The sequence below is a fragment of the Botryllus schlosseri genome, chromosome 6 (assembly GCF_051294905.1).
Source record: "Botryllus schlosseri isolate E-star chromosome 6, Bs_hap1, whole genome shotgun sequence".
Classification (NCBI taxonomy): domain Eukaryota; kingdom Metazoa; phylum Chordata; class Ascidiacea; order Stolidobranchia; family Styelidae; genus Botryllus; species Botryllus schlosseri.
In genome coordinates, this window is record NC_137241.1 from 4,134,721 (window position 1) to 4,206,809 (window position 72,089).

The 72,089-nt window shown below is 40.5% G+C and overlaps 2 protein-coding genes and 1 pseudogene across 3 annotated transcripts in view; 2 read left to right on the forward strand and 1 right to left on the reverse strand.

The window, feature by feature from the left end:
* The first annotated feature begins 338 nt into the window (after window positions 1-338).
* Window positions 339-18,750, forward strand: LOC145440341 (tyrosine-protein kinase Lck-like). Of its 2 annotated transcripts, XR_013915528.1 has the most exons (11): window positions 339-834; window positions 4,307-4,407; window positions 7,077-7,223; window positions 7,291-7,464; window positions 10,591-10,730; window positions 12,335-12,457; window positions 12,526-12,688; window positions 14,268-14,417; window positions 16,792-16,937; window positions 17,443-17,899; window positions 17,979-18,750. XR_013915528.1 is itself a non-coding variant. In XM_080317915.1 (10 exons), exons 1-10 carry the CDS (start codon window positions 794-796, stop codon window positions 17,623-17,625), a joined length of 1,368 nt encoding a protein of 455 aa, XP_080174041.1. In that variant the 5' UTR covers window positions 339-793; the 3' UTR covers window positions 17,626-18,750. The 2 variants fall into 2 exon arrangements, 1 of the variants encoding a protein (XP_080174041.1); XM_080317915.1 differs by having other exon boundaries at window positions 17,443-18,750.
* Window positions 18,751-20,797: 2,047 nt separating this feature from the next.
* Window positions 20,798-22,616, reverse strand: LOC145442009 (calcium/calmodulin-dependent protein kinase type II subunit alpha-like; annotated as a pseudogene).
* A 9,872-nt stretch (window positions 22,617-32,488) lies between these two features.
* LOC145440919 (HEAT repeat-containing protein 5B-like) overlaps window positions 32,489-72,089 on the forward strand; it is a 41,391-nt gene continuing 1,790 nt past the window's right edge. Inside the window, exons 1-40 of the mRNA XM_080318692.1 lie at window positions 32,489-32,735; window positions 33,264-33,475; window positions 33,695-33,743; window positions 33,811-34,020; window positions 34,269-34,437; window positions 35,703-35,956; window positions 37,654-37,804; window positions 39,569-39,724; window positions 40,447-40,582; window positions 41,020-41,134; window positions 41,507-41,618; window positions 42,537-42,689; window positions 43,198-43,297; window positions 43,358-43,467; window positions 43,758-43,891; window positions 44,266-44,370; window positions 45,044-45,257; window positions 46,435-46,624; window positions 49,516-49,675; window positions 49,989-50,178; window positions 50,998-51,077; window positions 51,140-51,229; window positions 52,951-53,122; window positions 53,888-54,046; window positions 54,112-54,224; window positions 55,205-55,352; window positions 55,751-55,854; window positions 57,730-57,807; window positions 58,544-58,708; window positions 58,767-58,853; window positions 59,342-59,519; window positions 59,977-60,162; window positions 60,385-60,512; window positions 61,208-61,340; window positions 64,332-64,470; window positions 65,032-65,150; window positions 65,665-65,795; window positions 66,262-66,373; window positions 67,443-67,591; window positions 68,856-69,066. Of these exons, the coding sequence (XP_080174818.1) occupies window positions 32,610-32,735; window positions 33,264-33,475; window positions 33,695-33,743; window positions 33,811-34,020; window positions 34,269-34,437; window positions 35,703-35,956; window positions 37,654-37,804; window positions 39,569-39,724; window positions 40,447-40,582; window positions 41,020-41,134; window positions 41,507-41,618; window positions 42,537-42,689; window positions 43,198-43,297; window positions 43,358-43,467; window positions 43,758-43,891; window positions 44,266-44,370; window positions 45,044-45,257; window positions 46,435-46,624; window positions 49,516-49,675; window positions 49,989-50,178; window positions 50,998-51,077; window positions 51,140-51,229; window positions 52,951-53,122; window positions 53,888-54,046; window positions 54,112-54,224; window positions 55,205-55,352; window positions 55,751-55,854; window positions 57,730-57,807; window positions 58,544-58,708; window positions 58,767-58,853; window positions 59,342-59,519; window positions 59,977-60,162; window positions 60,385-60,512; window positions 61,208-61,340; window positions 64,332-64,470; window positions 65,032-65,150; window positions 65,665-65,795; window positions 66,262-66,373; window positions 67,443-67,591; window positions 68,856-69,066 (5,728 nt within the window). The 5' untranslated portion in view covers window positions 32,489-32,609. The remainder of the gene's footprint in view (window positions 32,736-33,263; window positions 33,476-33,694; window positions 33,744-33,810; window positions 34,021-34,268; window positions 34,438-35,702; window positions 35,957-37,653; window positions 37,805-39,568; window positions 39,725-40,446; window positions 40,583-41,019; window positions 41,135-41,506; window positions 41,619-42,536; window positions 42,690-43,197; window positions 43,298-43,357; window positions 43,468-43,757; window positions 43,892-44,265; window positions 44,371-45,043; window positions 45,258-46,434; window positions 46,625-49,515; window positions 49,676-49,988; window positions 50,179-50,997; window positions 51,078-51,139; window positions 51,230-52,950; window positions 53,123-53,887; window positions 54,047-54,111; window positions 54,225-55,204; window positions 55,353-55,750; window positions 55,855-57,729; window positions 57,808-58,543; window positions 58,709-58,766; window positions 58,854-59,341; window positions 59,520-59,976; window positions 60,163-60,384; window positions 60,513-61,207; window positions 61,341-64,331; window positions 64,471-65,031; window positions 65,151-65,664; window positions 65,796-66,261; window positions 66,374-67,442; window positions 67,592-68,855; window positions 69,067-72,089) is intronic.

Consider the following 72,089-nt stretch of genomic DNA (forward strand, 5'->3'; position numbering starts at 1 on the left):
GCGTTTCCAGGTATCGTGAACAGCTCAGAGCTCAAAATAAAATGATGTTGATGATATTGATTTTTGTTGTATTTGTATTCCTTTAATAAAATATTACTTCTTTTGTGGCCACTGTGCCCATTGTCTATGTTAGTTAGCACGGCGTTGGACTAACGTTGAGTTTTAAAACGTTGTTGCGTAGTTTATATCGATATTGAATACTTGCGGCCCGCGGCCGGTACGAAATTTGAAAAGTGGCCCGCGACCCATTTTGAGTTGGCGACCCCTGGTGTACAGTGTACAGTGTCCACGTCTCTTATTTACATCGCCGCGGTTCAGGTGGGGGTCTGATTTCGAAGGCTCCCCCAACCTATCTTTTCGTTGTATTGCAGTCTTCTGGTGTTTTCAAATGATGAAATTATTAATAAACTGATACTGATACTGACTCGCAACTTGACCGATTCCCAATTCAATGGCCCATTATGTATGCTTCGTTGCGACAATCTGGTAAATGATAACAAGTCGCAACTTATTTGCTCTTTCTTGGACGTTAAAGTGAATTATCTCGTAATGGGTAAATAATTAACATGCCAAGTGCTGCAGACTCAGTGCAAGTCGTCGGTATATTTCGTATAGCGGGTGATTTCATGTGCAGAGAAGTGTAGTTGCGCTTTGCGTGTGTCAAGTACGTGTAAGTATAGCTATATTGGTCGTTTTTTATACATGTTTCGTTCGCAGATATCATATACTATTTATACGCACGACAAACATATATCCCAATTAAAAGTGTATTTCATTCTATGGATATATCTGTATGAGTGTGCAGATGGATGAATCGATGCTGCATCTACATCCGTAAGTATCACATTCTTGTGTTGCTGCATAGTGCACGCACTGGTAATAGCAATCAGTACATCTCCTTTCGTGTTCTGTATAAAGCAGCGGTGCTATTCAATCGCTACTACAATATAATGTAAGTTTTGAATTGTCTTTGAAATCATTGCAAACTGGGCGGCTTCATATTACCGTTACTTGATGCCGAGTGCTGGAGAACAGTATCCTGTTGTCGGAAATTAAAAAATTCAGCAGATTTGTCGGGGATTTTTATAGCTTCACCGCTGCATGCAATTCATTGCTTTCGACCGAAACTCGTATCTAGCACGCTCATGGCGATAAGTCTGTTATCGACTTGATTTCGTAATGATAACTATAGAGTGTTGGGATGACTTAAGTCACGTTTTCTTTATGACTCGACTTGAGTCGAGTCACTGCCCTAAAATTATTTGACTCGACTCGGACACGATGTGTGAAAAATATGGAATAGCCTAACTCACGACACGGAGACTAATATTCGAGTCAATTTTCTGGTCAGCAAATATTTTGCTACGCTAAGCCACGGGATCAATTGCTGTTATAATGGTCGTGACTGCCGGCATTATCATATAATTACGATCATTCGTAAATAATAATTATGTACTCAGTCAGATTTCTAAGAACTGGAGTTGACCCTTTCTTGGAAATTCGGCGAAATTTGATACCAAAATAGCGCTACACGTTCAAACTGTATTTTCCTCCTCAGAAATAAGAAGTCGACTTTGTTGAATGTAACGTTGAAATATTATAAATACGCCCATACCTATTCTGAATGGCGCATTCTCATCAATTTATATATATAACTGTTGACTCATATCGGTTTAATAGTTAGGGAATGGCATCGTGCGCAGTTTTACTAGTTCGGTGCGGCTAAGCCGATATGCATTTTATGCAATTAATCATATTCATAAGATCGCAACAATCGTATGCACATTAGAATCAACAGACACGAACTGAAAATATGCTGGATCCCAACACTGGTTGATTATATGGTACGAGGCTGACTATATTTCGCATACAATGAAGCCAATGATGAAATCGACAGAATCATTTATCATCTTTAGTTGTACTATTGCATCATTATAATGAAAAGTTTGTTAGTTAACTAGGAACCCAGTACAAAATATACACCCACATGACAACCATCAACCAATACAATCAATACAGTGGTATCAAGACGTGTTTCGTTCATCGCGAGTGCGTTCCAATTTCGACAGTCATTTGCGCCCCTCTCCGACGCCGTTGCTGATTTTTGCACTGCAAATAGATTAAGGTTATAAAATGGCTGGTTACGTCCTTTGGCCAGTACCAAATTAAATTAATGAAGCCCAATCGTCCTGATATATTTACGGCTTTTGCCGTTAACTTTACCGCTAATTGAAGGAGCGATGCGTTGGGGTTTCGAAACATCCATTCGATAAGGGACTTGGTTATTTGCTCAAGCCGTTGGTATTTCGAACACATTGTTTGCTGAACCATATACCAGCATTTGCAATCTGGTAGTGCCGTGCGCTTGCTATGCTATAAAAGTGTGTAGGCCTAGTGCATCAGGTGTCTACCATATTACGAACTGCACTGTGCAGATGTACTGTTAAAACAATACTTTATCGCCACCGTGTTTGATAATACATATATAGGCTTGGCAATTCTTCAGAAGTGATATATCACCCTTTTGCGGTACGTCGTTTAATATGGACAATGGACATGGACATGCACATAGGACATGCGCGGACTCGAGTATTTGAGTAAACCCGATAGAAACGTTATGCACAGTGCCAATGAATTGTAGCGTTCACATCTGTGCATCCGCCACGATCAGAATGAAAATAATACTGGTAAACACACGAAAAATATGGTGATATGTTTTACAATTGAATAGAATATTCATATTGAAATGAACCCGAATATTTTGGGTTGACACTCGTCAGGAGGTGTAATCGTCAGCAACTAGTAGACAATTGGAAAGAACATTGTATATCAACAATCGTATCTCAAAATATGACGTCACCGGCATGAAATTTCGAATGATCGCGGCGAAGAGACAGCTTAAATTTAATGTACTATTTTTCGATACAGATTGACCTAATCTCCACGCAACATGTCTATTTACGAACATGAGCAATATAAGCATGCAAATAGTATCTTGGATGGTACATATTTTCGATGCTGCAATAAACTCAATCGATGTCTAGGAGCTTCCATGACGGGAAGAAAGTGTCGAAACGATGTTGGTGATATAGTTCTTCATCGCAAGAGGCGTACACTCTAGCTGTCGCGGCACTCGAAAATACAGACTCGGATTAGTGCATTCAGTACTCGAATCGTTGTGCACAGTCTTTGTTAATACCCGAAAAAGGCTATAGCACCGGTGTAAATACCCCATAATTTATATATATGGGTAACCGTGTCAACCTTTTCCATTAAGGGCAGTACTCTTCAACTTTTTTTGGTATGATACACCCATATACTCTTTTAACGGTGACACAAAAGTGTGCAGAGGTAATGTTCAACATTGACCCAGAGTAGCCTGAGCGAGAAGGTCTTAAGTTGTATCGTATAGCAATCTTATAGCCGACAAAATATGAATTCAGCGAACGAGCTATTAACGTTGCTGATACAGTTTATGTTGTTTTAATGGTGTATGTTGTACCTTTTTTCTTGGTATACCGGGCTGTGCGAAATCAAGTGCCTGAGTGAATCGATACTGTGTCAAGTATCTCTCATTATGACGGCATGACAACATGAATAATGTGGAAAATCTAAATATGAATCTTTTATGTGACCATAAAGAATACGGTAGAATACAATTCTGCATCACATTAAGGAGCATTTGGTATTTTTAGACCGCTCTATTTCAAGAGCTTCTTGGGGGTTCAGCACTTCAATATGCAATTGAATAGCGTATTCATATTGAAATGTACCCGTATATTTTCGGCTGACACTCGTCAGGGGTAATCGTCAGCAACCATAGTAGAGGATTGGACAAAACGTTGTATATCTATTTCAACGCACTTAGTGATCTGGGTTGATCACGGCTACACAGAGATGCCACTTTTAGCTTTGTACCTCATGTTTCGGAAGTTGCGATAAGACCGATTGCGATCTACAGCCTTCCACATCCATAGTGAGAAATCGTATTGAAACTGTAATTCTCGTAGATAAATTAATCCTTTTTGTGAAGGACCGTATAATTTCAGTACTAGAAAAAAATCTTCTCGCACAACCCGACTCATTACAATTAGTACTGTAGTCAGATTTGAGTACACGAAACACTGTGACCAGCCCTCACATTAATACCGATATTGGTGGACCATTGATTGACGTCAGTCGTCATATTACGAGCAAGTTCTCAGTAACACGGATCAACTGCATGTATTGTGTTCGCTGTTCACGAGTTATGATTTCGTGGCTGGATTTTGCATACGTTAGTTCATTGGTGTATTTCCTCATTCAGATGGTATTTCGGAAATCTGACCAGACAGCAAGCCGAAAGACATTTGAAAGAGTATGGCGAAAACGAGGGATCGTTTCTTGTTAGGAATAGTTCATGTCGAGGTAAGATGAAACTGTTTAAAAATATATTGTAGTCAATATACACATTTGGAGTTCAGAGCAGCGTTGTAACCAAATGCCAAGGTTCCGAGTCACAAGTCAATATTGCTTTTTTTTAGTTTTTAGTTGAGTCAATCCGAGTCATTTTCAATCCACCAAGGAGTCAAGTCAGAGTCAAAGTCATAGTAGTCGGTGTTCATTGTTCATTATCGAGTTCAAGTCAAGTTCAACTCAGCACTTTGAAACTTCTAGGACAGCGGTTCTCAACCGGGGGTCCGCGGACCCCTGGGGGTCCGCGAAGCAATTTCAGGGGGTCCGCGAGATCTCTAAATTTTTTAAATGGTTGATAACCTAATTTTTATTTTATTTTTTAATTTGAGAAAGCATGAGGCAGTTTCGCACCACAACTGCTAAAACCTCATGACTCATATCATCATAATAATCGTCTGACATGGACTATCGTAGTGTGGAAACTCATTTTCATTGCCAATTTTCCAATAACCTGCTAATACAAACAAATTGCTGTTTAGAGATGTTTTGTTGGGGTTTGTGGAAAAAATAAAAATAAAGAGATCGTAACATCAATCAGGGTGACTTCGTAATGTCTGCAAAAACTTTTCGATTTGAAGTTAGCAGTCTCATCAAATTAGTGAACAGTCGTTTGAAATAAAAATGTCTGAAGTATTTCTATAATTTTTCCCACTGCAGGAACAGCTTCTCGGAGGTACAGAACTTTAATATACAATGGAATAGTGTATTCATATTGAAATGAACCCGAATATTTTCGGCTGACACTCTTCATAAATCGGACAATGATATACCTGCTCTTAAACCTCGGCTATCAGATTTTGAGCATTCTTATTGCGGATGCCCTATCGACAAGGCTGATTTTTTGATGAACAAGGCTGATTTTTTGATGAACAAGGAGTGTTTCGTTGCTATCAAAGCTTTACGCTCCAACCCAGAAATTCATATGACCAGTCATATTGGTATACAGCCTTGTCTTGTTAATGTTCAATTGTTCATGGTCGAAAATGTTTGCTCGTAAATATATATGTAAACCCGAACAGAACAAATCGTTTCATGACAGTCTTTCTCTGGTTGGAAAACTTGGATCCATTCTTTGGAGCATAAAATTTGTCTATACTTTTAGATTAGGATTTCACTTTGACGGTAGAAACTCTCTGCGGGCCGATCAAAATGCCGTTGCAGGCCGAATCCGGCCAGCGGTCCGTATGTTGCCCGTCCCTGCGCTAGATGCTGGACGTCATATGTTTATAAAATATGTGTTTCTTCATTTTGGTGTCATAAATGTTGCGATCACACCAAAAGTATCGTCGGAAGCGTGATGCGTTATTATTGCATTAGCCTCCATCTATCTTTGCGGAAATGGTTTTGGCACTCCTCGTTCATATCAAAACGAAGAAGCGGATTTTCAAGACACGGCCACGTACTCCAAGAAATACAGCAGCAAAATTATCTTTGAAATAATAAAAGGCCACCAATTTCTACATAAATAGTATGATGTTATCTTCAAGAAAAATCAATACTTTGCTGTTTATCGCAAGCCTACAGCTCATATTTGCACAAGACATATGAAGGTTGCACCATAATAGAGCTAAAATTGTACTAAAACTTGAGGGGGTCCGCGAGGGTCCGTGACGGTCAAAAGGGGTCCGCGAAGCCAAAAAGGTTGAGAACCACTGTAGGTGATATCGAAGGCCTCGCATTAAAATAAACTCATTTCTTCATTTCCATTTAAAGAAAATGACTCGAGTGAACGAAAAATTGCGACTCAAGTCGACCCTAGTTCAGAGACAAAACAATATCGCCAGGAAGCAGCTATTCTATATAATAGAACCTATAGAACTAACTCTAACATGATAGCTACCTGTCTATTGTAAACATAGAAATCTACTTCGTGACACGGAATAGGGTAAGGGTTGTTCCATGGCGCAAATAAAATTCCTTTACCTACCATTACTACTCATTTCCAGATACTAATATCTGCCTCCCGTGTGGTTCGTCCGCAGTTTAAGGCAGGGTTACAAGTTGTAACCAAGTCGCAAGGTTCCGAGTCACAAGTCAATCTCACATTAATAGTTTGGACTCGAGTCGGGGCCTACGATACTTAGGTATCGTAGGCCCTGCTCGAGTCATCGTCACTTCACCAGCGAGTCAAGTCCGAGTCCAAGTCTGGAAGTGTTAGTTAGTTAGTTAGAAGGGTCAAGTCAGAGTCACAGCGTCGAGACTGGAGTACGAGTCCAAGTTCTCATGTTCACTGTTCTGTTTCGAGCTCAAGTCTTTGTTCAATGCACTTGTTTAAAACTATGCATGGTTGAATTCGAGTTCCTCGCATTCATAATATACTAATTTTCCTTGCTCCTAACAGTTTCTCACCCTTCAAGTGTCGATACTGATTGACGAAATACCAATATTGCGGTAACTTTACTATTCTTCAAAATTACAATGAAATAGTCTTGGCCGTATGAGTTTCGAATCATGTGACTTGGTTGAGTCATGCGAAATGAGTGCAAGTCGAGTCAATTCACAAACTGACTCAAGTCGAGTCGAATCCGACTTTAAAAATGACTTGAGTGCAGTCGAGTCACCAGAAAATCTCTACTCGAGTCATTATAACCCTGATCACCGCTGTTAAAATATATCCACAGGCGCTTGGACCGTATCGATATTGTCATGGGACGGTTCCAACTGTGTCGTCGGTCATTATTTGATATCAAGAACGGCGCGAAACGAAGTATGTTTCGACGAAAGCCTCACTTTTCCAGGTCTCGCCGACTTGATCGAATATTACCGAAGTAAATTCTATCATTACCATTACTTCATAAGATCGTTTATCAGATTAATATCTTCGCCACGACTCAGGTAATCCGGGACTGCTGACCATTGAAATCGGGGACCCGTGTCCTAAGGAGTGCCAGCAACCCAATGATGATTACGGATATGCTATTTACACACCCCAGGTGCAACTGCCCGAGAACGAGAAATTTATCAAAATAAGACGGATCTACTGCGGGTCGTTTGGGGAGAGTTGGATAGGTATGTTGCATCCGAGTACAATTTTTTTTATATCTATGTGCTTTAGTGCGTACCGATTATTTATTTGCCTCCCAACTATTTTGAATTTCTCGGCACAAATACCAGGCTTGGACGACTAGATCATTTTAGTAATCTAGTTGTATAAGATAGGGTTACCATATTTTTGGAATCATAAAAGTTAGTTTACCGAAACCGAAAACACCTGATTTTTAAATATTTACTGGAAATCTTGTGTTGACTAAAAAATCTTTTCACGACACTTCTGTGGTGTTGACTAAAAGGTCCCAACTCTCTGATTCGACTCCTAAATGACCCACTCAAACGTCCGCATTACCGATTTCACGTCATTTAAGCCGATTTACAGTTGAACCTGTCCGTTGGCCTCGCTGTAAAAGGACGAATGGCCAAAAAAGAGGACATTTAGCCGTCCTCAGAGGACAGTTTCAATTTCCTGAAAAAGGACGACAAATCTTCCTAAAGGAGGACGTATGGTAAATCTAGTATAAGTAGACTAATTAGAGACAAATGCCATCGATCTAATTATAACCCATTTTTTGCAATGTTTCTTTGCTCTGATTTTAATTAGAATCTAATTTGTGAAATGTTTATGTTTCTGCTCTAATTGTAATTCCAATATAATTTATGATTTTACCGAAATGCTACAGGAGAACTGTGTAGTTTGAAACGAGCCAAGCTTGATGTACAGACATTTGCCATCCTCGTGCTTATCAGAATGAACTCTGTTTTGATACGAACTGAACTTGATTCAATGCCCAGGTTTTTACGAATTCAGTAATTCTAATTCTAATCTAAATTGGAAAAAAATTTGGGTTGTCCAATTCTTCATCATATCGTGCCCCTTGTCGTTGTAAAAGTAATAGTAAGCAAGAAAAATGAAGTCCCACGAAAGTCACGGCTTCCTAGCATATTGCCGTTGTTTGTCGCCATGATGCGGTTACCCTGATATCTATCACAAACTGACTCCTACATATGAAAGCCATTGTTCGCACCACGGATGTCTGTGAAGGCGTGACGTTTTCGCCGCTTGGCATGGGTTTTGGTAAGGTACCGGCTATGGTCTCCTTATCATGCGTATATGACAGATTCGTGAGCGTAAATACAACGTGTGTTACTTCGTCGTAATGATATATATTAAGACGTTCCAGATATCCGATGCCAGCGGTAAAATACCACAAATGGACAGAAATGTAAAAAAATACTAGATTTTCAGAATGCTCAACTAGAACTAGAATTAGAATTACTCGCCCTTCGCACCTAAAACTATAACCAGAACTAATGACCGTCAAAATATGTTTAACTAACTAAAACACTAAAAACTATATTCAATTCCGAAGCAACTCATTAAGTTTTCGCTAATTCGTTAATTAGAAGCTCCGATAATACGAAATACCGAATTGCGAATGAGCTAGGAAATATTGAAGATAGAATCGGCATCTCAAAAGAACGGGACTGCCGCAAAACCCAACCCCCTGACTACGCCACTGTTAGCAGTGATGACTCTGAGCTAGCAATGGCCGCAAGAACATCACACAACATAACAGGTGTTTATTAGTTTTTTGTCAAATAATTTTTATTAAATGCTCAACTAGAACAAAAACTATACTAAAACAGTAGGCCTACTTCGAGGACCGTCAACTAGCAGCAATAATCGCTGATGGAATCCTAATCGAATTTTCGTTACTAAAGTGTATTGCTCATACAAACAGCTGAACATAGACAGTTGAAGTTGTATATGGGACTCACAGGACGTGGTATCAAATTTTGTTGTAAGTTGCGAAATTTGATACTAATTATGGCACTGATTCATGCAGTCGTAGGTAACGCTAGCAGAAAAAAACTTGAAGTCATCAGCGAAATTGACTTAAATGATACAAATCACTTCTCCGTTTATTCGTATTTCCGCCGTACCGGCCTGCCTTGTGACAGCCAGCAAGGGGCTTATCTATAGACATAGTAATAATTATACGTGGATTCTTGCAGTAGGCATCATCAGTATTCTCGCAACATAACATACACTTTGCAATAGTGTCGACTCCACATGTATAAGCCGTGTGTCGCGTTCCCGATAATTGACACATCTCACACGGGTCAATGAGCCAACGGATTCGTATTGGAGGCAATGTTGCAGATTTGGACAACTAACTAAATCTTGTTGTCCAGAATAACTATAGGGCAGTGATTCCCAACCATTTTCGATTCATCGCCCCTTATCAAGCTCGACGCAAATTTTCGCCATCTATATTTTTGTAACCGAAATAGAGGACGTAGAAACGGGAAATTTTACACAACTATAAACTCCGATCGCTGGTGAATTGACTAAAATCAAATCAATCAATAATCATATCTTCGTCACACCAGTAAAAATCTAGTATGGACCAGGATGACGACGAGGGGCCCGCAAGGCCATAGTACACAGTCGCCACCTGTAGGAGTACACACATTTTTTCGACATGACTCCCAAAAGACCCGTCTCCATATTTTAAATCGGTGGGAGTTCACCTTCTTTTTAGTCGACTTTTGAGGCAAATCCAGAACAACCCGTTTTTCACGTTCATTTCGTGCTGATTAGTTGAATATAAACGTTCTGACATTTTCACCCCCGTCTTACGCTTTCGCCACCAATCGCCCCCTTCGTTACTTTTGCCCCCCTGTTTCTCAAAATCGCCCACATTGGAAAACAGTGAATTAGAGCTAAACGTCGGAAATCTAATTCTAATCTAAATTGTGAAATGTTTTATGCCTTAATTCTAATTCTAATCTAATTTCTGGTTTTCCTGAACATTTGCGCGAAACGAGCCAAGCTTGCTGTACGGACATTTTCCATTCTCGTGCGTATGAGATTGAACTCTGGTTTGATACTAAATGCACTCGATTCAATTCCCAAGTTTTCGCGAATTCAGTGATTCTAATCTATTTAGGAAAAAAACTGTACCTATGATTCTAATTTTAGTCCAATTTCGAAAAGACTGTGTAGCTATAATTGTAATTCTAGTCTAATTTGGAAAAAAATCTATGCAGCTATTACTCTAATTCTGATCTGATTTTGAAAGGTTGAAAATTTTTCTGATGGACCAACTCTGCAACGTTTCTGCTTCTCTGTTCCAGGTAATCTTGTCTCGGCGCCTACCATGGAAATGGTGGCAAAATTCGCGAATGACGAGGAGCAGGCTCGCCTCGCTTTATATCACGAGGTTAACATGATGAAGAGATTATCCCACGAAAATATAGTTCGCTTACACGGCACCGTGAGTATCCTATTTGGCTTGCGTTTCTGCATACTGGTACAAACTACCGGATTTTCAAAAAGCGCGACTAAATTTTTAAAACTCGCAACTATAACTGTAACGATTTTCAAAATACGCTACAGAACTAGAACTATACCCAATTTTCAAAATCCGAAACTAGAACTACCACAACTACAACTACAACAACTACTACTCAATTTTCAAAATCAGCAACTAGAACTAGAGCTACTCAAAAAACCGTTAGTTAGTTGACCATCAACTAGATTAGCGTAGGACAGACCCGGGCATTTTACTGCCCGCGGGCCAAATACAGACTATGCGCGGGGATAGCGGATAAAATTATAAAGAAAAATAAAATCTGACCCAAAAGACCCTACTTCATGTTGATTCACGTAATAATTTGGATTCACTTTGGAGCTTTTTCCATTTTGAAAACTTTTGTTTCACTTTTTGCAAGAAACATGGTTATAATAATGCGTATAGGGGTTCCCAAGTCAATAAAGGCTATTAATCAACGTGCGAAACTGGATTTCGTTCTCGTAGTCAACACAATAATTTTTATTTTATCGGAAATACCAGACTTTGAATCGGCATTTCAAAAGAACGGGGTTTCGAGTTTGAAATGGCAGAAATTCCGAACCCAAAATGCCACCCGCTGGCTACGCCACTGTTAGCAGTGATGGCTTTGAGAAAGCAATGTCTGCACATTGCACAAACATCATTCAACAGAACACCGGCAGCAAAATTCGCCCAAAACGACGACAACTATAACTAGAACTACTCAATTTTCAAAGTCCGCAACTAGAACTAGAACTACAACTACTCAATTTTCAAAATCAGCAACTAGAACTAGAACTAGAACTACACTAAATATGTCATGGAAACATTTGAAATGTGTGCAAAGCTCAACTATGTAGCCTACCTTTCACGCTATCGCAAATAATATAATGCCAGTTATGAACCATATTAGAGAGAATTTGGTATTTTTACGAGAAAACTATTGCATTGAACTTTGTGACAATGTTGTGGGTTGATGCCGACTTTACAATTCACATATGTCATTTGATTACCGTAGGCCTTTACGTATAACTTTGTATTACATGTTCGTATTCTGCATTACGACTAATTGGGATTTCAAGGCTTCCAACAGTGGCAAATAAGTATCCGGAACTCTAATTGTCGCTGATAAATTAAGTCTTAGTGGCAAGGAGCCCATAATTCATTAATAATTATTATAGCATATATTCACTTTTTATTTCAACCAGAACTTACTTTCTGTTGTGCGACTTGACGATTTAGTATCGTAGGGTAGTGGTATAAATCCGCAGCTATACAACACCAATGGGTTGTGGGTTCGAGTCCGACCGAGGTTGACTCCAGAATTCCTGCCTTAAAGTGTTGGTTTATCTAGGCCCCCCTTGCCATCTCATCCGTGTATAAGCGGTGTCTTATAAAAGCCTAGAAGTGGGTCGTGCTACATACAAGTCGGCAGCTACGGAATAAGAATAAAGAAAATTGGCCGGGTATAAATGACCGTAGCAGTCGACAAGCACCATGAATACCTCAAGCAAACAAGCAGCAAAATAAACTTGATCGTGATGCAGATTGAACATCCATCGTTAACGATTATCACACACAAGGCCGGAGACATGAGCTTACTCACGTTCCTGCTAAGCGATGACGGTGCGGGTCTTACTTCACTGCAAGAGCTTGGTATCGCTCAACAGGTGAGCTGCAGCTTCCGTACAAGTGTGCGCTGCGCGGTGACATGTAATTGCAAGCGTTTGACGCCTAGATCGCCTCAGCGCTGGATCACTGCCGCAGTAAGATGTGCGTGCATCGAAATGTCAAGGCGAAGAGCGTTATTATCAATAGCGTCAATATGAGTTGTAAGCTGGCATCGCTGAAGAATTGCCGGGTACTTGACGACTTCGGATATTATCACGCGATACGGGAAGGTACGATTTGGTATTGCTTTCGGCCCTTATAGAGGCCTGCCATATGTCCTCTTAGGATAATTGGTACTCTTTTCTCAAGAAAAGTGAATGATCCTCCGGGGAGTCTCGAAAATGCCAAAATGCCCTCTTTTTCGCATTTCGAGTTAGTTGATTGCACTTTCAATTATACTCCTAGGCGAGACATTGTATTGATTTTCAAACTAGTGTAGACGTGCAACATGCCTTGTATTCATAATATAAAGGCTACTCATTATTCTCGCTCCAAACATGCTTATTCAAACAGATGAAAGATAGTTTCTGCGCCCAATTTTGAATTATCGGTCCCGATGATATACGAGACTTGAATAAATCATATACAATGTCGAGTCATATGACTTGGTAAAGTCATGCGAAATGACTCGAGAAGGCACACGTACATCACTGACTCAAGTAACTTGCTTTGACTTGCTAAACAGCAAACGGTAGTTTCCAACGTAGAATCTCGATGATGCGATCCTAGAAATTTCCGTTTTACGTGTTGCAATGTTTGGCAACCAACGAAATTCGAGAATGTGTGGTCAACTGGTCACAGGTAGGTCACCGCAGTTGGGCTATTGCAGCAACTATCGGAAATAACCACTATATAGACCATATGGTCGGAAACCTATGGCTAGCGAGCCGCATATGGCTCTTTTGAGTTTAAGACAAATTTTTAATCTTGTATAGACCTACTAATTTATCAATATTGCAGCAACTTGTTAGTAAATTTTCACGACGGCCAGACTAATTATTCTCTTGGCAGCATAATCACGTCGCTGAGATGTCAAGACCGTAGGGGTATCCGGGGTTAGGGGCTCGTACCCCCTTTTCAAAATCCCAAGACTTAAGTTGGTGTCACGTCGGCGACGAACACCACTCGCGAATTCGACTACTCGACATCGCTTGCCTCGATAGCTTGATCGCTCTAAGAGAATAGCAGACATGACGCCGCTTGTAGGACAATGCTGTTTTCACTTACACATTGCCTTCCTGAACTACGCCAAGAAATAAACTGCCTTGCAAGTGACATTCACAATTACAAATTCAAATTAAAAACAACGCCATAGCTATCCATGTTCTTGATTGGCAAGTAGCTTTCTAGCACACCCGTAAAAATGTAGGTGTGTAGCGCAACGTTATGCTATGCACAATATAACCTAAGATTACGATCAATATTTAGATTCTGGAAATCAGCGCGATAATTGCATGCGATTATTACTAGTGATTATAAATTCTAAGCTATTTACGATTAGTAGCGCTATCACAGGTGCTGCTTGAATGCTTGGCTTGTCTGTGCCTCGCCTGTGCCTCACCTCTCCTTTCGCGCGTTATTTTCGAACAATAAATATAAAATTCCGTGATATTTGGAGCAAAAATGTTTAAAATCTAGTCATTCATGAACATCGATGGAAAATAATAATGATCATCGGAGGTTTCGCAATTTTTTTCACTCATCCCTGACGACAAACAAACGGCAGACTTATATAGCTTCCTCGTCTATCGACTTTTAAATATTACATAACTAGCTTCACCGATTTAAATTCATTCGCAACGTTTACAGAGGAAAGAAATTCCAACCAAATCACCGCCAGAGTAAGGTGGATGTCGCCAGAGGCCGCAAGAGACGGGCGATTCTCGACGGCGTCGGACGTTTGGGCATTTGGGATCTTAATGACGGAGATATTTACGAAAGGAGCCATGCCGTATGCAAGTAAGATGATAAAGGGCTGGACAGAATCGAGTCCCCGATTGATTCAATTCTGAATCACGTATAGGCTCCGAGTCGAGTCGAATCTTCGAGTGTCACTCATGATGACGTTGCAATAGTATGAATGCTGTGGCAAGTTAAAACGTGTGCCTTTTATACGCCACAAAAATATATTTCCAGTTTTACATTAAAAATTATAGAATATGGTGTGTTTCAGGCCATACTTATTTCACGGAACTTTGTGATAATGCTGTGGGCTGATCACGGCTACTCGGCTATATGTCATTTCCACTTACGTGCGTATAGCCCTGTAATACATGTTTCGTATGCTGCGATTCGACCAAACGAGGTTTGCAGCCTTCTACAGCGGAAAATAGTATCGAAAATATAAATCTCGTAGATAATTTAATTCTCATAATTACGAAAAGTTATCGTAGGCTCACGTAAGCTTTCATACGTCCCGTAACTACGGAATATGGTTTTGCATGTGTCTTTTATTCAAGTCAAGCGAGCATTGTGACATATTTGAGATTCTATCACTCAATAAAAATAAAAACCCAACACTTTACACACGAGAGAGGGGATTTGGTCATTGACGTTGGTTTAGTATTTTGTTGAACACTGAGTATGCATTCCCAATAAGCAAGAGAGGAGAAACATGAAAATACCTTTAAATGCCTTCGCGGCGCCTCTGTAGAAATGTATCACAGCGCCCCGTTTGATAAACGTTGGGCAAAGCGGAAATTTCAATTGTTGACGTGATCGTTATACTAGGACGGACACCGAGTAGAATACGCGATTCTGCCGCATTTCAACCAGTTCTGAATTTCGCGAAAGAGTATACGTAACCATTATATACCTGGGGACAGCGGTCAGAAAAGTATTAGTGACATCAACTGCGCCAGCGCATTGGTCTTTCCCGCTATGTGCGCGCGTCTTACATTAGCAAACCGGGCTTTCAACACTCCAAGTATATACCAAGTAGTCACGCTTGACGCGACGCTTCATTACTTTCAAATCAAAACCGAAACCCTGGCTATTCATCTTTACTAACGCTGGGACATTATGCACTGGAAAGTACGTAGCAACAATGCAAATTTTGTCACAACTTGTTCACATTGGATGACTCCGATTCCGCGCTGTATCTATTCTCACGTCATAATAGAAATAACATGATGTCTTCTGTAAATTATGCAGCTGTGCCGATATCGGCTGGTTAAACAGAATCCGTTATCAATATAGTGTATTTTACTACTGCTACTAATTCTAATACTATACTTGGGGATTTCTCGACTACTGAGGTTGATACCATATGTCGACCATTTCCAATTTGCTTTCGGCCTTTATTACTTGCTTTTCCCCTGGCCTTTTAGCAACGCTGTCGCCGCTATACAATGGTGGACGATGTCAGATATCATACACACGCATATTATAATTTGTGGCGTGCGTCGCGTTGCTAAACAACCAACGTACCATGATGCAAACACTTACTATCATATTCACAGGCAGAGTTGGAGATTTTGGACAACTATAAAACTTTCAGCTTTTCCGAATTACATTAATTGAATAGTATATACATATTGAAATGAACCCGGATATTTTCGGCTGATACTCGTCAGGGGTAATCTAGTAAAGAATTCAAAAGATCAACGCATATCAACAAACGTATCACAAAGTATGACGTCACCAGCAGAAAATGTCGAATACAAGAGCGTTCGTTGACACAGCCTTGTCTGGTGTATTTTGATACATTATATCAGAATTACAATTCTAGCTACACAGCTTTGTTCAAATTAGACTAGAACCAGAATTATAACTACATAGTTTTTTTTTTCATATTAGATTATAATTAGAATTATAGCTACACAGTTTTTCCAATTAGATTAGAATTAGAATTACGGAATTCGCGAAAACTTGTAATTTGAATCAAGTTCGGAGCTCTCTTGAGGATTGGATATCCGGTCGGATTTTCTCATTTTCATGGAAGTAAACGACATGCTATAAGTCCAAGTTGGCAATACTACTTCAGATAAGGGTTGGTTTTGAGTTTGATCTATGAATGTTTAACGTCCTTTAATCAATATTCAATATCATCATGTGAGTAGATAATTATGATCGTAGTTTTTCGGACCGGATCACGGTCATTTCTAGAATCCTAGAAGTCGGACCGGAGTCGGACCAGAGCTTTTAAACACAGGATCGGAGTAGCACCAGAGAATTTGTCAATCAGCTCCGCACTAGTGTCAAGATGTCAAGGTTGAAACTTGTAATCCTCAAAAGAACACTGTCATTCACCATCATTTATACAGTGACATTACGCGCCAATTTGTTATGAATACTATATGCATATGCTCTATCATCGTCTTAATTTTATCAGGTTATTTAACCTGCAAAGTACTGAGTGAAATTGAGGAAGGATGCAGGTGCCCAAAACCGGTTGGATGCAATGACGAAGTTTACACGATGATGGAAAAATGTTGGAGCGCGACGGAGGTCGAACGGCCTAGTTTTAAAGAAATCAGGGTAAGTATTCTGTGAACCTCTGAAAGGCTCAGGTTCGTGTCAACGCGAACCTTTTTGAAAGATTCTGTGTGAACGCCAACGTGAACCTCATGACGTCACGCGACGTCATATTGCTAATTCCAACCCTACATTTCAGCGAAGTGACAAATTAATGTACACGATATCTAACGACGACTCGGGGCACATAATGCCACAGTGCTAAAGTACTTACTGACTTTTTAAACGTCGCCAAATGTATCAACTGGGGAAATAAAATGATATAATAATCCCATTAAATCACTATCTTCCGCCGCTTTGCCAACAATTTCGACGAGGACCTGCAAGGGAGTATAAGCTTACGCCTCAACTAAATCTCTCTAGTTGTCTGAGTATGATGGTAATACCCTACCTATGCCCATAGCTATATTCCAATAGTCAAGTAAAAGAAACTGCGCAACTGTCACTGCGTGGGAAATTTACAATCTCGTTGGTGACCCTTACTTGCAATATGTCGTCTGTTTTTCAGAATTTTCTTTCAAAATACATCAGCGACAATCGCGAGCAGTTATCCAAGTTGTCGCCCACTAAACCGACATCGGCCAATCTCTACAACCTCACGCACGGGATCAGCATAAAACAACGCCGGACCAGACCGCCCAGTTCCCCGGGATTGCCGCCTCCGTTTCTCGAATATAGAGGACACCCGTGATATCCCACGTGCGCTGAACTTTGTGAGAGGAACATTTGCAAGACCGTTGCGGCCCCTGTGTAGTAAAATGGCGGATATACCTTCGTAGCCTCATGTCAAGTTCAATTTAAATATTTCTCGAATGGGCATGTAATGTCTCGGTATGTCACTATACTGTACGAGACTGCGGCGTGTTTTCACGACACGTTTGGTAGACAGATCCGTAGCGAATTGGAATCAACCATTTTATTGTATTAATATTTATTTCGACGTCATCATTTATTTTGTCACACCAGTGAAAATCCGGTGCGGACCAGGATGACGACGAGGGGCCTCAAGGCCTTAGTACACAGTGAAAGAATATGCGCTATAAGTGCAGTATTGACTTAGGTTTTCCATCCATATTCGCTTTCATGATCTTCCCCACCAAAAGAATTCAGGCCGTTTTTGTTCGAACATCCCGAATACAGCGGTGTTCATTAACGGAGTACGTATACTTAGTACTCGGGTATTTTCCCTCTACTTGCAGTATTTACTCAAGTAAATACCATTTAACGCTTTTCTGCGTCGTCAATTTTTGCGACTTTTCGTTGTGTAACGTACTGTTTGTTAGGCTGAAGTAATATGTTTTTAGTGTCCGCGAGAGCGCATTATTTATGACTGCTTTTTAAAACTACTTACTTACTTGAGTAGAGACAGCAAATTCTACGTCTACTCGTTTGAATAGAATTTTGCGTCGTAACTTTCACTCCTATACTTCAGTAGCCTTATTGACTTCTTTAATCACGTCCACCCGGATATAGAGAAACGGACCATAGTAGCCTGTAAACAAAATAATGTCAAACCTTTTTCAAGGGCGTACCATTCCGAGTTTTTGTATAGTGTTCTCGTACCGTTTAATTTACATCTGACTATGCAGTGACTCCGTGCGCATTCCAGAGCCTTTTTCTAGACTGCTTGATGGATATTCAATGCAATGCAATACAATGCAATACAATACAACGCAAACTGAAAATATGAATCAGTATGAATTTACCATGTAGCTGTATCACAATGGAACTACATTAACTGTCGTACCATACGGGCTATATACTTTCGTCTTGATATGTTCTCGATAGATGAATAAACTATAAATTCTGTTTCGCACTATCGTGCTCGTTTTAAGGTAGATCACGTAGTGTGATCGATATGTCATCGAAATAATACGCTGCAGCTTATATGCGATCATTATTTAATACATCTCGGTCTTCGCAACTGGATGTATGTGGCTATACTCTCATAAGATATAGTTTTTAATCCACTGGTCTACAAATAGAAATGCCATAATGAGGGTTGCATTTAAAACAAAAGGTGTTTTAAAACACTTTATTTAAAACATATTTTAAACAGTGTTTTAAACTAATCCATTTGAAACAAAATTGCGTAGTTATAAAATTATGCCATAAATCAGTAAATACTTTCCAAAAAACATGTCCTATGAGCCTGCGGACAATTATCAACCGATATAGCAGACGTATATCGATATGGGATGGTTAGAACCCCTAAAATAGTCGGTTCAACAGCAATAGTACAGATATATCGTCAAAGGAGCTATATTTATCCTACATTTTCAATTGTCAATGTCAATACACCATAACGTCACTATTGAACATTCGTGACGTCATGGCTTTCTTTAAAAAAACGATAAAAACATGTTTTAAACAAGGGCCTTGTTTTAAACATGTTTGTTATAAATTGATTTTTGATTTAAATGCAAACATAGCAATAATTCTTATCAACCTTGTTGTGCTGACTAGTGACATTAGCACATTTATGAATAAACTAGAGTTTCCAGCGTGCCGTCGGACTCTCAGGTCCCACTGTTGAACTAAAGTAGGTATGATGCACTTCCGAGAATTGATCCGGGTACCGAAAGTATTTGAATCAAAGTTTGAGCATAGTGTCCTGTATGGCGTGGACACAAGCAAATCTCACGGCTCAATGAAATTCGTCTACGTCACACTATTCATTTGGCTAAAGGCAATTTGGCGGTGATCATGCCGTCTGGGATCAGCTGAGGAGCAGGGGGAAACGGTCTCACTCTCGTGCGTACTTGCTCCTGCGCTGCTCTTGCGTCACAATACCACTCTCCGGTACAATGCAACATTTGAGGCTGATTTTGGGGGGTTCCAGGGCCACGAGCAGAATATAATTTATATTTTCGCAATCACTATCGCGGCAGCTTTCGATTGATACCCGTTTAAACAAATTTAGCGCTCGGCAAGCCGGTTAAAAATTACCGTCAAATTGCTGAGCCGTGAGATTTGCTTGTGTCCGCCCCATATAGGACATTATGATGGCAGCCTTCACAGGGTCAGATTTTGTATAGTCGTGCTTTCTAGCTCGCTATATAGGGCTACCAAATTTAACGATCCGAAAATAAGGACACTTTTATCAATCTACAATAAGAGAAATAAATATGTGAGGTGTATACAGATGACGCAGATATACTGATCTGCCGGTAGGTTGAGTGAAAATAAATGTCAGCTTTCCGCGTCGGTACCTCAAATTCGGGTATCCGCGGACAGTTCCCGTTCGGTTGTTGTTTCACGTAACAATACTCGCGCTATTCTGATAGGCTACAACTCCATATTGCTTTTCGTCTCAACTACGGGCCGTATAATACGACGGAGGGCACAATTCTATGACATTATCTATAATGGAGCTCTCCAAAGCAAATCTATCATATGCATCCCACGATGCGGTCCAGTTCTTATGTTTGAAAACTTCGTACTGAGAAGCATCCAGCTCGCAGTGCCGTCCGCGGGGCTCAGTTTCCGGCGTTTTACAGTCCATGAGAGCGTAATGATGAATGATTCTCCAAAATACTTACCTACTTTCTTACTTGATGGGATTTTAGCGTCGCTACTTCTACTTCTACTTGAGTAGCTTAGTTGACTACTTTGACCACCTCTGACTATAACTCTGAATGCGAAAATAAACATTGGGGCGTCTTCGGATGACCACTCGGTTATTTTCCTGAGAAAAGAGGACCTATGGAAAGCCTAATTAACATGAACTGAACACACAAAAACTTCAGCTGAACTGATCGAGCAACACACTTTTCCCTGACAACCCGCCCGTCCCAAAGATTACATTACTGGCTCTACGGATGCAAGTCCAACCTACCAATAAGGAGTCCCTGACGCAAACATACATTCTTGCCAAACTATATTAACATAGCCACGAGTTGGCTTGATATTCGCGTAGCGGTATGGAAAAGCGACAGTACAATTATACACGGAATTCCACAATGTCGTTGGTATCGCACGGATAGCGCGAATTGTGTATATGTACCATGTGCCAATGATCCAAATCGTTGATTCGCTCCCAAACTCTCGTCTCTTGCACGCATCGGTGAATAGTGTCCTCGCCTGTTTTGACAATCTTAAATATTTTATAGTACGCAATGCAAGCGCCGTCAACGAGGAGCTGCACGCGAGGGTTGAATATGGTGATATTCGTTTTTAGAACGTCCGAGCCGATCACTTCTTGATCCTCGTGGAAGTCTTTAAATTCTAAACCGAATTTCCATTTCTCGTCGGTGTCGAAGCCTCTGCACGATCGATCGTCAGACACCAGCCTACGATACGTTGAGTAATCAAATTCAACGACGGCTTTAATGATCCATTTAGTCAGTTGTAAAATCCTAGTCCGTCTGGCTGCTTTCTCGTGATCATCGTTTGGTTGTCGCACAGAGCCAATCACACGCACCGTGTCTGTACTAGGGTCCGCAGGTTTATCTCCAAGATATCCAAATTGAGCAGCGTTCACCCGATCGCAGAGACCTTTTGACGGGAAAACGGTGTGAAATACACTAACTCCTTCCAACACACGAATGTGAGTTAGCCTTCTCATTCTTGTAACAGTAATTTGCCTATGAAATTGGGTCGCAACCGAATCGCAGTTTTTCAGAAACGGGTGCTCCAAAGCCTCGGCAGCGGTCATTCTTTCATCTTGATCCACAGTCAACAGTCTGCTCACTGAAATAATCGTCTCTGTCGTTTGGAGTGCGAAAGCGTCCGACTGCAATTTTACGATACAAACAGAACTTATCAGGCCGGCGTGTATCGTCGAATGGATGAATGCCGAACAGTAACATGTAAAGAACCACACCACACGCCCAAATGTCTACGGGCGTGCCGTATTGTTGAAATCGAACCATTTCCGGCGAGAGAAAAAGGGGCGTTCCAGCCCAGCCATGCCATTCTTTGCTTTTGTCTCCTATCTCAACGGATAACCCAAAATCGATCAGCTTCACTTTTCCGTCTCTGCTGAGCAAAATATTCGACGGTTTGATATCTCGGTGCACAATACCCAGCGAATGACAGAGACGAACTGCTTCCATAATCTGTCTCATGAAGCGACACGCGTCTACCGCGCTGTATTTCTCTTTCGTGCAGATGCCGTGGTAAAGATCGCAACCGCTGATATATTCAAAGATTAATATGGTTCGATCAGGTTCGTCGCTGAAATGCTCTATTAGACGCACTATGTTTGGATGCGCGTGCGCTCTCAAACGTTCACATATCTGAATTTCCTTGCTCGCGTCCGCATCCCCTTTTACGATGTATGACGTTGTGCTGATCATTTTCGCGGCGTAATACTCCTCGGTGACATTTTCACGACATTTATGTACTTCTCCGAAACTTCCCCGGCCAATACAATTCAACAAGGTGAAGTTATCACTAAAGTTTCGACTGCCTTTCGTGGTAGATACGTCATCCAATTCATCTGCGTTTTGACGGGATTCAACTAGCATTTCATCTCGCAACTTGGCGATGTACTCCTCGTCGAGCTCAGAATCACTGCTTAGCTCAGTATCGACGGTGCTGGCACCGCTCTGGGACTGTTCTTCATTCATCCTGCAAGATGCCTTCATCAGACAGTCACAGTTAACTTCTTAACGCCTTGGTGAGATAAATCCGACTGCACGGCGATGTCGTTCATGGCAGTAACAAAAGCAAAGTCATCAAGACCTTCCTGTAATCATCATGTCTTTAAACGAAAGGCGTCTTAACATGAGCGGCTCGCGACAAGAAAATTTGGGGATGCTGCATAAATTAGTTGAGCCTATTCTAGTTTTATATGTGAGAAATCACGAGTAGGCCTATTCTTTTGATACACAAAAGGATGGTGCGAATCTTCGGTTCACTTTCGTGTTCGGCATGCAAACCTTGATAATTCTGAGGTTAGCATTGACAGATTTAATTGTAGACCGTGCGATCCAGAAAATGGATGTTTCAGACAGCTAGGACGCATATTCAGACACGAGTGGATATAGTGCCGTCTAGGGATGGTGTGAACCTCTGAAAGGTTCAGGTTCGTGTGAACGCGAACCTTTTTGAAAGGTTCTGTGTGAACACGAACGTGAACCTCGTGACGTCACGTGACGTCATATTGCTAATTCCAACCCTTTCTTTCAATGAAGTGATAGACTATGCCCTATATTAATGTACACGATAGCTAGCGAAGATTCGGCCCACATGATGCCACAATGCTGAAGTAGCCTACATATCGGCGTTTTAAACGTCGCTAAAAGTATAAACTGCGGTAATCAAAGGATATAATAATTGCATAAAATCAGTAGCGTACATTCCGTCGCTTTGCCAACAATTTCGACGAGGACTTACTAAAGAATATAAGCTTACGCCCGGTCCTAGCCAGACCGGACAATGTGTTCGGAGTCTGAGTATTGCTACATTGATATTGAGCAGAGTGTACAACTGGTTTCTATACTCGCTACCGATACCACAAACAACAAGTTATTCAGCAGTAGCAAGCTCCTTAATCGCACGGCTTTGGTTTTAATGATACAGTAAAGATATGAAGTCAAGATTGACCCAGTACGACCGTTCGATTTTTTACATCAGAAGACGATATCAATGGCATTGATTGGTTGAATAAGCATCATTCGCTGACTACGTATATCGATTGCGGGTCAAGCTCACAGCAGAGAGTCACTAAATATTCACAAACTGAATGCTGGATATTCCGAGAAAATTTTTGCAACAAAGCAAGTAAAACTTTTAAGGTTGTCAAGGTGCATGGTGCATGCTCGTTTAGTGTTGATTTTCTATGCTGCCAGCACCATGCATGGAGTGGCCCGCAGTTGAAATGCAATAAATTTGAGCCAAAGATCTTATAATGGAGTGAAAATTACAATTTATCAAAAGGTTCACAGTGCAGAGCCTACCAAGGTTCTGTTGTGAACGCGAACCTCTAAATTTCCGAGGTTCACACACAGAACGCGAACGTGAACCTCACGTTCACACCATCCCTAGTGCCGTCTGCTATGGTAGCTAAGTGTTGCTATTAGCGATATATAGGCCTACCGTACCTAAATGGTGCGGGGTCGATATACAACGACAAAACCATTCGGATTAATTTGCAAGCAACAATTACGCGGGCGTTCCAATATTCCATTCGTCTCTAAATACGTCATCCGCCGTCATGGCAGGATTGGCAAAACATCATCTTCGCATTTCGTCAGCCTCCCAAAGAGGGTTCTGGTTTAAATCATTTTGCCCTTGATTAAAATCGATTTTAATCAATTAAATAATTCAAATCATGATTTTTTTGATTTTTTTGGTTTTTTTACTCATAATAACAGCAACACCAACAAAAGAAAATGGGATGAATGACGACCATGTCAATCAAGTTGATGAAGAATAACGCGTACACTTTAATAATGTGGGGCAGTGAAATATAATCCAGATAGATGAAAAAGTTCAACCTATGTGGTAATGATAGCTGAAAACCTATGTGATAATGATGGGTCGCGCGAATCATTAGTGATCGGTTCTAGTAGCGAGAGAGAGAGAGAGAGAGAGAGAGAGAGAGTCTTTATTTTCATCCAACCGAAATACACAACAAACGGCGGTGATGGTGGTACAGAAAATATGCGTCCACAGTATTCGGTATTAGATAGGAATGGTCGATAAGACCGTGAAGGTCATCTAGCCTGATCACACCAGCATCAAACAGGTACACTTGACTCTGAACAGCCTGGCTGTAAAAAATGTTTAGTTAAGGAAGAAAAATAGAAGGAAAATCAAACGATGGTAGCAAATGATCAATAAAGCAATGTCTGGGCGAGGTAGGGCAACAGTGTTAGTGTAACGACAAGAGGTGATCAAGCAGGGTTATTTTGAATCTATTATAAGGCAATTCACGGATATGTGGTGGTAATGCATTCCAAATGATAGGTCCGGAGTAGTCGATAGATCTCTTAGTTAGCGAGGAAACATGTTGAGTCAAATCGGGACCATCCATCATAGTTCTATTCATCTTGATCGATGGAGTGGTTTCTGCCAGAAAACTGGATCAGAGATAAGGGATTTTTTCAAATTCGATAGAGGCTCCCGATTGCGCTTCGCTTGCTGTATCCCAGCAGTGCCTTGGAAATAGCAGCAGCATGTTCCAGACAACTAACCAGTATTCAATAGCAAAACGCTAACATATTGTTGGACTATCGCTCTTTGTTCTTTTCCCATCTGTCTGTCAAATAGCTGAACTATACCGGTGCCAGTGACGAGATGTTATCTCCGGTTTATATAAAATGCACGTGATTTTCCGATAATAATACCCACATTCACACATCTCGTCCGAAAATTTGAAAAAACCAAAAAAATCAATAAAATCAAAATGGTAAAATTAAAATCAAAAATCAACGAAAAAAACCTGATTTAAATCACACTGATTTAAATCAGCCTGATTTAAACCAGAACCCTACTCCCAAACCACCCCTTTACTTGTATCTATGGCCAGTTCACTTGGAATTTGGTTTCATTGAATGCTTTTCGCTGTGAATATCGCTGTGATTGGCTTTTCCCATGCCATACGTAATAATAACTATATTGACGAATGCACTTGAGTGCCCTGGTCATATCAACAAAATGCGAAGTAGCTCAGCTGCAATTTGAAATATCCTGCCGGCCATCCGACAGTCGACGAGCATGTCCACATTCAAGTCGAAAGACAAGCAATTTCTACTAAATAGATACTAGTCCGCCCTCAAGATTACCGGACCACGACCTGACCTATCGATCTCGCCTTCCGTGACATGCCACCACATTTTTTTGTGGCTTGCTTTTTTCTATCTATTTCTATCCCCATTTTTCTATCTTCTTTTACTTTTCATTCAGTGTGTATGCCTCCTCTTTACATCGCCTATAGGCCGGTGGTTCTTAACCTTTCTCCTCCAGCGCCCCCTTTCAAAATTTATCGTGCTCTAGCGCCCCCCCCAGATTGTAAGAACTGTAATAAAAACAATGGGTAAGAGGGAGAGCCGTAACAGCATTTCGTAAGCCCCCTAAAACCGATGGTCTTGGGCATCTATAGCGTGATAAACCCAACTTCTGGGGGTTAGCCCCCAACAACCCCATCGCGTGATGTCGATGATCAGAAAAATGTTATATAATGCATGAATGAATAGGTGGTAATTGCAAATATGTGTCACCATACACTTTTTATCTTCACAGCCCACGTAATCAGATTTACCAGTAGCGCTGAGTGAGCCGTTGTCTTCGAAAATGTAGGTACGTTATTAATAATTAAACATACTCGGGCATTACCTGTTACTGTCCGCTATATAGTCAAAAGATATTGAAACGCATAAACGTATTAAACTAGAGGAAGTACACAATTCAAAGTTGGTATTTCTTCACTGGCAAATTTTTTTCTCTGATGGATGTTATTCGTGCTGTGGGGTTCAGATTGCAACGACATGATAACTTGGCACGAGCGATTTAAGCACCTATGGACAATTAGTCTTATACTTCGAAGTTTACGCTCAACATAAGGGAAATCCTCTTCGGCTAAGGTTTTCTCGCTGACGATCTTTTTGGCACATTTTTTGGAGTCCCATATTGGCCGAAAGTTCATACGATTTTGTGCATCGTGGGGTGGTAATGGCCGACACCGAAATGCCTATTTCTATTTTCTTCAATTATGCGTATTTTTTCGTGGGCGAGTCGTCAAAACATGATGTGTAATTTATGTTCAGTCACCGAAATAATTGAAGGCACCCTTCGAGCTCGCCCCCCCATCGATTGGGGGTTTGGGGTGCAGCAGTTTCGGTCCTGGTAAGAGGTCATAGTCCGGTTGGTCTTTTTGGGACTTAAGTATTGGAAATATTTCGCGCTTTAAGCGCGTTCGAGGATCACTCGACTATAATAAACGATATAATAATTGTATGTGGTATATTCAGGGTCAAATCAAGGTTGTTTATAACAATAATCGGGTACGGGCTTGTGGTTCGAACCAGATGTACACATCCCTAAGTCACATCTGCGATTGGCAATACGGGGAATTTAATGGTAGTGGATTTTGTTTTAGTGCTTTGTGCGACTAAGTAAGTCAACTGAGAATATGATGCATATATCTGCTCACATTGAATTTAGTACTGTACCCAGTTATTAATTTTAACATGAATGCATTCCAAACAAAGCAACTCATATTATATAACGTTCACGCGAGGTTTTGGACCACAACACTAGAAAGTATCATCCTGGAGGCAGCACCGTAACTGCCGCACCCGAATTGGTGGGGGGGGGCAGGGGGGGCGAGCTCGACGGGGGCCCAAAATTATTTCGTGAATTAGCATAAATCATAGAAGAGCTTCTTGGAGGTACAGAACTTCAATATACAATTGAATAGTATATTCATATTGAAATGAACCCGAATATTTTCGGCTGACACTCGTCATGGGTAATCGTCAGCAACTAGTAGAGCATTGGAAAGAATTCTCTACTAGTTGCTGACGATTACCCCTGACGAGTGTCAGCCGAAAATATTCGGGTTCATTTCAATATGAATATACTATTCAATTGTATAAATCACAGAGTATTTTTTGAAAATTTATGCAATTTTTTTAAAAAAATTTCGCGCTGGGCGCGAACTCAAGTACCCATTTGTTACGTGGGTTATTGTTAAATGTACAGCAAGAAACACCATTTATCTTTATTATTGGGTATTGGGCCATTACCGCGCCGCGACCCACCAAGACATACAATCAAGTTTTAGGCCATATAACATGTGACTCCAAGAAGTGTGCCAGAACGATCGGCAACGAGAATACCTTGGCCGAAAAGGTCTATGCCCTTATGCTGACCGAAGACTTCGTTATATATACAAAATACATATATAGGTTTAATAGTCCATAGGTGCCTAAATGACTGGCGCCGAATGTTCCTGTCTTTGCAATCTGAACCTCACAAGACAAATACCATCCCGCTGGGAAAAATTTTATGTCAGTGAAGAAATACCAATTTGAAATCGTGTGCGTCTCTTAGTTTGGAAGCCTACGTTTGAGCGATTCTATATTTTTTCATATAGCAGACTGGAAGTCACGAAATAACATCATGTAACGAAGTCATATCAACGGGTCCACCCGCCCGAAGATGTTTAATTATTATTTACGGGCCCTCCCGTTTTCAAGACACTTCACTCAGCTCTACCGGTAAATCTAATTACGTGAGTAGAGAGGACAATAAATTGATAGCATAATATATATGCAATCGCCGATCTGATTGACCGATTTTATCATAAATTATCGAAAATTTTCGCACCTCGCGCTGGCTCACAATACAGTATAGATGATTTCGTGACAAACGCGAACAACGTGATGGAGGGGTCGTTTCATCACCCTATGGGAGCCCAAGACCCACGTTTTTTGGGCCGATGACGAGATGCTGTTTCGTTCCTGCCAACGGGTATATGCCCGAAGATGTTTAATTATTATTGAGTGGTCCTACCTTTTCAAACACACCTCACTCAGCTCTACCGGCAAATCCGATTACGTGAGCAGAGAGAAGATAAAAATTGATAACAATACAATTCCCGATCATGCTGACCGATTCAATCATGAATTCTAGAAATTTCCCGCGCTTCGCGCGCTTAGGCGACAAAAGCTGTTTCACTAAACAAATTCCTAACGAATATAATAAACAGCGGTAAACAGGGTATCGCTGAAGGGGGGTCTGGGGGGCGATGCCCCCAGAAGTTGATTCTATAACCCTATGGGGGGCCCAAGACGAAGTGCTGTTACGGCCCTGCCTGGAGGCAAGGTTAAGAACCACTGGCCTAGGCCAGGTGAGTGTCTGATTCCAAAGACTACTCCGAGTCGTTTCGACACCTTCCTATCTTTTCATTGTATCGCATTTTTGTGGGTATTGAACTGACAAAAATTGCTAATAAACCGAACCGAAATATCAACCATGCATTTTCCTATTATGATTAAATGTGTGTATGTTTTGGGTTCCCCGTTCACTCGTGAAATTGGATGCTAATAATTGATCAAGAGACTCAGCGAAACCGACTTGACATTTTTTTTGATTGTATCGCAATATTAGTGGTATTATTGTTAGGGGAAATAGCGTAGTGGTGACGATGAGTGCCTACCAAGCTGGCGATTCCCGTCGGAGGTTTATATGGGTTCTTCTTCCCCCGCTGTCTTCCACCCAGAAAAAGACCCGACGAAAGAAAGCATTCAAAAGGAATGGAAAGAACTAGTACAAAGGGCCGCGGTTTCAAAAAAGATCAACATCGAAAAGGACTGTGACATCGGGCACTCTAGGCTAGGGTTGCCATACGTCCGGAATTTCCCGGACATGTCCGGAATTTCACTGAAAAATCTGCGTCCGGGAGGAATTTTTAAAATATGCCTAAATGTCCGGAATTTTGAAGGCGTGAAGCAGGCTCAAAAGTTTTTCGTAAATCAACATTATTTTCAAGCAGATATATGCTATTCAAAATTGTGCTTCGCGCCGCGCGCGAGTTCATGCGACGTATAATGATATTAGTATAGGCACCAGACACTACCCTAGCCAAAAATGTAATCAAAATAAATATAAATAACCATCACTTACTGAAATAAGTCTGATTGTAATCGCAATTTTAAGCTAGCGGTATATTCCTAGAGTTGGTTAAGACCGATTGGATGCTTCAGTCACAGACAGTGCTTCCAAATCTTGAGGTCGTTCGCCTTTATCTGGGGATTGCGATAATCTTGGACGTAATTAGCTTCCTAGGCCGTGAGTAAGTTTGGGCAAGCTGCATTTCTTTAGTAATCATGCAGCTGATCAAGTTTTAGGCTTTGCGACGGAACATTTTCAAGTCGGAAATGAGGTCGCGACCATAAAAGGTTGGAAATGACCAGATGTGCAACCTGTTGGTGCATTTTATAGAAGCCTAATATATATGGAAGAATCAATATTATTGACAGAATTCATTCATAAAATTTAAGAGCCAAATGCATATAGTAAGTTCCCAACAAGTTGCATCGGGAGAAAAAATGTAGTTTCGAACCTCATTAAAACACATTAATAGATAACCGCACCGACCTAACAGTATAGCAGGACTGTCAAACACAATCCTGACAGGCTAGACACGGCCCTTCAGATGATTTCATCCGGCCCATGTAGAAATCTATTGCAGACCCTAGAAAGTATAGCAATCACCAGAGCTCACATTACAGATAGCCCAATTCATGACCTATGTTCCACTCCATTCCTGTATAGTGTATACCAGTGGATCTCAACCTTTTTGTCTTCGCGGATCCACTTTAGACTGTCATGGACCCCCGCGAACTCCCCGAAGTTTTAGCCGGGGTCGACACTAGGATTCCAACCTAAGTGTTGAAGGTTTATCTCGGCTGCTCCTCGCTATCTCATCCCCGTAAGCCGTGCCTTATAAAAAGGGTCGCGCTACAAGTTGGCAGACACGGAATCAAAAATGCAGGAAAAACGGCCTGGTGAAAATGACCAATTGACCATTGTAGTCGACAAACGCCATGAATACCCCACACAAACAAAACAAACAATACACAGTAACGAAGTGACCACTGATAATTCTTGAGAATAGCATAAAAGCCTAATGTTTAAGTAGTAATAGGGAAGACTTTTATTTATTCAAAGCGAATCTGAAGCTAAATGTTTTGAAATACTTGGTGGTGTCTTAAAAATCTGCGCCTTCGATTTGATTTAAACGAGTGTTGAAAATATGTCTCCACAAACGAGGTGGTGGCAAGTGTAATAATAACGCGTAACGCTTGCGACGACAGATTTGGGTACGATCGCAACAAATATGGCATCAAAATTGACAAACTAATTTATTTCATTGAACATATAACGTCAGGCCTGGACATTTCTATCAAGCAGCTCATCTTGAAACTATTGTGGAAAACAGTTATGGATATCACAGTAGAAAATGGATTTTTATAAACATTACGAAGTCACCGTGATTGTTGAATCCAACTTTTTAATTTTACACAATCCCTAGCAAATCACCTCTATACAGCAAAATATTTGTATCAGTAGGATATTGACAATTGCCACTAAAATGAGTCAGCACAGTAGGATATGTCATCTCAGACGGCCATTCTGTTCATGTGATTTCTACTAGTAATGAAGCGAAACTGCCTCGTGATTTTCCTAATTAAAAAATAAAAATGAGGTTATCAACTATTTTGTAAATTAAGAGGCTTCGCGGACCCCCTGAGAATGCTTCGCGGACCCCCGGTTGAGAAACACTTGTGTATACAGTCGATGGGCAATGCTTTGCTAGTGTGACGTCATATTGAAGGACAATGTGTCAACCCTCATTTTAAAATCCGCTAGTGGGCGCTAAAGAGTGTCCGGAATTTGCTTCACAAAAATATGGTAACCCTACTCTAGGCCGAGGCGGATGTTAGATTAAACGGATCGCAACTGCGTGTCGTCCGACATCCTCCTATCTGTTCAATACATCGCATTGTGTTTTATCGCATTGTACATTGTGTGTGACTTGTTCAGATGAAAAATATAACCCAAGGATTATAGATATTATTGAAGTGATTCTGATTCCTATTTTTTTATTTCGTCGACATCGTAGATTTCGTAGAGGTTATTGTACCCGTCGACGCCATCGCTTTCTCATATGTATTAGATGCAGATGCAGATATGTGGATAGTATGAGAAAAGAGAATGACTGAAAATGGGAAAGTCGTGGGTTTAGAGTGAAGTGGGACGGGGTAACTTGGGCAGGACTGGGACTTTGTGAGCAGAGGTGATCATGGATTTGGATTGACAATTGATAAAACAAAGTTTAAAGATTTTAGCCACATGGGATTGCGATTTACCACCTTCGAGTTAAACCCAATTTTGACTTTTCGAGGAAGGACTGGCGAATCAAATCAAATTGTATTGCAAGTTCGTCTGATGTTTTGAGATGATGAATAGATAATCTAATAGCTGGTGACCAGAGCGCATAATTTAAGTTTCAGATACTACTAAAAAATAACCATTGCCGGTAAATTATTATACGCGCAAGTTCGTCAACATCAACATGAGTATCGTGTATCGGCATGTACGGATGTACTATGCATATACTGCTCGTGCAGGGCGCGTACTATACATGGGTACAGGCTTTTTCCTAGAATCTACATGCCATTTTCGGGGTGCGTATTATGCATGGAAAAGTATGGTAATTTCCAATCTTAAACTGTTTGTTAATATCAAAGGCTCCGCGTTCATTTTATACTCATTTTTATCACTCTAAACATGTTTATTAAACATTTTTCAATTATCAGTCCTGCATCCTGCTGCACGACACTTGAAACAAGTCATATAATATGTCTCGAGTCGAGTCATATGACTTGATCGAGTCGTGCGCAATGACTCGAGTAAAAATCGAGTCATTTTTCATTTCAAGAAAAGGACTCCAGTCAAGTCTTTGTTCTAGTCACTACAACCCTGTTGTATAGTGTACAGAAAAATGTTCTAAGTCGGTCAACGTTAATATTTATGAAATTATCGGTACTTTAGATGAGCAAAATGGTCATTATATTTGCTATATTTTCTCAGAAATATGTACATTATAATGCAACATTTTATATGGTGGCTGATGGATTAATGTTCATAACCCATTACCGGAACTGTAAAGAAAGCATCATTGCACATCACATCTAGTAAAGGAATTCAGGAATCATGGAACTCGCTCACGGATTATTACTAAACGAAGAAGCGTTGGGCCAAATCCCGCAGAACAAAAAGTCTCTTTTTGTGTATGAATGGCTCCGATTTTTGGAAAAAGTGCTAAGTGCAGCGCAAAAAGTGAGTACAGCCTATCTATTTACATCCTTTATTGACGGTAAAACTGGTAAACGCACACACATAATCCTGGGATCAACTTCCCCCCTAAGGACAATGGCGAGATTGACGTAAACTTGCAAAATTTCACTCATAAGAGTCAAATTGTCTTTCCCATTCTCTGTAAGAGGTCAGATCAAAGAATTGCGGTCGGTGAATAATAATTGGCATGGTTACAGAGGCAGAGATGATTGAAAAGGAAGAATCGAGATTACAGAAATTATGCTGCGATTTTCGTGTACAAGTGTAATTTAGTCCAGTGGTGCATTCGATTTTGAGGTCAACGTGTATTGATTGTTTTTGTGATTCCATTTGTTGTATGTTTTGATCAGCTGGGACGGCAAGTTCAATGAATAGCCCAAGCATTCTCTTCAGTTTGATAATTATATCCGGACGGTTGCTCCTGATTTCGTGGTCAATTGTGATTGGTACATCCCACAGGATAAATTGTTATATTATCAATATTTATATGCCGCAATTGTTATTTAACAGTCCGATATCAAAGAGAAGCAGCCAAAATTGACAGAGCAACTCGTCAACCAACTGTTATCGGGCCCTGGTCCGCCGTCACGTAATCTCATTGGCCGCTGTCTCACTCAGTTGTATATGGTCGGCGATACGTTTTCTCTGTACGACACTGTGAGGAAATGCAATGAAGTCGTACGCACAAAGGATGACTCCCCAAGCTATTTACCAACTAAACTGTAAGATTTTTACTCGCATCTTTTTAGGAACTGTTGAGTATCTCATGTCCAATGCACTATTTTAGTTTCACTTGTCTTTTTGCTTTGTCGGACCTACTGTGCTATTTTCACACGATATACAATTGAACAATATATTCATATTGAAATGAACACGAATATTTTCGGTTGACACTCGTCTGGGGTTTTTAATAAATATAGGCTACTGTTTTCATTTTATAGAGCTGCGATTGCATGTCTTGGATGTCTATATGAGCAAAGTGGGCGCATGGTAATTGCATAAAATTGCTCTTTCATAGACGTGATCATAATTCTTACCACGTTTATGACTTTTTCAGCTCGGTGGGCTTCTGCAAGAAACAGTTCTTGTGCTCGTGAAAGCAATGAAAAATGCCGAGTCACAAGCAAGAGCCGAAACGATGATGACTCTGCGAAAGATATTGGTTGGCCTCGGACCTTCGGCGGCGATATGTCATAGAGATATCTATAAGTCCGCAAAAATCTGTCTCGTTGATCGGTCTATGTATGTTAGAAAGTCAGCTGCCGAGGTTGGTTTGATGTTGTTTCATAGCTTTTAGCTAAGATGTCAAAATTAGCGTATTTGTATGAGCTATCAACCATGAGACATTGTTGTAAATCTGGTAACAAAATAGTAGATTCAATACAATATTTTGGTAATGGCATAGTTCTGTGCAAGATATGATGCAGGCAGAGGTATGATATTGGCCACTACTGGTACATGTAATCGCAGGATTTTAATGAATGCATGAACTAGCAACGGACTCTCTTCTTACAGTGCCTCACAGAGATGGTGAAGGACGCGCCATTTTTGTATTCCACGGAATTCGACCAACTCTCCCAGCAATCATTCAAAGGCCTAGAAGGCACCAGCTACGAAGCGAGAAGCGCCATCGCCCAACTGCTCGGTTTCGTAATGGCAGAATCACAGAGAGCCAAGCCAAATTGTAAGAAAATAATGATTTGTAGCAGGGATCACCAACACGCAGCGAGGTCATATTTTGCTATTCTCCTGTGCCCAACCCCCAGATTCCTCAATCCTCACTAGCTGATACGGCTTCGGCGATGCTAATAGCAGCATTCCATGGAGGAGAAATTTGCTGATACGAATGAGCATTAGGATTGTTGAAAAAATTCTTCAGATTTCACTGGCTACTTGATACAATTGTTAGATTGGTGAAAACAACGCTGCACACCAACTTTGGCTCAGTTCCAACCAGTAGAAGTGATTTTCTTGCAGTAGAAAGTTTTGAATTTATCATTAAAAAATGAAAAAATAAATTTTCCAAATTTTTCTGTCAACCCAATAAAATTCTTAGACTGTCAGTAGAGATGACACACGCTAAATTTGGCTCAATTCCAACCACTAGAAGCAAAGTTATTGCAGTAGAAAAATTTGGACTAGAATAAAATAGTATTTACGGTGACGAACTCTTTAATTATTTATTATAAAATCATGGAATTGGAAATTTTCCTACTGCAATAACTTCGCTTCTAGTGGTTGGAATTGCGCCAAATTTGGTTTACATCACCCATCATCTCTACTGACAGCCTAACAATTTTATGGGGTTGACAGAAAAATTTTCAAAATTTTTCATTTTTATGATGAATTCAAAACTTTTTACTGACGTGCAACGACCCAGATGTTGCCAGGACCGAGACGCTTAGAAAACGACGTGGGGCTTTCCCACAAGATCGAGCTTTCCGAAAAGATAGTTTCCTGAAATACCGTGTCTAGCTAACCCCAATTTCCATTTCTTTATTCGCTGAAAAGTATTGTCAGGTATCTTGCACAGCCCATACTTCAAAATAGAGTAAGAGTGATGATCGTGACATTTTTTAGTTGCATTTGTATTTTTTTGATATAATATTATTTCTTTTATGGTAACTATATGCCCACTGCCCATGTTAGAGAGCACACCGTCGTACTGGCGTATAGTTTTAAAAACATGGTTGTTAGACTGTATGGCCTATTCTATCTCGACGTTGAATTCTTGCAGTCCGCGGCCTTTACGAAATTTGAAAAGTGGTCCACGAACCGTTTTGAGTTGGTGACGCCTGGGCCAGACCTACTCACTTTCAAAATCCTCGACTAGAACACCACTCAAAAAACCAGTAGTTGGTCAACCAACCGTCAACTCTCTCCTAGTTTGTACAACTCTGGCTTACTTGGTTCCATGCAGTAATCGTAATCACCTATTCATCTGTTCAGCGATATTGAAGGGACGCAAGCCTACCGTGGAGGAGGTTTTGAATACGTTGGCAGGCGGCTTCGCCCAAGGCGGCCCGTCGGCCGGTAAGGCCAACAGAGAGGGATCGCGAAACAGCGCGAGTATCACGCGGGCCGTGAGGATCGGCGTGACGGAAGCCTACGTCGAGATGGCGCGCTTTCTCGGTCCCAAATGGCTGGAACGGAGTCTGTCGTTGTTTTTGAAGAAAGTGCTCGCGCTCGTGTCTCATCCGAAAGTAAGGGGCTGTCGTTTTCTGGTATGGGGCGATGATGGGTGATTTTCATTCAGTGTGCGTTAGAGTTGTTCAAAAATATCTTTTTTCTTCAAATTGTACTGGCTACTTGATAAAATTGTTAGGCTGCCTAAATAAACGCTGCATACCAAATTTGGCTCAATTCCAGCTGGTAACTATTAGAGTTGGAAAATTTGAAATTTGGAATTTTTTTAAATGTTACTGGCAAGTGGCAACCTCATGATATTGTTGAATTGTTTAAGTAAACTATGCAAAGCAAATTTGGCTCAATTCAAGTGGTTTTAGTTGATAATTTGAAGAATTTCCCACCGTAAATTTATACTATTGTGTATATGTATGTATTATCTATACACACCGGTATAATAATGTGTGTTCATGTTCGTTCACCCTTGAATCTGTTCTCGTCAACTTTGTCCAAATAAGCCTCATTTTCAGCAGCTGTCTTATGGCTATATTTCTAGTGAGTAGGCCTATGCCTAGTCTGGATATGCTGTGAAATTGATTTCTAGGCCTGCTACTTGATACCTGGTTTGATTGATCAATTTAGTTCTATTCACTAGCGTAGATTCAAACGACATTGTAGCCCTAATCAATTATTGTAGTATGGCAAAGTTTATTTGCCCTTTCTGAACATAAAAATTGTTTTCACGTAAAACGTCTTTCCTATTTTTTATTGTTCCAAACTGTCAATTATTCAGGATAGGAATTCATTGTACTGTTATCTATCTTGATTAAAATTGATTTGTTTGTGGAATTGAAACAGGTTGCATTTTAATTTCATTTTTGTCATTCTGGAATTACGTTAACTTGGAATCCGTTTCTGCCAAATTTTCTTCATTTCCAACTAGGATCTTTGTAGCTTCGAAGTATGGTGATTGATGAAGATGTAGCAGGCCTATACTCAAAAATTTTTTTTGAATTGGTAAATCTCGCATATCTCAAATGAGACTTCAGCTGTTTGGGTTTAGAAGAGAAAATCTGCCACATTAGTCCATTATCTGATCGAGTGATCCTAGATACGTGCATCTCTGAGTAGCTTTCTGCATTACCAACGCCGCTATTGATTTTCGCGTTGCCATTCGTGAAATGGGAAGATATAAAAATCGATGCGGTGTTGCGATCTTGAGTCTCATTTGAGCTTATGCGGCGAATATTTATTGATTCGGAACTATTGTGGCACTACATTTTCTTGCTGGACTGTAGGCAGACTGATTTCACTGTGCAGTGAATTCAGATGCACATCCACTTAATTTTATGCATGATTTAGCTGTGATTGTTACATAGATTAAATTACTTTGTAGGTACTCTTTGCAAAATTGAATTATTCTAATGCAATGCTTCTCGACCAGTGGGTCGTGAACCTGTTTTAACGGGGTGACAAAGTACATTTGCGCAATAGTCAAATCAATATGTTAGTTTTTTTGATAATTAATTCACTTTTAGATGTAGCACATTTACAGGCTGTCTGCTTTATTATCGAGTCTGAATTTGACAAGTCCTACTTCTCACAATCATTAGTGACCAGTGTAAACTTTTCACATGACTTCTCAGAGCGCTCAGTTCTAGACAAAATAAGGCTTGGCCATTCTCTTGTGTCCTTTGATATCATTGATGTTGAAGATGCATTCGGCAATCGGTGTGTTGTTGGTATGATTTTTAGAATCCATCTTTGTATACAGTCAGTCCCAACACACGTGGAAGCAGTCTACTCGCGGCGATGCGTGAATTTTATCCTGAGATCGACGCTCGGGCGAATGTTCGGAGAGAACCAGCAACGCAAAGCCGCCAGAGAACTTTGCAACGCTATCACGGAGCAAATGAATTCTGTTTGTAAGTCGCAACACGTTACAGAGTGCGATGTTCGTTGGTCTTTATATGTCGAGCTTCCTGGAAGTACAGAACTTCAATATACAATTGATTGATATATTCATATTGAAATGAACCCGAAAATTTTTGGCTGACACTCGTCAGGGGTAATCGTCAGCAACTAGTGGAGGATTGGAAAGAACATTGTATATCAACAATTACATCACGAAAGACGACTTTACCGGCATGAAATTTTAACTAATCAGGGCGAAGAAATCGCTTAAGCTCACCGTACTATTTTTAGATGGTATAACAACTCCTAAACTAGATTTTCGTATTTTGATAAAAGTCGACTCCGAGGCACGCAAATGAACGTTTGAACGACCTCTCTCGCCGTCGCGAAACCTATCGTCTTGATAATTTTTCGCACAAACAGAATTATCCAACTGATGTTTGCCAATGGCATAATTCATGGCCTGTTCTGATTTAAGCCGCAATATTTTCCAGTTTTGACTTTCATATCTTTATGTCTATCAAACAGGCATTATGGGGCATTGTACTGTAGAATGTCAATTTAATGCCCAGCATGAAATGCTGCAGCAGTATTGAAAAATGCCTCCTTCGAGCCTGAAATTTAATCGAAATCGATTTAAGACAGGAAATGTGATTTGGATAAAAATTGTAAAGGGAGAATAGAAATACCAAAAACTTCGACTGTAAAATGTTGACGTAACTTCATTACATCAATGTCTGTCTGTTAATCCCTTTTCCAGAATGACTCTCCAAAGCCTTCAATAATACATGAGCACTTTCCCTTTTCCATCGTACATTCTAAAATTTGTTCTATGGCCAATTGGACTATATCGGATGTCAATGATGCATAAGCATTTGTGCATACGAATATGTGGAGATCGTCCAAACTATCAAATGTTGTAGGGATAAACATGAGCATTAGGTGGCTTAGTTATCAAAGGCTCTGTTGCTTACTTTGGTAGAGTTCACAAGAATTTGAACCTTTTTGCAAGATCAACTTTCAGTCTGTTTTGTTGTGATTGTGACCAGTGATTTATGCACCGCTAACCCTAGTACAGTGGTTCTCAACTATTGCTAACGATGGAGCACTTACCCTAATCTGCAAGCCTTTCGTTGAGTCAAAACAACAAAACTCTACCACTCTGCCTATAGTAGGCCTATACATCTAACTACACAACTAATACATCACTATAGATTACTGGTGAACAGAATGAACTGTGCAATGTGTGCATCAACAAAACCATTAAAATATGAGTTACACACAAAACCATAACAGTATGATGAATATTTCTTTACAAAGCAGTGTGATGTCTGCTGTTCTCTCTGAGATACTAGTTCCGAAATGTGAGACTTCATCTTGGAATGTGTCATTGTATTGCTCGGTCGAAACGCAACACCGTGGTACCAATCGCTTCATTACAAATGAGGTTATAAATATCAGAGTTAGAATTGGCATGTAAGAAGGGTGGTACTTTGATTTCAAACCCCGATCCCCCTGCGAACGCAATTGCACAGGACATACCACTGCCTCAGTGACTTGCTGCAGTTAATTTAGTTGTATGAATTTGATTTACACTTCAAACGATATTGATCAACATAGCTATGAATCGTCACCTATTCACTGTCATTGGTATGTAATATAACATCATCTTCAAACACCCATATTCATAGCAGTTGCACTGTATTTTTACAATACTTACAGCTTTTACAACCGCAATACAAATTTTACGATGCTAATTTTGTTTTTTTTCGCAGCTATCGCTCTGGGCGATCATGGCGGAAACAACGCATCGTCCTCTGCGGATTTGTCGATGACTCAGCACGCGTTGGTGTGCGCCACTCATGAATTGGGATGCCTTGTTAAGTCGCTGGGGACTTCGGCGGCGCCTTTGGTCGCTGAAGCAAGCACAAGTACTGATGTTTTACATTTGTCATTCCTAATCAGTCATCACATTAAGTGTGTTGACACGCATTGGTTATTCTGTTCAAATATCATATCTGTTTGTAATTAGGGCTGGACGCAATGATTAAAGATTTAGAGTGCTCCAATCTGAGCCTAGTATGAATTTAAATTGTGCACTGTGATAAACGATACTTGGTGAATTTGCCATTAGAAGCAATGGGTCAATACTGTATTGATAAATTATAAAAACAATGTTTCACTAAATATGACTGCGCAAGTGCATTGTGTCATTGCTGTGTGGACTACATTCATTGCGGAATAATTCGTGAACTCAAAGATTTTTCGTGTGTCCCTTGTTAAGAGTTGAGGGTTGTTCTGGATCTGCCTCAAAATTTGACCAAAAAGATATGTTCTTAGCTAACTCACTATCGATCGGAGTTTAGCTGCATAAAATTTCCCGTTTATATGACCTGTTTTTCGGTCTTGAAAATATGGGGGGGTGGGGGAAGGAAAATTTGTGTCGAGCTTGAGTCGGGAAAAGTTGGGAACCACTGGGTCAGAGTTAAATTACGGTTGGTGATTTGATCAGGGTTGGGGTGAGTGGTTATGGATTAAGGTTAGGATTCGGCATTAGAGTAGATATATATTAGGATTAGGGGCCGCCAAGTACCAAATTGACCAAGCCCCTAATTCTTTAGTAACTGAGACTGCATCCATGTTTTTTTTTTAGGTATCGTGGAACCTGTTGTGAGCATTTTACTGCATCCGTCTCACGCAGCGCGGCTGGCAGCAGCTTGGTGCTTGCGATGTGTCGCGTCTGCCGTGCCGTCGCAGTTATCGCCGCTGATCGACAGATGCGTAGACAGGTAATGACTGCCCGAGACCGATGGAAAATTTTCAACTAATTTGATTTATTAGAATTATAGCAACACATTTTTTTTCCGAATTAGATTTCAATTAGAATTGCTGAAATCTTGGATCCAATTCCAAATCGGGAAGATATACACCAAAAATCAAGTTCAGTTCATGTCAAATCAGTTCATTCTCGTAAACATGATCATGGAAAGTGTCTGTACACCGAGCTTGACTCATATTACACTATACAGTTTTCCTGCAGCATTTTCGGAAAAAACAAATTATAATTGAAGTTAGAGCGTGGAAACATTTCACAAATTAGACTAGAGTTCGATTTCTGGCATTTCGCTCTAATTAGTCCAAGTATACAACTAGAATTATCTAACTGTCCAAGTCTAGTGACTGCAACGCTTCTCTCTCCTGACGTTAAATTTGACTTTGTTGCTAGGATTCGAGCATTGAGGTCATCTGGGGAGGCGGTGTCTGGATTTAGCGCCGCGTTGGCCGCTCTGCTGGGCGCCGTGTGCGAATCTCCGATGGGTATCCCGCACGCCAAAGGGAAGGTTTGTGATTCGCGCTTAGCTGTTGATAAGATATGAAATGTAGATTTTAATATATATATTTTTATATACTGTTTTATTACTATTTTACTACTATTTTAATAAATATATCTATTTTTATACATTATAATTCTTATGAAGTTCTGATACCTATTATGACAATGTAACAATCAGAATTTGGGGACCATAAAATTCGCATTGTAATGATGACAACGCTAAATGTGAAACAATGATTTTATTGGCACTACCTTTATCATCAGTTTTGTGTATAACTTGAGTCCTAAGGGACCCTATTTCTGTGTGAAAATCATTGCTTTTGGTTTTTCATCAATCTCTTGCGTTATCGGAATCTCTTTCAAGTCACGTTCGTTTCAGGTTGTTTTCGCTGTGGCGGAGGAATTGCTGCGCTCTGCGTCCCAGAACACGAATCTCACCATGTTCAAAACGCAAGCTGGCTGGCTGCTGATTGGAGCTTTGATGACTCGAGGTAAGAACTTTGCCACATTAAATATTCCTTTCAACTGGACGCTATGCGCTGCCTTTATGAAATATTTTGGTTCATTTTTCAAATTGAAAAACAACTTAAAATGTTGTTACCGAAATGTATGTTACTGTTAAATGATTTATATACCTGCTGGGAGTGAAATTTATTATGCCTTCCTACATGCTAGTATAAAAACTACGACGAATGCGACTATATTATAGGGAATCAGGCGTATTGAATACAATGATGTAATCTGATTGTAACTACTTGAATACAAAAAGGCGTATTGCCTATATTGAATACGACGATATAACTCAACAGCGGAAAAGCGAAAAGTTGTGAGTGTAGAAAATATTAGTGCAGAAAATGTTTTCATCTATTCTCAAGCATAGGTCCTTCATTATTATTTTTTCCTAACAGTTGTGAGTTTTACTTGATCAGTACTTTGGTCCTTTATTATTGACTTTGTGAATGTATTTTTTGAAATATGAATCGCAATCTACAATAAATGTTTTGATGAAACTGATAGATTTCATGTCATTTCCGATACACTGTATTCCAACACCTTTGCAAGGGCTGGACACTATTATTCGATTCGAGTAGCATTGATGATGGAAATTATTTCGACATAACTGGCATTGTCTCTTTCTGGCCGCCAAAAGTATACATTTTTTAACCTCGCAAGTCAATATAACTGTTACGTAGTCATATTTATAAGTGGCACTTGATTGCTGGAAAGGTTCCTCAATTTTTGCTCAGCCATAGAATAGGTGAGATGTCTCTCATTGTTCATTGCCCATCGAAGTAGTGATTATACTGGGCAGGGTAACTCTCAGGAGACAGTCAGTCCGGTATCAGATTTTGCGTGGCCCCAGTCATCGTTAATAGTCCGACCGCCACTTTAATTCGAATCATGTGCAGGTCCCGGAATTGTGCGGAATCACGTTCCGAAGTTACTGCAGTTGTGGCGCAGCGCGTTTCCGCGCTCCATGAGAGAGTTGGATCAAGAGAGGCAACGCGGAGACGCTTTTACGTGGCAGCTGACGCTGGAATCCAGATCAGGAGCATTATGTGGTAAGTGCACCTTCGTATAGGGTTGTAACCCAGGCCTGAATCGTGACTCAACTTGAAAAATTTTAAAATGACTTGACTTGAGTCGGATTTTCAAGCGACTTGACTTGACTCGAGAGTGAGTTTGAAAATTTGCATGTCGTGACTCGACTGGAAAAATTTTACAGCATCGACTTAACTCGGGTATTAGTTTTGGCTTGAGTCGGGGTTTGCGTTGATTATTTTCAGTATTTTAGCAATGCAAGTAGTCCTGGAATGCTTACTTTTTAGTTACTTTGAAATTTCTATGTCTACTTTCGCTTGAGTGCCAACGTTGACTACTTCATCCACCTCTAATTTGGCTGGATTATTCGAACAGATAATAGGACGGTTTCCGGCCCGATATGTCTCGAGTCATATGACTTGATGAGATGATGACTTAAAAATTTAAAAAAATGACTCGAATCAAGTTGAGTTGGGTCAAAAGTTATTACAAACCTGCTTGCATGATCTCACGGAATTCACTTTCTAGCGATGAGAAGTTTTGTCGCCAACTGCGGCGAACTGCTGACCGACGATGTCACCAGGAAACTGATGGTGCCTCTAGAAAGTGCCATGGCGCTGATGGGAATGTGAGTCTCTCAAATGCAGTAGATGCGTGCCTGCAATGCTATATTTTCTGCCATTTGCAGGATCTCTTACGTTGTCGCGACTCACGGCGGGCACTTGAAGGCGAGTGCGGCCATGGTCAGGCTAAGGTTGTATGATATCCTCGCGCTTATGCCTCCGAAAACATACGAAGGTTTGTACGTCTTATATGCTTTTTTATCCTCGCCGATGTAAAATTTGTAATTTGAGTTTTTACTATGGCTCAAATTAGATTAGAATTAGATTATCTGCATTTCGTCAAATTACATAACTAGAATTATCTAGTTGTCCATGTCTGGTCTGAACTACAGATTCTTCAGATTCTTCCATTGCTCGCAATATTCCACGTATACGTTTAAACGCAACATATCTCTTGTTCGATGTGTGAATTTTGTAAGTGTAAATTTCAAAGTCTGCATCCTATTTTATGTTTCCCATCCGCAGGCAGCTTCCACGCGCTGTTAAGAGAACTTGTCGCTGAATTTACGTTGACCGACAATCCGTCGAACACAACTACATCGCTTCTACGATCGCTGTGTCATGCTAACGACAGCGTGTTGTTAGGGTCCTGGTTGCAGGTTTGTGAATTGGGACTTGTTCGCGTGGTACTGCACTCATTCTTGCAGGATTGTATAAACTACGTTATCCATCTAGTTCATTGACGATGGCTATAGTTTTAGTCGCGCATTTTGAAAAGTGAGTAGTTCCAGTTCTAATTCTAGTTGCGCATTTTGAAAAGGGAGTAGTTCTAGTTCCAGTTGCAAGTTTTGAAAACTGAATAGTTCTAGTTCTAGTTATGCATTTTAAAGAACCCAGTAGTTTGTGTAAGTCAGATGATTGCCAAGATTTCTGAAAATGCACTTATTGCTAAAAGCACACAGGTTCATTATTAAGACTAGCTAGTAATCTGATGCACGCAAACTTATGTACTAAAATTTTCGGGTTCTCGCAGGAGACTGATCAGAGCTTAATCGAAGAGCAATTGCAAGGAAACAGTGCTGCGGGATCTGGCGCGTTGGAGCATGACTTGACGGCTGTCTATCTCCCCTCTTTTCATGTAAGTCTTCTCATTTGCTTATTGCAATGGTATTGGTCATGATTGCATCTTGCATGGTATAATTTGGATATGGTGTGTAATACTTAAAGATGTATTGGATGATATATGGTAATGTGGGTGGTTGGTAGAACCTAGATGCATGCATATTTCTGTGTTAGTTTAAGAATTTTAAATCTCGATTATTTCCCTAGCCCACTTCATCCTGACTGTGTGTTTGCCGTATAAGTTGCTCTTGGTCAAAGTTCCAGTGAGCCATGTAATAAGAATATTCATTGTGCGATGCAGTCGAAATTGTGTCTTTCCACAATGCAATATGTCATACATATTGTACACCGATCAAAATGTATGGCATTGGTCCAGTCAATTTTTTAGCTCGTAGACTAATTATCCGTTGACAAAAGTATTCCCTGGGCCCCGAGTAATTTAAATGGGGAATGAGCCAATTAACATTATATAAACATGGGATAGCTGGTGATTATTTGTTGGTATAAGTGTGCTGTGTGCTATAATGCTTAGTTGGATACTTTCCTGATTGGTAAGTAAGCCTATCTAGTTGAAATCTATTCTGGAATTATGAAATAAGATTTGATCTAACACTACTGCGGACTTGTCTTGTCTGAAAGCTGATTGTTTCTCCATATGCGATTGTGAATGGTGGTACTTTGCGTTGCAGAGTGAATACATGCCGGGTCCGTTACCTCTCGGTGTGAGTGTCATCGACGCTGCGATAGCTTTGTTTGGTCTGGCCTTCCCACACGTGGCGCCCAAACACAGACTGCAGATGTTGAGACATTTCGCGGAATGTGTGAAGCAAGCGAACAAGAACGTGGTGCGACAAAGGGCAATACAAATCAACGTCTTCACCGCTCTTATATGCGCGCTCAAAGGTTTGAACTTATTATTTCCCTGCAGCGTAAATGATGAGTGATTCGTAAAATATATGTCTGATTTATTTGTACTAGTACAGAGGGGTTCTTAACCTTGAATAACCTGGGGAACCCTTTTGCGTTATGCCGATCTGCAAGCTTTAGTGTAACCCCAAATTTACTCTGAGCTGCAAATTAAAAAATCTCCATCGCACATCTAATGCATTATTATATATCAGGGATGGCCAACCCACGGCTGCATGTGGTAGTAGAAGATTACAATATATTTTGACTATACCGACAATTCTGATATGAGGTCAAGAAATAACAATGTGCAACAAAGTGAGACTGGGTAAAAATCACAGTACTGGTAGCTTCTGGGGTGCTATGAAAAGTAAAACAGAATTTGTATTCTTTAGTAAAGAAATTGTTATTAATTGATGCAATGCCAGGAATTTTTAATTCCTGAATATTTGTTGATGAATTATGCCTAATTTGCTGTCATGCTGATTTATTGCGCCCTAACGGCTGACAATACTGAAGTGTGGTTTGTAATATCCAGGTTTCTTCCTAGCCTGAGTTGACTATTTCCATTACGTCATGCAGTTTATTGTAAGAAATTTCACAACTGATGCTGTAATCCCATTGATCTCACAGTATAAATTATGCACTAAGCCTGCGCATCACTAATTTATTCTGTAGGCAATTTTTTCCTGGATGAAAGGAATCCAGCTGAAGATCTGCCGCTATTTTTTCGAAACCCATTAACCGAACAATTTTCAGTAATGTTTACATGTTCACAAAATACTTTTTTATATTTCCATAAAATTCACTAAATCCTTTCGTAATAGAATGCCTATTTTATCGTGGACTTTTCAAGACATCAGACTAGTGTTGCGAGTTTGTGTGACTGTTGCGTCACACAAATAAAGTTTTCGATGCTATAGTGTTGATATACCATTTAGTTTCTGTGACGTAATTCATGAATTTGATCGATATTTAAGGTGAATTTTTATAGAAGCTGGACAAATTATTTTTGATGATATTTTGACGCGTCTTTTTTCTACGACGCTGTCAGTCCGTAATATCCGCAGTGTACGTTTTTGAACCTATCCATTGAAAATGTTAATGCTATTTGTAATAAATTGTTGTTAAGGCTTGAATGGATTATTATCTTCATGATTTTACTCTATTTTAGGACTCGGCGAAAGCAAATCCAAACTAGGACGCGGTGAAATTTTGGAAGCCGCTAAAGTTTTAGTGACGGAGGCTTTGGCGAGCCCCGATTCTGTCCTAAGGTGTGCGGCAGGAGAGGCAGTGGGACGTATGGCCCAAGTTACCGACGATAACGGATTCGTGTCACAGATTGCGGCGATGTGCTTTGAAAAGTGCGTACTTTTTGACGGTGTCTATGGGACTAAATATTCAATAATTGTGTAATAGGACAGGATAGTATTATGGTGAAGTTTCCGGTTTTTTGATCGGTATGTTGTGGGTTCAATCCCCGGCCAGGTCAGACCAGAGACCAGTAAAAACTGGTATCTGTGACAGGGTTGTAATGACTCGAGGCATGACTTGACTCGAGTCATTTTCTCACAATACGGAAATGTCTCTACTCGACTCGAGTCAATCTGTGTGTTGACTCGAGACATTGCGCATGACTCGAACCAAGTCATATAACTCTAGAATCAGACGGCCAAGTCCGTCATTCGATTGTAGTTTCGGAGAATAGTAAAGTAACCACACTACTGGGGTTTCGTCTATTGCTACTGGTACTTAAAAATGCGACCAGAAACTGCTAAAAGTGAGGAAAATTAGTATATTATACATGCAAACCATTCGATATCACCAAACAGAGTTATAAAAAGTGGGTTTAACAAGACTTTAACTGGAAACTGATCAGTCAACGCAATGTCTTGGACTCGGACTCAAGTCATAATACTGTGACTCGGACTCGACCGTCTGGTTCTAACTTGAACTCGGACTTGACGCGGTGAATTGAAAATGACTCGATTTCACTCGAGTCAAAACTATAGAAGTGAGAATGACTTGTGACTCGGAGCCTTGTGACTTGGTTACAACTCCGATCTGTGACTTCTCCGTTTGCCGCTCAGCATGTAGGGAATGGCATGGAGGGATGTTGGTAGACTTTGAAGCCATAAAAGCTATTTCTGCACCTTCCTTGTTCAGCGACATGTGCACTAGGGTTGTCCAAAATTTGGAAAATCTCAAAAAGTCTCCGTGATTGTGTCTCATTCTATAGATTATTGATAAAAAACGACAATTAGCCTGAAAGAAGCTTACAGGAAAGCCGTTAAGATTTCGGTCAAAGCGTTTGAAAGTAGCTGCTCAAGAATGGGCGTGCCACTGACCATAGAACGGCGAGAAGACTAGTAATAAAATAACCACGGATCTTGATTGGCTAATCGGCTATGCTTCAATGACCACGGCAGCAGCAGCTTGCTGATGAGGTGTTCAAGAAGTCTGCTACCGGCGGGGATTCTGAGTGCGCATTGTTAGTAGTTTGGCAGGTGATGATTTAGGATTAATTCAGGACATGTTGAGGTACGAAATACATGATGAACAAACAACACTTGCTTCACAGAAGCTTTTACAGCATGACTGCTTCATTGTGAAGGAAACGGCTGAAGCCTACATGTCGTGTTTTCATCGAGAGAAAGCAAAGGCGCTTATGTAAGTGTTAGCGAATTCACTGTTTCAGTACGGATCCACCATCGGTGAATACAAATATATAAAGCTTAACAATGACACTATACTTTGTGTGATCTTATTGGGCTGAAGCTGCAGTATATAGGTGACGTTTTGAATGCTCTAGGGATCGGCGGAATCAGCCGGTTATGCTTGGCCCTTATCAGATGCTTACAACAAATTGAATGCACTTGTAGGCGTTGTTAAATTCCTTAATGATAACGTAGAAAAGAGGTGGTAATGTACGCACACTCGCACAGGCTGTGCTGGATATGGTATGTCAAAGTCCTTATTGATCCCGCAGAAAAGAGGAGCAAAGCACAGACTATGCTGCATATAGTATTCAGCGTAGTTTGGATATCATATCCACCATAGCCTGTGCTTACCTTAAACCTCTTTTCTGCAGTATCATTAAGGACTTGGACAACTCTTATAAGTGAATTCAATTTGCTGTAAGTATAACTGCCAAGCATAACCGGCCGATTCAGTCGATCCCTAGAACCTTCAATACTTGACTATATACTACAACTTGGATCCAATAAGATCACACAAAGTATAGTGTCATTGTTTAGCTTTATATATTTGTATTCACTGATGGTGGATCCGTACTGAAACGGTGAATTCGCTCAACACTTGCATGAGCGCCTTTGCTTTTTCTCGATGAAAACACGACATGTAGGCTTCAGCCGTTTCTTTCACAATGAAGCAGTCATGCTGTAAAAGCTTCTGTGAAGCAGGTGTTGTTTGTTCATCATTTATTTCGTACCTCAACATGTCCTGAATTAATCTTAAATCATCACCTGCCAAACTACTAACAATGCGCACTCAGAATCCCCGCCGGTAGCAGACTTCTTGAACACCTGATCAGCAAGCTGCTGCGGCCGTGGTCATTGAAGCATAGCCGATTAGCCAATCAGGAGCCGTGGTTGTTTGATTACTAGTCTTCTCGCCGTTCTATGGTCAGTGGCACGCCCATTCTTGAGCAGCTACTTTCAAACGCTTTGACCGAAATCTTAACGGCTTTCCTGTGAGCTTCTTTCAGGCTAATTGTTGTTTTTTATCAATAATCTATAGAATGAGACACAATAACGGAGACTTTTTGAGATTTTCCAAATTTTGGACAACCCTAATGTGCACTCATGGTATGCATATGCACAGATCGTATGTATGTATATCATGAGATCAGAAATATATAACGTCCTATTACTATAATCGTAGAGGTATTTTGGCATGAAATTACCCAACAATCTTGATTACTGTATTGGCAACGGGCTGCACGTAAAATGACACCTTTGTGAAGCAGTGTCATTATGAATTGGCTGGGACTTACCTGTTGTTCTGACCTAGAGATAGGCTTTAATAAACTTATCCTGCAACAGACGACGATTGAGATACACAGTATAAGAACAGTTCAAATACGATAACACAAGACCAACACCTAGAACAACTGACAACGGATTACCTACTCACAGCACTAGGTAAGAAGAGCGAGCGCAATGAACGTGAAGCAATCAACTAATGATGGAAAGTACAGATAAGGAATAGTACACCTGTCTTTGATTTTTTTCAGACTGAAAACGGCCCGAGATGTGATATCTCGCACGGGGCATTCGTTGTCCCTCGGTTGCGTCCATCGGTACGTGGGAGGCATGGGTGCAAGTCAGCATTTGCGAACAAGCGTCGGAATACTCTTGGCGTTGGCTCAGGACTACAACTCCCCTGAAGTGCAGGTGCGAAATTATTTTTTGTGTTTGTTTGCAGGTTAGCTTCGTGAATGAGTATGGAAAAAATATTCGCCCGTTTGACTGTGAGAATAAATCTTTTGGACATTCAGTTTATCCCGATTGATAATGCGCCTCAACTTTCATCAGTATTTATCTTCCTGGCTGTTGTTCTTATGCGCTTCTTGCGATGGCGCCATGTCGACTATAAAATTACAGAATTCGAAAGAAACAACCTAGAAATAGAATTAAATTTCAAATTGGAGAGAAATACAACCAAGATCAAGTTGAGCCGACTGTACCAACTGCTCGCTTACAACAGGTCTGGGCTCTGCACGCGCTTGCGCTTATCACCGACGCATTCGGGCCTATGTTTCGCACGTACGTCGAGCCTACTTTGCAAGCCATTGTGACGCTGCTGTTGTCGGTCGCGTCAAGCCACGTGCAAGTTCACAGATGTCTGGGAAGGTGTCTAACTGCCCTGATCACCACTCTAGGACCGGAATTGCAAGGTACAGTTGAACCCGCTAAAGTCAGATACCCGATAGTCAGATACCCTAAAAACCTCCTTGTTTGGCCAGAATACTCGGGAATGGAACAAAAGTATAAATTGCTCGTAAAAAATCCCACCATTTCAGGGAATTCTCTGGTTAATTCGGACACATACTCGCCATTCTCATTTTTAGACCATGGCACAATAAACAGTAGCTCATTCGTTTTAACACAAGATGAGTGATTATGGTTAAAGAATGATGATCCATGCATTAGCGCAAACGTAAGAGCCACCTAAGCATTGTGCTTTGTGGATTGAGCATTCAGTTATTGCTGTTAGCTTTTCCATTAACTATTTTCTTCTATTTTCTACTGCCCTGTGTATGACCAGTACATTTTTCTAGTGAAAATAGCGTCCTTTGCTAAATACTGTACAATACAACTATCCTGAACGTATAACTCTGGTATGTTTTATGTGATCGGTGGCCCAGTTACTGCAGTATAGCCCATTTGCAATTCATTTATTACCAAACAGTACGGTATTCTAATGCTTGTCTGCCTTTCGGCATAACCATGACACGAACAATTGACTTTCTAAGCAGAGCGTCGTGTTTCTGAACTGTATGTTTCTGTACTCTGTCGTAATGTATTAGAATTGAGAATTTGCTATTCCCAGAAGCTTCGCAGATTAGTGTAACGGTTCCCCAGGTTATTAAAGGTTAAGAGCTACTGGTCCTTTGACGGTGGGGATGTTTTTGCTCATCTTCTGGGTGGCATTATTGTCATATATGAAGTACGGCAGTGTTCATTATGTAATATATTCGTTTTCATGATGCCAGGCAACAAAGGTTCGATTTCGGCCGCACGATCGTCATGCCTCACCGCTTGCTTCATCATGTCCAACCATTACGACGCTCAGGTAACATGTCCTTAATTTCGTAGCTCTTCAATACGCGAGTGTCTTGATTCTGTCGTTAACAGGTACAAGCAGAGGCAATCGCTTGCCTGCAACAACTACACATGTTCGCTCCAAGACACGTGGAGCTGTCGACGTTGGTACCAAGACTGTGCGTAAGTGGATGAATTGTACTTTGGAGCAGACAACTGGTTCTAGCTGTCTGATTAGATTGCTTAAAGCAGATATCTGTAATCTATTTCTGATTTGTGAAATGTTTCTATGATATCATTTGCCTTTCAATCTACATTCTGGTTGTCCTGAAAATGTTACCGAGTGAACTGTATAGTGCAAAACGGGTCAAGATTGGTGATATGATTGTCAGAGGTGGTCAAAGTAGTCAAGAAAGCTACTCAAGTAGAAGTAGAAGTACCGACGGAAAAATCTACTCAAGTACGAGTAGAAGTACTTCTTCCATAAGCACCCTAAAACTACTTGAAGTAGAAGTAGAATTTACTGACTTTAAAAGTACTCAAGTAAGTAAGTAGTTGTGAAAACGATCCTCATTCGTTCACATGGATTGTAAAAATGTGCAAATTGAGCTATATGCGAAAGGTGACGAGCATGATTCATATTGATGCATACCAGCAGGTATCCAATTTTCGATAGCATCAGCATTCGTCCACATCATGGGAAGAAAATGATAGGATTGATATGGAAATGCGATACTTATCTTCTGTTTTCTCGAACAGCACGTTTTAGAAAATAGCATAATGGCGCCATCCCCCATATTATAAGGTCCGTAGTTTAGTCGAAGAGCAATACGGAAAAGTTGTATAGGATACGGTGTGAACACTTTGCACGATTAGTAAACGTTAATAAAAAATATGGTGGACCGTAAAAATGCGATATTGTGTCGCTTTATTTCCGGAAATTAAAGGCATTACTACACTTGCTTTTATACTTCAACATGTTATCCAGACAAAAGAACTGATTTTAATTATAACTCAAAGTATATGATACTGGGAATTGAAAATGAAACATAAATACTACTTCTAAAAGCGGAAAACGTTTTTCATGCCTTTAGTCCAGAAATTTTCAAAGGTGGTATGCTAAAACAGCTCTAAAACTAAGAAAAATGTCAGAGTCCACTTTGCCAGACTAGGACGCGCCATGGACATGCTAGATTACGATATGACAAGTAAATGCTAGATTGCGAAACATCAGATTCAAACGTTTTGATGATCCATATATACTGTGATGAATTATTTCATATGGGCGAAGGGGGACAATGTGGTGTGAACGCAGGGATATCTATATATCTAATTCTAGATATACATGTGTGAACGGAACCACGCCAACCTGCTACCTAAATTAAAAATAATCGATACTTCCGAGAAATCATACTGGTAACTCCGTTTCCACTGCGCGCTAAGCGCGACGAAAATTCTGGGCTTTACTCAATTTTTTTGAAAATTAAATGTTGATACTCCGTGAAAACAGCCCCGAAATTCCTCAGGCTATCTTCCTGATTGAAAGATTGAAATACTTCTACTTGACAAACTGAAAATAGCGAAAAGTAAGTAAGTAGATCACAAAATATTACAAAGTAGAAGTAGAAGTAGCGGAAATCCGATCTACTTGAGTAAGTACCAGAAGTAGAGGATAACTACTTGAGTACTTCGAAAAAGTAGAAGTACTTCGTTACTGACCACCTCTGATGATTGTTGACATACAATGTTCTGTTCAATTCTCAACTGGCTGCTGACGATTACCCCTGACGAATGTCAGCCGAAATGATTCGGGTTTTTTCTACATGAATACACCATTCATTTGTACATTGGAGTTCTGTACCTTCAAGAAGCTCAAAAAAATATGGCTTTGATTAATGTTGCAGGCCGATCTTTCAAGTTGGCATCTGGTGTTGAGGCGTTCGGCCGTGTCGTGTCTGCGGCAGCTGGCCCAGAAGGAGTCCACTGAGGTGTGCGAAATAGCTCTCAAAACAGTCGAGGAACTTTCAAAGTCTCGCAAGAACAACAAGGGTTACGGCGTGGAGCTGGGTGACGCAGGTATGAAATTCTGCGTCTCAAGTGACGGTTTCATTTGTACTGGCTGCATAGGACGTGGATTGTACGTTTTCCATATTTCGTCGCTCTGCAATCAAAGGAGCTGATGTCCATTTTTTCAAATTTTTAGATCCGATTTTCAAATTGATAGAAAATATAGTTTTTGTAAAATTTTCATTTTTTTGGCCATATCTTAGCAATCATCGGCAATTTTGTCTCATTGTTTCGAAGTTAACCATGGCCAAGATATGGCCGGAAGAAAATGAAATTTTACAAAAACCTAATTCTCTCAAAATGTTTAATATAACGGACATACTCTGATTCCATCGTGACAGTTTTTCATTTTTTTATTTTTTGAAGATGTCATTTTTTTACTCTTTTTCAAATTGTTGAAAATTGGCTGAAAATCGGAATTATCAAGGTCTCGCAAAAACTACATGGGCTACGCCACAGAGCTGGTCGACGCAGGTTTCAAATTCTGTGTCTGAATGAATTGGTATGACTTGTACAGGCTGAACATCTCGTGGATGATAGGTTTCTGTATTTGCCGTGATGTATTTTCAAACATTTGAAATTTATTCACATTCTTTGTATCAATTTTTTTCAAATGTCGTAAAAGTGGTAAAGTTCCAAGGTTTCTCAAAACAACAGGGGTTGGAATAACAGTTTTATTTGTTTGGGTAACGTTGTCTGTATTTTTCTAATTTTTGAAATAAAATAAAAAATCGAATATTTTTTCATAATACTCAACAAATTTTTGATCGGCAGGTCTGGAGGGTGCGCTGTTCGCGTTGCTCGATTATGAAGCGGACGCGACGATCATGCGCGACGTCAAAGACGCCCTGAACCACATTCTCCACGCGTCCGCGGTCGACAGAATTGGATTCTGGCTGCGACTTTGCAAGTCTGTGCTGGCCGCCTCAACCGGTTAGATTTTTAGTGAATTTTTACGGTTTTAAGTAGAAGGTAAACGCTTGGGTTTTCTCTTGTAGACGCAACCGCTCCAAGTCCTGTCGACACCCAACAGCCGGACAACGACGAAAATGAGAAAGAAGATGACGATGATGTCGCAACATTTACTTCAGTCAAGGAAAAGGAAGTGCCGGTAAATCACTACTGGATTGCATTTGGCAATATAAAAAAATTATTGTTACTTGCGTGTTATATAATATTATATTCAGTCGCCCTGAACAGCCTTGCACATAACTAGCATCGAGACCGGAAACTCTCAAAACTGAATACCGTAATTTTCCAAGTGTAGTACGCCCCCATGTATAATACGCACCCTTAAAATGGCATGCAAATTCTGGGAAAAAGCCTGTGCCCATGTATAGTACGCACCCTGCATTTGTAGTACACGAATAGCTGTGTTTTAGTATACTATGTCGACATGTCGTTCTGTTTTGTGACGTCACTGTTCAACAATCATGACATAACGATCGCTTATCATTATGCAATTAATGGCATTTTCTCTAAACGATGGTAGATAGCAGACACGACATCTTGCGCACAAGGCCTACTACAGATAGGATTGCCCAAGCCAACAGTTATGTCGTGCGCACCAGGTCTTTTAGAGATGCGACTGATTACGCAAGCGATTATATCTTGCGCGCGCATGGCCTGTTGTATATGCGATTGTTCAGGCCTGCCTTTAACGCAATGAATTAGCGAGGATTGCCGCGCCTGCGTGCAGCAATGCTCGCTCGTGCTCAATGACCTAATTTCGCTCGTGTACAAATGGCAAACTAACTTAGCAGTAGACCGCGTGCTGTGCTGTGCTGCTCGTTAATTGGTAACACGCATCTCACTAATTGGCAGCGCCTAACATTGATAATACGAATTACGGGGCGCGATGGCTGAAAGTGATGAGCGATTGGAAACAAACTTGAAGAAAAGTGTGATTTCAAGTTTTTTATCGAGGAAGATTTTTTTCAAGGCTTGTCGTACCCATGTATAACACGCACCCCCCTATTTTAGGGCAAAAAATTGTGAAAATTTTGCGCCTTATACATGGAAAATGACGGTAGATCTTTTCGTAAACAGTCCTATGCACATGTAGTGACGATGTATTTCATGTTTCTACAGCAGGACTCCATACCCCCGCGCTGGCCGACCCGCGTCTTCGCCGTAGAATGCGTCCGTAAAGTGACGTCCGCGTGTCGCCAACCTGGCGCGCCGCCCGCCCATTTCGATCTTTCCACTGCCAGAAACCATGTGCGTAGCGGGTTGCGTGGTGAGTGGTGGATTTTTGTTGCTTGTAAAAAGGGGGTGACCAAACTACATTTGGTCCAAATATCTAAATATCTGTCACTCGCAATGACGTCACACCAGTATGAATGATGGGGAAAGTTCCAATATGTACCTTTTTATGCAAACTACATCACATTACATTAAAGATTATTTTGTATTTTCTGACCGTACCTAATTCGTTGAGCTTTGTGATAATACTATGAGTTGCTCACGACTTCGGAGATTTGTCATTTCCAGCAATGTTTCGTGTGCTGCGATACGACCTATCTAGTTTTACAGTCGTGCACTCTTCAGAGGCAGCGTATGTCTACGATAAGATATTTCTCTCTGTCCTGCTGTATAAATCATGATTGATATATGATTGTTTCCGTTTGTCTACAGGTGATTTTCTTGTTCTGCATCTGTCCGATCTCGTGCGAATGGCTTTTATGGCTGCAACCGACTCCAGCGCGCAATTGAGAATGGCTGGTTTGGAAGCGTTGGCCGTAAGTGTCCAGTTTGGTGGAATTCTGTTTTATTTTTTCCGTATGTATTTACTCCAGACTTGTACAAAATACTAATGTAGTTAGTGGTAAAATAACCACATTGCTGTTTTTTGAGTACCGTAAACCGGGGTAACTTTGAACTTGAGAGTAACTTTGGACACTAAGCAGCAAAAGATTTAAAGGGTTATTGATGGAAAAGGGTTGTTGCTGGATGTCCAATTCTTTTTCATGAGGCAACAGTACCACAAGTAGTCTCAATAAAAGGTGGATTCATTTCACTACCAGATAAACTTGATCCAACATTGATGAATTAATGGCAGGGTTCAATTTCATCAAAATTGATGGCTGTTAAAATTCTTATAACCAAACATAGATAGCATGCGAGTCATAGATTCAAAACTTGGCAGCAGATACCTCTAAGTAGTCTTAGTCCATGACAAAACTCTCAGTGGGCTCACCTTTGAATCAATATAAGAAAACGTGATGTCCAAAGTTATCCCCTCAAATGTTTTCAGAACGGGGTAACTTTGGACAGTGGAAAATGTGATATTTAGAGCTCTGGAAAGTGGCTGCTTCATCTGTGTCAAAGTGTATCGTCAACTATACTCGTTATGACCCCTTGATGGCTTTTTAAAATGGCATGAGAAGGTTAATAAATTGAGACTTCGACAAAATATGAAAAAATGCGTAGGCAATAAACCAAGAGATTGTAATCGGGTGTAAGCCACTTAAAAAACTTATCACATACTCTTGAAGATGTGCCTGCTGAATATGGCATACCGTAAATTACGACAAAATATATCCATCAGAGGACATAGGAAAGGGAAAGTGCATCTTTTAAAGAACAGTAAAATATTTGAAATCAGCAATAAATCACTGTAACATGCTTAATGTTTGCTGTCGATTGCTGACGCCGACAGTGGGATACCCCCTTATCACCATATGTTATTTATAAGTCCTAATTGAGGAAGGCATGAGAGGAAATTGAGATAAGGGAGCATTATTAGCCTACACAAACTTTATAATTTTTTAATTTTTTACGGGGGGGGGGGGGGATTAGGTAAAAATCATGCAATAGGCCAGACATATACTATTTTGTTCCAGTTTTAGCCACTGCTCTTATCAACTCTTATCAAATAAGCCTAATTTAGGAGATTTCATAAAAAATAGAGTGCAAAGACATCCAAAAAACTACATTGTCCAAAGTTTCCCCACATGAAGATATCGGATCAGTTAATTCTAATCTTTGGTCCATCACCCCTGAAAAACACAAAACTTGCCTCTCCTACACTCTAGCATTCCAAGGTATAAAGCGAAATTGTTGAAAACTGTACGAAGTTACCCCTGTTTACGGTAGTTCTAGTTGTAGCTGCAGTTTTTGAAAAGGGAGTAGTTCTAGTGCTTGTTTTAGTTGCGTATTTCAAAAAATATTTATTGCTGACCAACTAGAAAACATTTGTCGTCGTTGGCGTACATCGTGATACCGGTATCCTATTGTGTGATGTTCTTGTAGACATTGCTAGCTCAGTGTCATCACTACTGACAGTGGCGTAAAGCCAAGGGGGTGGGATTTGGGTGTCGAAGCCTCTCCCATTTCAAACTTGAAACCCCGTCCCTTTGATATGCAATCTGATTCCGATAAAATAAAAATGTACGAGATCCTTCTCAGAATTGAATCATGATTGTTGTGTTTTAGCTAGCTGCTGATTATTTAAGGTCGAAAGTTCTAGTTCTAGTTGCGCATTTTAATAATCCAGTAGTAAGTCTGATTGACTCCGCGTGGTGTGATTTACCGTGGGGTTTCTGACCTGGCAGAAGACTGCGTTTTGTTCATCGTTAATAAATTATCAAGTTAATGCTAGATTTTGTTTACAGGACGTGATCAAGTACTTCAAGGACGTTCCCGAACCGGAGTTTCCGGGCGCCGTCATTTTGGAGCAGTTCCAAGCGAACGTAAGTGTTTAGTTGGCGCTAATTTGTTGGCATAGGATATATTCGGGGACCTAGACTGTGATATGAGGACGCTATTTTGTTGCTGGTGAAAACTTGTTACATGAGAAATAGAAATACATTGAAAAATTTTGCTTCCCTTTTCAAAACTGAGAAACACAACCTTAATGGGATGCGAAACCAATAAGTAATATACCGATGGATTCAGAATTTCAACGCCTAACCAACTAGGACACGAAGCTAGACGAGAGCAGGGCATGTATATGATCAAGAAGACGAGATAACCTTGTTGTAAAAAGAGACAAGTATTTGTTAGTTCTTTATGGAGTCCACAACGTATACCTAGTGCGAATAAGTACATGCTATTCACTGCGACAGAGATATCTACTTTCAAACAAGCCATTAGTGACTGCTTTCACTAGTTCGATCGATACTATCATCACATTGTCTTTAAGGTTATCTCATCTTCGTAATGATATTCACGCCCTGTTGCCTTGCTCTCGTCTTAGCTTCGTAGCCTAGTTGGTTAAGCGTTGACATTCTGAATCCAACGGTATATTACTTGTTTCACATACCATTAAGGGCGTGTTTTTAGTTTTGGAAAGTGAAGCAGAATTTTTTGGAAAAAGCAGCCTGTGCTAACCAGTTGAGAACCGCTGGTCTAGAAATTGCATTTAACAATTAAGATGCAAGGTGTAGTCCACAGCGTGATGATCGATTTCTTCATTTTCAATTCTAGGTAGGCGCGGCCCTTCGTCCTGCATTTGCCAGATCCGTGGATTCATCTCATGAGGTGACGGCGCGTGCTTGTGAAGTGTGTAGCGCTTGGTTGGCTAGCGGCGTTGTCAGCGATCTAAACGATCTCAGGCGCGTTCATTCTCTGCTTGTGTCAAGTCTGTCGCAAGTAAGTTTAGAGTTGGGAGTTTTTTCAGTGTTCTTTTTTATACAAAAGTCATTTGCAGATCGACGATCAAAAGAAAGACAATCAGGTTTACAGCGAGAACGCGACTACCATGGAAACGCTCGCAGTTTTGAGAGCTTGGGCTGAGGTGATGGGTTTTCTTAGTAATCATTGTCATTAGAGCTGGACCAGGGTTGTAACCAATTCTAAAGTCTCCGTGTTACAAGTCACACTTTTTTGACTTTTATAGTTTAGACTCAAGTCATGTCAAGTCATTTTTAATTTACCAACGAGTCTGAGTCCAAGTCATAATGTTTACTGTTCAGTCTCGAGTTCAAGTCGGGTTCAACTTACTTCTGTGAAACTCTTGGTTGACACCGAGGGCCTAGCATTTATAATATACTCATTTTTCTCACTCCTAACATGTTTATTCTGGGACTGTGTTTCAACAATAGGTCCTGATACACGACACTTGAATAATTCATATAGAATATTGAAACTACTTTTTATACCTTCATTTTATACTTCAACTGTTAATTGAGTAGAAATTTATAACAATACTTCTATTGTACTCTCAAAATACTTCTACTATTGTACTCTCAATACTTACTACAATCAATTCTTTCGGTGGCCCAGGTTTACATCGTCGCAACGCAACGAGACAAGGTCGAGTCCGACAAGGACGGCGCCGAGAGTCTGCTGACCCTGGTCCAGCCGTACCTCCCGTCGCTGTCCAATTTGTGGATGAAAGCCCTCCGCGACCTGGCCCTGTTGCGGCTGCCGGCCGAGTTTCAGAGTCACATGCCGAAAAAAGGTGGGTGGCGAATTACAGACACGAACTATCAGAAAATTGTAATTGTCTAATTAAACTGATTAGAACGGAATGGCGGTACACTGATTCTAATTTAATTTGTGAAATGGTTCCATGCTCATTTTAATCTTAGGGTTACCATACGTCCACTTTTTTGAAAGTGTCCTCGGATGACGCCGTTTTGTCCTCTATTTTGAGATTTTGTCCTCTTTTTTGAGAATTTTGGTGTCCTCTTTTCAGATCTCCAAAATATGGTAACCCTGTTTTATTCTTAATCTAATTTCTGGTCTTCCTGGAAATGCTACAGTAAAACTGTATAGTAAGAATGGTGTGAGACCTCTGAAAAATTTTACAATTTAATTCCATTTCTTTTGCAAATTCAGTGATTTTAATTCTAATCTAATTCGCAAAAGCCTTTAGTTTTTCAACTCACAATTAATATGGAACTTGTTTTTGCCAGGCGGTACGTTTTTTACTCTGGAGTCGATTTCCGACGTTCGGGGCTATTACGATAAGGCGTGGCCCCCGATTGTGCACGGGGCTTCTCTTTTGCTTCTTTACAACGCGGAAAGCAAATCGGGTGAAGAAGAGCCGACCGAACGGCCTGCGGATGACGATACTGATAAACGAATCCATCTATTTACGGGTATGATGTTTGTTTGCTGCTGCACCTTTACTTCTTCTTGAACAGTTGTTTAGGCAGAGTCAGTCTCTTAGCATTTTTGAAACTAAACACTAGATTTGGGATAAGCTTGCATAGCTTTTGTAAGTGGGCGAGTCATGAGAGCTGCATGGAACAGCCCCGGTATCACATTAGTTCAATATACTGTCATTATTCATTATGTGTTAGAGATTCGTTATATTCTAGGCATTTGTATCGAGACACTGTGCTCGCCCAGAGCGTCGGAAACGTTGGAGGTCGTGATATCGTGCTTGTCTGCTCTCGACGCACTGATGCTGACGGAGAGGGCCAGGAATATCATCTCGAAAGATAAGGTCAGACCGGAATTCGAAGTGATTAGTGTTTTAGCGAACCGCAAAAAAATGAAAAGGAAATCGGTTTTCTGTTTTTTTCAACTCTTATTTCATTTCATATGATAAGGATTGGTATGGCATTGCCAGGGTTGTAACCAAGTGACAAGGTACCGAGTCACAAGTCCGTCTCACTTTTATAGTTTTGACTCAAATCAAGTCGAGTCATTTTCAATTCACCACCGAGTCAAGTCCAAGGCAGTGAGTTGAGAGTCCGAGTCCATGTCATTATGTTCATTGTTCAGTTTTCAGTTCAATCCGGTTTAACCCACTTTATTCAGCTCTGCTCGAGTGATATAGAAGGCTCGCATTCATAATATCGTAATTTTTTTCAGTCCTAACAGTTTCTGGCCCTATTTTCCAAGTATCAGGAATGATATACGAAACACCAATCATGTGTACTATTCTTCGAAGTTACAATGAAATGTCTGTCATGCCCGTCCTAGTCTCGAGCCATATGACTTGCTTTGAGTCATGCACAATGACTCGAGTACAAATCGAGTCAATACGCAAATTGACTCGCGTCGAGTCATTTTACGCATTTGAAAAAATGGCCCGAGTCATTACAACCCTGCAAAATATGTTTCGTAGGATAATATTTTATGTAGGCACAAAATTTCAGCTTACTGCATATTTTCTCACTTAAATTCGTATGACAGGAACTTGGTATCGAGATGCTGAATGTGATGCACCGGCTGTTACTGACGAGGGAGAACGTAGCCAGCCAAATTAAGGTGCTGGCCGTTGTCGAAAAAGTGGTGCAAGCGGCGAAAGAAGGAATATACCCTGATGGTAAATATTGTTGATTAGTGTGTACATTTCATAGGTCTTGATGAATCTCGTGGGCATTCTATTCTACTTTCCATATCAAACGTCGCAGTGACCATTGTTATTGCACAGCAAGCCGTGCTCTGGATCTTAAAGCACATATTTTTCGGTATTCTTCGGACTGCAATATTGGTGCTCAGGACTTTACTCAACTTGATGCGACTAACTTTCAATGAGCGTTATATAAACACATCCCAAAACTAGTTTCTACTTTTAATGATACAAAGTTTTATAAGCAAGTAGATTTAGCTGAAAAGCTGTAGAAAATAAAGTAACGCGAAAAGAGAGCCGCTGGAGCAGGCGATCCAAGTAGGCGTTATTTAAATCGGATGCTCTGAAAAATTACAAGTACTTTGTTACTGGCCATTTCTGCTCCTGTACGATTGGCAAGGACGCTGCTCCAGTTCACTAACATTTGCAAACTAAAGACTTGTAAACCCTCGCGAGGCTATATCGGCACCTTCCTTGTTTAGCGGCATATGCACATCAGACATGGGGTAATCGCGATTAGTAATCGTAATCGATTACGACGATTACAGCATTTTGGAGTAATCGTAATCGCAATCGATTACATTCGAGAAAATTCCGAAGTAATCGTAATCGTAATCGACTACTTCCAATATCTAATCGATTTCTTTGTTAAAGAACGATTACTTTTTATTTGTACAAGGACTATGAAATGAACTAAATACTCTTGAAGACGGAAGAGATGTTATGCCAGTTACGTGATAGCACAAACGTCTGGTTTTCAAATGCCATTGCTCATTATTACGTCAGAAGTAGCCTATTAGCTTTGCTAGTCAATGCGTAGCAAGCATCCACAGTAAATAGATATTAATGTACGTACATTAGCGTGATTGTAAGAACACCCGCCGTGCTGTTTATCAGCTTATCAACTCGTTCCACACGCCATATAGTGCCTCGCAGCAGGATAATAAATCACCACTTGCCTAGTATAAAATAGTAACTTGTGTATTGATGTTTGTTTATGCTTAGTTAAACGCAGTTTGACCGTTGCTGATTGGCGAGCAGTAGGCCTATGTAGTACGTACGTACACCGGACAAAGATTTGAAATTTTGTACTCGTCAAATAAAACGAAGCATTAAACATCAACAGCTACTGATATATATCATAACCGAGCCGTTTTTGCCGTTTCTCGAAACGGCAGCTTGCAATACATTATCTGTATTAAGTTGAAGGCAGAGTTTTATGTTCTCTTCATCTTATTCTCATATGACTCTACTTGAAACTGGAGCCCTTCGTTATTTCACTATTCTTTACTCAACATAGGGACCTGCCGTCATAGCCATGGGCTTATATATCATGTTAGCGTGGGATATTGCTAGAATCAGAACCTAAACAGCAATTCGTCCCCCAGTCCAAACGTTGGTTTTTGGTCCCCATAGGGTGATATTTTCAAGTTGAGGATTGAATGCCGTCAATAACATTGGTAATTACATTATATTATCATAAATTTTTAATCCTCTCTCTGCCCCCGATGGTCAGATTTACGTCTGGTATCTTGTTATAATTACTTTAGTGTATGTTCTTAATTCATGGCCTCCGGTCTGTTATATAATCAAAAGATATTGTTGTATCCCAAACGTAGCAGACTGAAAGAAAAAACTTTCGTGAGACGCACACACAAATTGTCATGTCTATAATGCTCTGTTGGTGCCCAGGAGTGGCATTTGCATTGTGGACTCAGATTGAAAGGATCAGACTATTGGTCAGGCCCACCCAGCGCGGCTATTGACAATGGGCACATACCCTAAGTTTCGGCCAAGGTATTTCTTTAGTAGCACAATTCGTGAAGTCGCGTGTTGGTGGAAACTGCATATGTCTTTTGGTGTGTCGTGGCACGTTACTGACTGGAACCTAAATCCCTATCACTATAAGTTAGGGTTGCTTTTAAAACAAAAATCAATTTAAAGCGAACATGTTTAAAAGAAGGCCCCATGTTTTTTATTGTTTCTTTTTTAAGCAATAAGTCACGAATGTGGATTGACATTGACAATTGAAAATATAGGGTAAATATAGCTACTTTGACGAAATATCTTTAATATAACTGTTGAACCGACTATTTTGAGGAGTTCTAACCCTCCTATATCGATGTATGTCGGCTAAATCGAGTGGCAATTGTCCGTAGGCTCATACAACATGTTTTTTCGAAAGCACTTACACAAATATGGCATACTTCTACAACTTGAAAAAACACAATTTTCAAGTTAATTAAATCTCTCGAAAATACTCTATAATATATGTTGGTTTACCAAATACTTTTGAGTCCCCTTCGAGCTCGCTCCCCACCCTATTGGGAAATTTGGGGTGCGGCAGTCAGGGACCTGGTAAGAATGCAAATCGTTGGGTGCGATAAATCGTCCACTATAAAAATGGGCAATATGTACATTATGACGTAACAAGCAAATGACGCATCATTTTAAAGGAAGTTTGTTATCTCATTAGGCCTTTTCGGCGCAATCCATATATTGTCTCCCAATATAATCTCTAAGACGCAAAATAAATGTAATCGTGAGTAATCGTGATTACTTTTCCAATGTAATCGTAATCGACTACTTCCTGATTTTGCTGTAATCGTAATCGTAATCGTAATCGCGTCATTCAGAAGTAATCGTAATCGCAATCGATTACATTCATGAAGTAATCACCCCATGTCTGATGCACATCATGCACTCATGACATGCATATGCGCAGATCGTGTGTGTGTGTATATCATGAGGCGGTGTATATGCCGCAAGAACGTCAACGACAAAAATATTCCTATTCCTAAATCGTTTTAATCCCGAAATAATCCTTACCAGTCGTTTTAGATTTCCAATTCAAATTTCAAAGTAGAAATCATGACTGCATTCGCGGATACAACAATTCAACGTCGCAATTTGAAAATCCAGGAAAATTTCTTTCCGTAGGGCTAATTTTTTGCAATTTTCCAGGCGGTGCAGACCCTTCCGAATCTGGAGAAGGCGGCGCGGACGGCCGCATCCGTCAAGGGAAATCGACAGTTTTCGCCACGCTGGAAGTGTGCATGTGCGTCCTGGTGCGGCAGTTTCCCTCGATCAACCCCACGTTCAGGTAGACCTTGCCGGACTGTGCCTACTAAGGCTGGGCACAACGGTTTGAGTGCTCGAATCTGAATGGAGTATTAATTCTAAGGATTGAGTCGAGTACTGAGAAATGATTGTTTCAAGTACTAAAATTATACTTTCCTTGTCACTAAGAGTTAATTTAATAACAATAATTATAGTTTAGATATTATTTCTCAATGTGGAAGCCTTCAAACCTTGATTGGTCTTATCGTAGCATACGAAACATGTAGTACAAAGCTACCATGTTAATAGAAATGACATACCTGTGAAGTCGTGATCAACCCACAACATTGTCGCAAAGTGCAATGAAATAGGTATGGTCGAAAAAATACCAAAGTATCTTTAATGTGATGTAGAATTAGCGTTATAATTAGCATTTGTGGTCGCACAAAAGGTACATATTTGTACTTTCCACATCACTCATACTGTAATGACGTGTTAATAAGTGATACTCGGACTCCACTCGAACCCTCATACTATATTTGGAATCGAATCACTCAGGCATGCGATTTTGTTATCCCACACAAACCTTGTTTTTCTCGTGCAGGAATCAAAATTCGCGCGTCGGCAAACGTGACGCAAAGGCGATTACGGACGACAATGCGGCTTTGATTTCGTCGGCGCTCAATCTCGTCAATCAAGCCGTCTCGCTTTGTTCGCCTAAAGGTGGGGAGAGTTTTTCTCTTTCGTGCAGGACGAGCTCTTGTGTCGTTTTAGCAGGGTTGTAATGACTCGAGTCGCGATATCTTAATGACTCGACTTGACTCGAGTAATTTTCTTAAATATGGAAACTGATTCGACACTTCTTCAGTGACTTTGTATATTGCGAATGATTCTACCAATTACTTGTCACTCGAGATTTGATTTAAGACATATATTTTGGTTGCCTTTCTCGATTGTCGGGTGTTTTACCTGATTGAATAAACATGTTAAATGTGAGCAAAATGGGTATATATCAATGCGGGGCATCCGATATCCCCAATTTTAAAAAAGTGAGTTTAGCATGACCTGACTTGACTCCATGACCATGACTTGGAATCAGACTACTGTCTCAACACTATGACTCGAACTCTGGCCTTGTTTATTTAGTCAATTGTCTATCGATATACAGTAGAAGCCGCTGTGTAACCCTGGCAGGAGAATGATAAAGCTGACACTATCTACATATTCTCTTTTTTAGCTTCCGTTATCGTTCTTCCAACTGCCTTGATGCTGTTGACTGGCGTTTTGAAAGAATGCGTGTCGTTCGCGAAACACGACGATTCACCCGCCAATTTAACGTTCACCAAAATGAGTTCGACCGTACTTCAGGTTTGAGACATATCGCAATGTTATTTGGTTTACTGCGAACGACATTTCTTATTTCACCCCCAGTGAAGTCACGAATTTTTGTTTTAAATCATATATTCATATTGAAATGAACCCGAATATTTTTGGCTGACACTCGTCAGGGGTAATCGTCAGCGACTAGTAGAGCATTGGAAAGAACATTGTACATCAACAATCGCATCTCGAAACATGACTCGTTGTCACAAGTGCAGTGAAATAGTTCATTAGCTATCTTTAATATCCTGTAGAGCTTGCATTATATTCTGGTCGCAGAAAAGGCACATATTTGGACTTTTCTTTCATAGCGTTATGACATCGTGATGAGCGAATCTCAAATGCTTGACTTGAAGCCAAATCACTTGGGACCTCGATTTTGCCCAATCCTAGTAGTATGCCTAGAATAGGACACACTGTTGCCGTGTCTGACGGTGATGTAACCTCTGCGCAGGTAATTCGAAGCGTCATTCTATCTCCGTTTTCGAAGCACGAAGACTCGTCGTCGGAATGGACCAAAATTCTTCAAAGCTGTTTAGTTACTGTTTTAGACTTCGCCAATACACGTGAGTCCTAATATAGCTGTCCTCTCACGGCATATTTTTTAGGCTAATTAGAGCGAAATGCCGGTAATCTAGTTCGAGTGTAATTTGTGACAGGTTTCTTTGCTCTAATTCTAATTCCAATCTAATTTGTGAAATGTTTATGATTTAATTTTAATCCTAATCAGATGTTTGGTTTTCCTGAAAGCTCTACAGGAAAACTGTATGGTGTGAATCTAACTTGGTGTACAGATATTTGCTGTGATTTGGTATGAATTGAACTATGAACATTCGATGACGGAGTTTTCGCAAATTCAGAAATTCTAATCTCATTTGGAAAACACTGTAGTTATAATTCTAGTCCTAGTTAAATTTGGGAAAACGGTAGCTATAATTCAAATCTCATTTGGAAAACACTGTAGTTATTGTTCTAGTTTCTAGTCTAATTTGGGAAAAACGGTAGCTGTAATTCTAATCCAATTTGGAAGACACTGTGTAGTTATAATTCTAATTCTAGTCTAATTCAGTAAAAAACTAGCTATAATTCTAATTCTGTCCAAGTTGGCGGAAACTGTATAGTTATAATTCTAATTCTAGTCTAATTTAGTAAAAAACTAGCTATAATTCTAATTCTGTCCAAGTTGGCGGAAACTGTACAGTTATAATTCAAATTTTAGTCTAATTTAGTAAAAAAAACTAGCTATAATTCTAATTCTGTCTAATTTGATGGAAACTGTGTAGCTATAATTCTAATTGTAATCTAATTTGGAAAATCGTAATCTAATTAAGTAAAAAAAAACTAGCTATAATTCTAATTCTGTCTAAGTTGGCGGAAACTGTATAGTTATAATTCAAATTTTAGTCTAATTTAGTAAAAAAAAATAGCTATTATTCTAATTCTCTCTAATTTGACGGAAACTGTGTAGCTATAATTCTAATTGTAATCTGATTTGGAGAATTGTGATCTAATTTGTGGACTAATTTGAAAGAAACTGTGTAGCTGTAGTTCTAATTCCAGCTCAATTTGGAAAAGCCGAGAATTTTTCAGCTGTCCAAGTCTACCTCCCGGCAGCCTCTCATGTTTCTCTTTCAGAAAACGGCGAAAAGAAAGACGTCGGATGCGTCCTCGTGTGCGTGTCTTTGTTTTTATTGTCGGCGCCGAGCGCGGTGTGTAAGAATTCTACGATTCTCGACAAGATTCTGGATCTGTTCGAATCGGCTCTTGTGAGCAGAGACGCCAAAGTAAGCATTTCATTTTGTACGGCGGGGTGACAGACCTCTACAAAGTACTGGATTTTCGAAATGCGCATCTAGAACTAGAACTACTCACTTTTCAAAACTCGCAACCAGAGTTGGAACTAAAATCACACACTTTTCAAACCTCGCAAGTGGAACTATTCACTTTTGAAAACTTGCAACCAGAACTAGAACTGGAATTATTGGCTTTTCAAAACTCGCAACTGAAACTTGAACTAACAACCTGTTTAACCACAATTGACTTACTAAAACACAACTAACAAGTATCCGAACTGAATTGCAAATGAACTAATTCGGTCGCTGGCCTGAACTTGAACTTTCGCAGCAGGTCTCTTTGCCTCTGATCTCTCCAATACAGCTCAATAATTTCATGGGGTTGACAGTAAAATTTGAAATCTATTTTATGCTTTTTATAATGAATTCGACATTTTCAGACTCTTGTGCGTTCACATCTACCAGTTGAAATCGAGTCAAATCTGCAGGGTTGTAACTAAGTCACAATACTCCGAGTCACGAGTCAATCTCACTTTTATAGTTTTGACTCGAGTCAAGTCGAGTCATTTACGGGTCACCACCGAGTCAATTCCGAGTCCGAGTCCAAGTCGGCGAGCAGAGGTCGAGTCCAAGTCATTATGGTGACTGCTGAGTTTCCAGTTAAAGTCTTGTTAAACCCGCATTTTATAACTCTGTTTGGTGATATCGAATGGTTCGCATTATAATATACTAATGTTCCTCACTTTTAGCAGTTTCTGGTCGCATTTACAAGTACCGGTACCAATAGACGAAATCCCAATTGTGTGGTTACATTACTATTCTTCGAAATTACAATGAAATATCGGTCTTGGCCGTCGAGTCTCGCGTCATATGATTAGGTTCGCAATGACTCGAGTCCAAGTCGAGTCAATTCACAGGTTGACTCGAGTCGAGTCAATTCCGTATTTTGATAAAATGACTCGAGTCAATTCGAGTCATCAGAAAATCGTGACTTGAGTCATTACAACCCGGCAAATTTGGTGCGCAGCTATTTTTTTAGGCAACCTAAAAACTTAATCAGTGAATCCCCGAAGTCCGGAAAAAAAGTTATTTCTGAACTGCCCTAACTAACCACCTATGGTTTATGTTCGAAAAAATCCATAGCCACTCAAAATTTTTAAGCTTTTCACGAACACATTCTTAGCGGCCCTGGAATCTGCGATGTTTCTGGCGACCTCTGACCATTTTTAGCATGCTTGTCATTTTTGCTTTTTAGGTGCAGCTGAAATGCGTGCAGGTCCTCCCTTCCATCATAAACCTCGGCGACAACCAGATATCGCAACGTTTCGTATCCAGACTTACGCCGTTTGTCATCAACGCGACGACGGAAATCGCCGGGTCCGCATGCGAGCAAGACGCCATGAGCGTGGCGCTCGAGTGCTTCAAGCTGTTAGACCTGCTCGTGTCCAAAGAAAGCGAGAAAGAAAGTAAGTCAGTGACAGTTGGTAGAGTATGAGAGTCATATCAGGTGTACATGTACAATTGTACATGTATAGTGTTTGGTCACTACCCAAACATGGGTCATGAAGGGTATAAGGCGATCTTTTAATATGTATGTAATATATGTCAAATTTGGGTTTTATAGCCGTCAAGCTAGACGCGCATAAAATTGGTTATCACCACATGGCTTGCAGACTTGGACAACTAGCCAGCCGAAAAATAAGGGCAGGGGATTGAAATGAAAAGGGCTGGGTTTCGATTTTTATATCATCAATTCATTAGAGTTAAGTAATGCGTAAATGACGATTATACAATCGCCTCGCGTTGACGTACTTACGCGTATGATAAGCTTGCCAACGCGTCCGGAAGTGCTGTCAATTAGCGAGTCCCTGATCTCTCGCGAACAATTAAATACGCGAGCTTTCTCAACTTGTAATCAATTACGTATGTACGTACGCATATGTTTGCGTTCGATTGCGGACATTCGATGTCATTCAGTTTAGTGATGTCACTCTTTAATCACAATCGCAAATTCGCATACAATCCATCGAGAGATAGGAGCCAAAGCATGCTAGGCCAGAGACGCGATCGTTAGGCTAGTGATGATATCTTTCGTATCAGGCATATTGCAGATGCGATTGTTGTGTAGGCCAACGATGATATGGTGCGCGCCACGCAAAGCAGATGCGATTGTGCATGTGCAGGCCATCGATGGTATAGTTCGCACCGGGCCTATTGCAGATGCGATTCTTCAAGCCAGCGGAACTAGGCTTGTTGGAGACGTGATAAATCAGGCTAGCAACGATTGCCGGCGCGGCAAGCAAGGACTTCTCAGCGAGATCGAGTCTCGTTAGTTTTTGCAGTGCACAGCCAAATCTCGCTAATTGGCAACACGCTTGTCGCCAATTGGCCGCGGCCGCGCGCAAGCCTGGCCTGTCTGTGCTCGAGGAATTCAGCAAAAAATGTTGGCGTAGATTGAAGATTGCCGTTTGAATGCAGTGTTCTTCAGATAACGTGTTGCTACTTCTTTGTTCTTTGTTCATATTGAACCGTCAAATTGTAGATCAAAGTTGTGTTGCCGTGTATCGGTGAATGCGTGAGATTAAGCATCTAATTGTTGAAGCATAGACCTAATAGAGTTGTAGATTAGATGAGATCGCGGACCACCCGACAATTACGAATTACGCGTCGCCAGTGAGGTGAATACTGCAATACATCCGATATTATCAATATTGATTATGAGCGTTCAGAAAAGCAACAAGTTGAGTATACTGCTTAACTACAGCGACACTGTGAATACATTATACGAGATAATTACCTTGTCTCCCTTGCACGCACGTGAAAAAAAGCCCTCTCGCATGTACTGTACACACGAGAGAAGACGCAAGAAAAGGCCATCATGTATCGGTGATATCATTGCGCAAGAGTGTGCTACAAATTACCTAGTGCTACCGATCGACGAAATATTGAAATGAATCGAGGGGGGTTTCGCGTTTCAAAAGGAGGGAGTACCGACCCCCGAAACCCCCCCCCCTGGCTACGCGCCTATGCATTTTTTGGTGTGTGAGGCTTGGGTTGCGAGACGCCACTAAAACTCAGATTTTGTTCGCTATCTGAAATGTGTAGAAAACACTGGTGTAGAAGATGGACGTTTTTGGGAGGGCAAAATTTATTGAAGAATAATGCAACGTCATGATTATCCTTGATTACGCATTGAATGCGTATGCGTCGTAATCAGGCGCGTATCCAGAGCGCGAAAGAGGGGGGGGTTTTGCGTTACGAAATTGGCTATTGTGACGTCATCATTACGATCACTCGTCTCACGCCCTGGCGAATATTTAATACATTATAGTTTAATAATAAACAGAGATTTGCGGTGAGTGGGAGATGTACGAATACGATACGGACATTGCCTGAAAATCGCGATTCTTTTATGGTCTGATTGAAAGAAATTCGTAAATGCTCACATTTAGTCATGAGCCGGCAAATGCCGCCCGTCTTCAAGCGCCTAGTTCCGGTCAGAGATGCGCGATTTTGTTGGGTTTTGACGATATTATGCGCACGGTCGGTAGTATCGCAGCGGACGAACAAGCGCGGAATAGGGCGGTAGCATAAACGAGGGCGATCGCCACAGAGAGGTGTGGTGTGAACAGTGTACGTCGTACACGAATGTGTGCTTTTCGATGGCTTTACTAGCCATACGGCTGAGCGTGTAGTACGCGCGAAGATAATTAGACCCTAATTGCAAGCACGCAAGTCAGTCAACTAATACAGAGTACACACTGGGATAATACCTTGATCGACAGAGAAACTTGTCAGCCGATATAATTAGGCTTTACTACTAGGCCTACTCAATTCTCCCGTTCAGCGACAACATAGGCCTGTATTTGGACGACAGCAAGCCACCTAACAATCGGGAACGTGGATTGCTAGGCTTGTATTTTGAAATGTGAATGTCAATCCTAGGCCATTTCTCGCCAATAATCGCGAATACAATGTGGATTTGAGAATAGCATTGTCGTACTGGTGCCGTCGTGTCTGCGTCTCGCTGATCAATCAACACGCCGCTGCGTGCAATTCTTAATTAGGATTTCAAGGGAGCAGGTGCAGCGAATTCGCGAGCGATGTTGATTGCCGACAACTTCGGCTTTGCAATTACGTATCGCGTCGGCCAATTAGAATAGATTTTCCTAAAATGAGTCTCTCGTTTTAGCAAGGCGAGAGAGAAATCGAGGGAAGAAAGTTGAGAACGTCGGCAATTGCCACAGCTGAAATGTAGCTGAACAAGTGCAGAATTCGTATGGAATTAGCGAATTATAATGACCTATTTTATCCTTTCGACTAATTCGGCGCATAATTCCAATATTTTGTAGGGGTGTTAGTCCCCTTAAATAACATTAAGACGCCATATTCGCCTTCTCATACGTAAAAACGAATATGTTAAACTAATAAATTAGCAAATATTAGAGGCTATATTTGACATCAATTTTTAGGATTTTGAAAAGGGGGG

What these genes read in the sequence shown, in the direction of transcription:
- LOC145440341 (XM_080317915.1), top strand. Translation starts at nt 794, where the DNA reads ATGAGTGTGCAGATGGATGAATCGATGCTGCATCTACATCC. An exon ending in TTATCACGCGATACGGGAAG is followed by an intron (nt 12,689 to 14,267) that starts GTACGATTTGGT and finishes CAACGTTTACAG; the next exon opens with AGGAAAGAAATTCCAACCAA. An exon ending in CTAGTTTTAAAGAAATCAGG is followed by an intron (nt 16,938 to 17,442) that starts GTAAGTATTCTG and finishes TCTGTTTTTCAG; the next exon opens with AATTTTCTTTCAAAATACAT.